The 72,089-nt window shown below is 38.7% G+C and overlaps 1 protein-coding gene across 1 annotated transcript; it reads right to left on the bottom strand.

The window, feature by feature from the left end:
- Nucleotides 1–45,670: 45,670 nt before the first annotated feature.
- LOC128736230 (probable chitinase 10) lies at nucleotides 45,671–63,905 on the bottom strand. The gene is made up of 7 exons (XM_053830710.1): nucleotides 63,845–63,905; nucleotides 63,281–63,436; nucleotides 62,655–62,749; nucleotides 62,440–62,565; nucleotides 62,250–62,377; nucleotides 51,674–51,782; nucleotides 45,671–46,120 (listed from the first exon to the last, which is right to left on the bottom strand). The coding sequence occupies exons 1-7, from the start codon at nucleotides 63,903–63,905 to the stop codon at nucleotides 45,671–45,673; spliced, it is 1,125 nt and encodes a 374-aa protein (XP_053686685.1).
- Between the last annotated feature and the right edge of the window lie 8,184 nt (nucleotides 63,906–72,089).

Genomic DNA, 72,089 nt, shown 5'->3' with positions numbered 1-72,089 from the left:
GAAAAAAACGAAATGATGAAAATCATGTTTTTTATCAAAATAATACAAAATCATAGATTTACCTAAATATATCACGGTGGTTGTTGGATAAAACTGTTTTTATCTACATATATAAAATTGAGCATGAGAATACTGTATATTTGTTTGTATGTTTGTATGTTCCACCATAACTCCAGAATGCCTTGACCGTTCCCCACCAAATTCGGCACACATATACCTTGACATATTGGAATCAGAACTGAAGGGGTTGACAAGAGAGGGGGGTTCTTAACAGGGGGAGGCCCTAACTCCGAAACACCTGGATGGTTCATCATCATACTTGGCAACCATTGTTCGTTGACATGAGAGAAGCAGAACTGAAGGGATTGACAAAAGAGGGGGGGGGGGGGTCATAACAAAGGGGAGCCCAAAACTTCAAAACGCCTGGACGGTACTTCATCAAACTTGGCACACATATACCTTGACATAAGGGAATCAAAACTGAAGGGGTCGACAAGAGAGGGGGAGGAGTTCTTAACAGGGGGAGGCCCTAACTCCAAAACGCCTGGATGGTTCTTCATCAAACTTGGCACACATATTCGTTGACCTAAGAAAATCATAACGGAAGGGATTGACGAAAGGGAGAGGGGTTCATAATAGGGGGAAGGCCCAAACTCCGAAGCGCCAGGACGGCTCTTCCTCAAACTTGGCACACATGTTCCTTGACAGAAGGGAGTCAGAATTGAAGGAGTTGACAAAAGGGGGGGGGGGTTCATAACAGGGGGAGCCCCTAGCTCCGAAATGCTTGGACGGTTCTTCATCAAACTTGGCACACATGTTCCTTGACCTAAGTGAATCAAAACTGAAGGGGTTGACAAGGGGGGAAGCCCTAACTCCGAAACGCCTGGACGGTTCTTCATCAAACTTGGCACATATGTTTCTTGACAGAAGGGAACCAGCACTGGGGGTTTGCAATAAGGGGGATCCTTAACAGGGGGAGAAAGCAGTTATGGCAAGTGGCTGGATTTCTGAAAGATGGAATACGGTGGCCATTAACAAGGGGAAGGTTCAAAAACATAAAAAAGACTATTTGTCGATTTATACGGATTTCCGAGAAGAAGACAGATTTACAAGTGGCTGGGGGACAACATGAAGGAAACTGACAAAGGAAGTAGACAAGAAAAGCGTTTTGTTTCTTGCATTATGACAATTTTCGTTACATCACAGACAAACAGACGAGACACTCGCGTTAATTCCTTCGACCAATCAAAAATCACTCATTTTTCAAAAAAGCATGTTTAGCAACACGGCCACACCGCGGCGCGCGAGTGTTGCTTCGAGTTTTCAGTATAAAACCATACAAATGTAAAAACCCTACAGCATAAAACCCTGCAAATGCAAGCTACTTCGCAACATGCATAACAGAGGGTGCTAGTGTGCAAGCAAAATGTGTAGGACGATGGTTTTTAAAAAATTTTCTTCTATGTGTCCTGTCAGTTCGTCAGTGGTTACAATTACAGATGTACAAGTAACTGAGAGACAAAGGGGCCCCGAGTAAGATCGAGCAATCAGGCAGTCAGAAATAAAAAATTCGATTCACGCTGTTTGACTAAAGGTAGAGGTATAGAGATAAAGTTATCAAGTTAAATAACAAAAACTCACTTCGTTTTTGAGGAAAACATCTAGAATTTAGATGGTATCAATCGATAAACAAAGCAAAGCCTTGGATATAAATTCCTTTGAGACTGGACCCTTGTTTACCGACAGACTTCACAGCAAGTTATTAGCGTACAGGGCAATTACGAGGTTAATATAATATAGTATATACATTTAAAGGGTTTCATGTTTCACCTGTAGGAATAATTCATTAATAAACTTTGATAAATCTAAGCGAAATCTGCTGATATGGCAATGCTGCTTTTCTGGTGTCATCGAACGGATTGATTGTGTGTTCACTTTCCGTTTTGCGTCCGTTTTTAAATTTAGTACAAAACGGATAACCAGCCGTAAACTCCAACGCTACCATAAAGTATTAATTGTGCGCAGCCCTTAACTGTGGATAGATTTGCGTTCAGCCAAGTAAATTTTACGACAAGTTAATACGACGGCATTTTAGAAGTGCCAACCCAATATTGGCGACTGGACCTTCAACGATACGCGCCAGTGTAGGCATAAATAAGTCCAGTGGAGAATGGGGAGAATCAACGAAAGGCAGCGAAGAAAATGTCCAATTCACCGAGATCTTTTGCTTAGGAAGACAGAAAACGAGGTAGGGGAAGACGAACAGGGTGGGTAAAACGGACAGGTGGTTGATTTCGCCAGTTAAACCTTAAAAAAGTCAATCTGTTAATGGTCAAAAATAATTATATGTTGTAGCGTTGTGGCGATTCACACTACCTGTCCATCTTACCCCAGCGCATTGTCCATTTCACCCGCAACAAAGAAAAAGTCCACTTTTTCGGTTCATTTTTAATACTCAAAATACACATTGAAATACATTTTTTACCCAATATTTCCCTAGCTGCTTTTGAAAACAATATATTGAACTAAAATAAACTGTGTTTAGCTTTCTAAAACCATACGTTTCCAGTATTATATAAGATATTCTTCTTAACCTGTTCGTCTTACCCACAGTTCCCCTACAGTGTTCGTCCAATGCAGTTATGCTGTAAATCTGCTTGTTTTGAGATCAGAAATTCAAATCTAGCAGCAGAAAACACGAGAGAATTGTCGTATTACACTCTTTCTTCCCCATTAAGCCAGTAAATTTAGGGTTGGTCGTAATCACCGCAAATGAGAATTTTGTGGTCTGAATTCCCTTTCTCAGGTTCCTCACGAGAGGTTCATTCAGAGGATACGCTTGTCTATTAACCCTTTATAAGGCAGTGGCAACTATATTGCCACCAACAAACATTTTTTATTTTGCTTCTATAATTACATTGATGTCATTATAGACGCAAAACAAATATTTTTCGTTGGTGGCAAAATAATTGCCACGGCCTTATAAAGGGTTAACTTGACTACCATACCATACGGCACGGATTTAAAATGCCGCAAGCAAAATCTTCGTACCTCTGCTGACAGCAGATATGGAAACTTATTTAAGACAATTTCCATGTCTTCGATCGACCAGTGAACTAGAAAGTTGTTGAACAACGGCAATCAATAATTATAACGGCAAGCAAGTATAATATAGTTGCAGTCATCAGGCGCAAGGACCAGGTTTTAGTTTTTTTTTATGTCGGAAGGTTTGACCACTGCGGTTTTAGTTTACTTTAGTTCTTAAACCTGGCACATTTTGATGGTTCGCTGTAATACCATCCGCGTCATTGATTGGTGAGTGATAGAAAGTTCCGAAATAGCATTCCTTTCACATGGAAATCTTAAGTTGGAAGCGAGAAAAACAATATTTTTGCTGGCCGATGGCAGAATTTGAGGATGACATGTTCATACTGCGACAAATCTCTCAAAATGTCGACAATTCATGCGTACATATCTTGTTTTTGTCGATTCAGGGCAGCATATAATATAGTCGAACCGAAACTGCTTTGGCAGACAATGCACTAGTACGCATTTCTGAATAAGCTTAAGCAGCTGGTTCCTGGTCACCGCCGACAACAACACGAGATTGAACTCCACATTCAAGCTAGAAATTGGGCATACTTTGCCCTTCGCAAAATATTTCGATTAAGAAGCATGCCCCACCACACAAAGCTAATAATATGCTATGCTATGACAGAATGCTATGTAAACCAAATGTAGGCATTCAACATTCAAGCATAACTTCAAGCATAAAACTTACATTTAGGTGAAAAAAGCAAGGAATTTATATACCTGCGTAGATATTAATGATTTGAATGTAAATAGGAGCCACCACCCTGCGTGCGCATGCTGTATTTTAATTGCCGTATTTGACGTAAGCGCATGAACCACGAGTTACCGGTACTACTTGGAGAGATTTTCATTGTTCACCTGGAGAAAGCCGAAAGGTTACCGTTGGCCAGCCACTTAGCAAGGATGCCGGATGACAGTGCGGCGAAATCTGTTCGCTACAAGGACTACACTGCGGCACCAAGACTGAAAGAGTCCAATGTGCTAGATGACTCGACCAGTTGACTTGCTAGTGTCGAGATACTCAACGAGAAAGAGAGAGAGAGAGAGAGAGAGAGAGAGAGAGAGAGAGAGAGAGAGAGAGAGAGAGAGAGAGAGAGAGAGAGAGAGAGAGAGAGAGAGAGAATAGAGTGGAGACGAGTTTTTGATACAACACGAGTCACCCCGGCTGTAAGCTATTAAATAAGAAGCATTTTTTATCGTTTTAGAAAATAATTTTTAATGTTTCTGTTCACACGTATTTCGACTTATTCGACTTGCAGGTTTTATCAGTGTCAAACTATGAACATGTTATGGCGAAGTCTATTTTTGAATGCTTACAGACACTCAATCTTATACCTATATAGATATGGATTTCTGTCTGTCTGTCTGTCTGTCGGGATGTTCCTTATAGAATCGAAAACTACTGAACCAACCGGCGTGAAAATTTGCATGTAGAGGTTTTTGGGGCCAGGGAAGGTTCTTATGATTGTTAGAGACCTCCCCCCCACTAAGAGGGGGGGGGGGGCTCCCATACAAATGAAACACAAATTTCTTCATAACTCGAGAACATGGAACAAAATTTGGCATGTGGGTGTTTTTGGAAACAAGAATTTTTTCTATGGTGAATTGAGACCTCTCCCCTCTTTAGAAGGGGAATTATGACTCCTCTCCCCTTTAAGAGGGGGGGGGGGCTTTCATACAAATAAAATACAAATTTCCTCTTAACTCGAGAAATAATCAATCAATTGGAACCATATTTTGCATGTGGGTGTTTTTGGAGGCAAGCATTTTTTATATGGTGAATTAGGACCCCTCCCCATTTCAGGTGGGGGGGGCTCCCATACAAATGAAATACAAATTTCCTCATAACTCCAGAACTAATCAGGCAAATGGAACCAAATTTAGTATGTGGGTATTTTTGTGGGTAAATTGTTTTTTCTATGGTGAATTGAGACACCTCCCCTCTTTAGAAGGGGAATTATGACCCCTCTTCCCTTTGAGAGGGGGAGCTACATACAAATGAAATACAAATTTCTTCATAACTCGAGAACTAATCAAACAAATGAAACCAAATTTGGCATGTGAAGGTTTTTGGAGGCAAAAATTTTTTCTATAGTGAATTGAGACCCCTCCCCACTTTAGGAAGAAGGCGGGGGGCTCCCATACAAATGAAATACAAATTTCCTCATAACTCCAGAACTAATCAAGCAAATGGAACCAAATTTAGCATGTGGGTGTTTTCGAAGGCAATTTTTTTTCTATGGTGAATTGAGACCCATCCCCTCTTTTGGAGGGGAATTATGACCCCTCCCCCTTCAATACCCCTGCGAAATGGTACTTTCTTCGAAAATTTTTTCTGTGAAATGGAACATCCTGCGTGAGGTTTTTCGCGAAATGGTATTCTGCGAAACTCTAAATTCCGCATTATGATCAACCGAGAATTGGTGTTCCGCAAAATGGTATTCGGCGAAATGGTTTGTAATGATGGCGAATATTTAAATGCTATCCGCTTTATTTTATCAGGCTAAGCAATGGGGGGAGTTGTTTTCTATTTTACTGTGAGGAAAATTTGTGTATTAATACACCCATGAACTCCCCAGAAACTTGCAAAACTCGAGATTGTGATAATGGTCATCCGAGATTCAGGATTGATGGACAACACAGTTTAATTTGTGGCAATACGAAGTTTGTCGGGTCAGCTAGTCTAATATAAAAATCACTTTCCATATTAATAGCAATCGTAATAATTCGATGTATACACTAAATATTATCCCCCATGTTGTGAGGAAAAATTCATTAGACGATAACTCATTTTACTTCAATCGAACAATTTATCGTAAAGCTGAGTTCACTTTTCGTTTCACTATACTACCATGTCGATTGTGTTTATTTAAGGTTTCAAATCACTTGAAATATCGCAACATTTCGGTGAGCAATCTTAACTCTGCTACAGCAGAAAATATATTTTGATCTCGTAAGTAACGTGTTGCAGCGTAGGCGGTAGGTACGGTTGCTTGCTGCAATAGCTTCAGTGACTGTGAAGCAATTTTCACATAATCTATATGAAGCCGATTGCTCACAGCTACAGCATCAAAATGCGAACATTGCACAGTGGTCCAAACAGCGAAATACGTGATCGTGTGATATTGCGCCAAAACGTGAAGTTTTTCGCATATTGTTTCTTTAGGAACATTTCTTGGTATAATAAGCCCCTTCTTGTGAGAGAAATCTTTGAGTGATTAATTCCCTTAAAAGTGAGATACGAAATTTATTTTCTCGTACATTCAAGATACAGGTTTGGTAATTTCGGCAAAGTTGTAGTAAATATTAATGCAAACAACTTTGTCAAAGACACCATACTTGTATCTCTTCATGGAAATTATCTATGAAGCGTTATTCGTGGACAAACCCTTTTAAACAGTTTCTAAACCCTGACTTATTCTGGTCAACTTTTATGTGTTCATAGTGTTCTAGAAAGTTGTTTATCTTGCTAAAATCAATGTTTTTGTAGAATATTGTTATACGTGAATTTCTGAAGTTTCGGAGATTTTGAGCTTTTTTGATGAAAAATAGTACTTTTTTGAGCTTAAATATTTCCCAAGGTGGCAAATGGTGGCAGATCAAACAACTCGTACTTAAAAGTACAACAAAAAGATGTGTTGCTTATTTTATTTTTGGTTTGAGTATAGTTAATGGTGAACTGCTTGTTAATTCGTGTTTTCTAATTAAATAGCTATTTAGTCATTCCGAGAAAATTCGGCCTTCTGTGACTGTTGTTGAAATTCGGCCATTTGGATTTCAGCCATTCGTGATTCGACCATTTGTGTTTCGGCCATTCGGTACCAGCCCATTATGAGTGTGATCTTTTGAAAAGACACCAATCGAAGGTATTGAACAAAATAGACTTAAGTTAGTTATTTGGAAGTCTTGCTCTTATTAATTGCGGCAAATAATTTTAAGTCTACATTCATTTTCGACTCGAAAATAGGCGAAAAAATTGCTGGTAACTCAACTTGTTAGAAAGAGATTGTCAACGTAAACAAAATGACGTTTATTGCATCCGAAGTACATTTTAATTGTTCTATAAACATGACTGAGATGGGTTTTTAAAACAACTATAACTTTTGAGGATACAAACGGATACAGACAATTGATACTTGCTTTTAAAGGTTTTTTGTTGTACTTTTAAGTAGGAGTTGTTTGGTCTGCCACCATTTGCCACCTTGGGAAATATTGAGGCTCAAATTAGTACTATTTTTCATCAAAAATGCTCAAAATCTCCGGAACTGCAGAAAATCGCGTATAATAATGTTCTACAAAAACATTGATTTTAGCAAGATAAATAACTTTCTAGAACACTATGAACACATAAAAGTTGACCAGAATAAGCCAGGGTTTAAAAACTGTTTTGAAGGGTTTGTCCACGAATAACGCTTCATAGACACTTTCCATGAAAAGATACAAGTATGGTGTCTTTGGCACAGTTGTTTGTATTGATATTTACTACAACTTTGCCGAAAGTACCAAACCTGTATCTCGAATGTAGGAGAAAATAAATTTCGTATCTCACTTTTAAGGGAATTAATCACCCAATGATTTCTCTCACAAGAAGGGGCTTATTATACCAAGAAATGTTCCTAAAGAAACAATATGCGAAAAACTTCACGTTTTGGCGCAATATCACACGATCACGTATTTCGCTGTTTGGACCAGTGTGCATTGTGGTGGGAAGCAAGGTTGGCAGAGCATTTCGCAGCGATTTAAATTCCAAATGCAAACAGCCATCTGGTAGGATGCATAAATTTGTTTCTACATATTTCCCATTGAATGCGAAACAGTCCCGTTAATTGATGACTACCGGTTAAGGCATGTTTATCCGAAATACCCTTTCCTAACGTACCCTTTTTGCTGGTCGACTGAACAAAGGATAGGATGGTTCAAAAGATAGAATATGTATTATTTTGTTCACACGAGGAAAAGTGCTACCAATTAGCAACAAATTTATGTTATGCTAGTAACTAAGAGCAGTGTTGAAAGTTGCGACCTAAAAGCAATAGAATAGCCAACATGCTTTTTAGTTTTAGCCAGTTCTAAGCATGAATGCTTCTCCGGTATATTTATTAAATCTATGTTTAGAATCAGAATAACTGGTTTTTATTACTAGACAATTTTGATTCTATTTTCGTTTATTTCGCGAGTGTGAAAACCACTATTGTACATTGGAGAAAAGTAAAACCATTTGTATGATTTGATTTCATTTATGCATGCCGCTCGTATTGCAATGGAAGCTGATTTCCATTTCACTGTAAAAAATATTTGTGTAATTTATGCCTAAAATATGAGCTTCGTTTCAGTCATTTTTTTCGTTTTAAAGATCTTTTTCTTGTAAATAAAAAATCAAACCTCACATGGTACAATTTTCAAATTGCTCATTTTCCTAGTGTATTGAATGATTTTTAACTGGATTGATGAGTCAAGCGACTACACCACTAGTCGAATGTTGTACAGGAAATTACTATTCAGATTGATCGATGGACGTGGTTGTAGGGGTAGGCGTATGAAATACCAGGTCAATTGTTCCATAGACAACAGGATATTGAGTATCCAAAAATTGAAAGTGCATTCCCGAATTGAAAGTGCATATAGCACAGAGTCGCCGTATGTTGCACTGTACGGTATGGCAATTAATGCAGCAAAAATGGATCATATTAGATTACCTAAACGAAACCGCATGACGAAAGTAATTTGATAATGATTGTTCGATTTTTGAATCTAAGCAATACAGGGTTTATTGTATTCATTTGATCAAATTTTGTGAATCAACTCATTTTGTTGATTGATCACATCAAATCGTTGAAATGAATGTTTATGGTAAAAAAACGTAGATTTCTGGTTTGTTTTTTCCTTCAAAGACGGTAAAACGCTGCAGGAAAAGAAAAACAAAACACCACGCGCCTCCTTCGAATTCTCGCCAACTTTATTTTTTTTTTTTTTTTTTTTTTTTTGGTGAATGACCCTTCGGGTTAAAACCACTCAAAAAAAAAAAAAAAAAAAAAAAAAAAAAACTTTATTTTTTTTAAGATTGTATTCCAAAAACTAAATTTTTTGATACGTTGGATACGTAAATTGAAAACGTATTAAAAAAATAAAATGTGGAAATCTACCTCTCAGTTGCCCTCGTGGTAAGACGCTGGTCTAATAAGCCAGTCGTCGTACGTTCGAATCTCGGTTGGGAGAGGCTGTTAGAGTCAATAGGATCGTAGCACTGACCCCGCACTGTCCTGTATTCTAACAGCTGGTTGCGAAGTCTGTCGTATAAAAACAGAAGGTCAAATTTCGATAACGGAATTGGCACCCAGGCTTTGCTTTTTTACAATTTTAGTTTGGTGTATTGTGATTCTACATTGAACATTTTTTTAAAATGTAAGCCGAAATATTTCGGGGGAGACCAAGGCCTCTGCGCCCCCCCCCCCCCCCACCTGGCTACGTAGCTGAGGCTAAGGTCAGTATTTTGCCTAGAAATATCATCAACGAACTTTTCATGACGTTGACGATGACTTTTTTTGGCAGCGGTCTAACTGAGAAAGAGGCATCCTAAGCACGGCTATAAAATCTTACATAAAAGAAAAAAGTACACAAACAGATTTTGCACCAAGTAGAAGCACTTTTAAATTTCTATAATACTTTTTTTCATCCGGAGTTGCTGTCTACCGGAATAATAAAGGATCCTTTCACCATTCTTCATTGGATTGAACGAGGTAAAAAATGAAGGTAAAGTGGTTTAAAAACGGCTAGGTTCGCGTGTTGCTTCTCACTTTTACGGCGAATTAATTTATTAAAACAAGACGTAATCTTTTCCGGTGCAGAAACATAGGTACTTCCCCAGGCACCGAACTTCAAAGAATTCAAACGAATTCCCATGTTAATACTCCATGTATTACTCAACTCTGATTGAATACTCCCACCTTTGTTCGTTCCATCATTCTTTCCCACCATAGAAATAACCATACCGAGGACTAACGTACCGAAGGTATAAGTTGCCTTTTTTTGAAGAGTTGAGAATATGCTCGCGGTCCCTTCCGGGCTTCCAGAAAGCAGTTTCCGCAAAAGAATATAATGAAATATTCAGCAGCAGATTAGCTCCCGTGGAGTTATTCTGCGAGGCGTGCAACAGAGCAAGCAGAAACTTGGTCGTAGTTTCCGGTTTCTGATGCGTACTAGTTGATGGTTGCTCACAAAAGTAATTCAATTGGTTTTCGTAAAGCTAATTGTTTATCACAAAATCAAGTAATAAATTATTCCAAATTGATTTGTTTTTGTCGATGTACTTTTGCTACTTTGTTCTCAATGGAATTATTTTTTGTTAATTCCGAACACCACGGAAAACAAATTTAATTACGAGTAATTATGGCTCTTTTCACCTAAAAAAGTATAGCGAGGTCTTATGACCACCACATCATAATTAACGTTATTATACATTGTACGTAGAAGTGAATTAAATTCATTGCCAGGTGGTGCCAGTGCGAGTTTTAACACAAATTATAGCAGCAACTGCAATCTGCTAAATTGTAGCAACATTCTGCATTCCCGTGAGTGAGTCAATAGCGGGTGTGAATAAAATAGCAAAAAACCCAACAAAGTACTCGACGGTGAGAAGTTTGTCTAAATTATTTTGTTTATAGAGCAGTTAAATGATGATGCACGGTGAGTTCGATTAAACAGAAGGTAGCAGTTTATTTCTTTTTCTCTTTATTAACATTCACTTTGAATCGCCGATGCATGCACAGAGATTCAACACCTGTTTCAGATTTGCGTGCATTGTTTGGATTTCCTCTAAGATAAAAGAATATCATCTCAGGGTAATCAAACGCTAAACAAACAACACAAAACTTTTTAGAAAAAAAAACAAATTTTATTTATATTGATGCATTGAGCACTAATGCCTTACGTGAACAAAGTGAAAAGCCTCACTACTTATTACAAAACAGCGAACTTGAGCTCTTAAAAATGTTTCTACCAGCCGAGAACCGGGGTGGCTCTTGCCGAATCAAGAATTCCTCTCCACTGTACTCGGTCCTGGGCTACTCGTCACCAATCCGTTGCGCCATCTCGACACACGCAAGCCGGCTTCAACCTGGTCGAGCCAACTAGCACGTTGGGCCCCTCTAGTTCTGGTGCCGGTGGGGTTCTTGAAGAGAACGGATTTCACTGTACAGACGTCCGGCATCCTTGCGACGTGGCCGGCCCACCGTAGTCTCCCAACTTTCGCCAGGTCTACGATGGGAATCTCTCCAAGTAGTGTGTGCAGCTCGAAGTTTATACGCCTACGCCACTCTCCGCTTTTCGTTTGTAATCCGCCAAAAATAGTTCGCAACACCTTTCGTTCAAATATGGCAAGTGCACGTATCTCTTCCATAAGCAAAGTTACTGTCTCAAGTCCGTAGAGGACTATCGGTCTGATTAGCGATTTGTACATCATCAGCTTTGTGCGGCTGCGTATGTTCCTTGATCGAAGCGTCTTGCGTAGGGAAAAGTAGACTCGACTTCCAGCTTGGATGCCTTGTTGAATATCCTTACTTGTATTATTGTCGGCGATGACCAGAGATCCCAAATATACGAACTCATCAACCTCTTCCAGTTCATCGCCTACAATAGTCACTGTCCGTGAGAGGCAAATATTGCTTTCTCTGGAACCTATTCCTACTATATATTTGGGACGCATTGATCGTAACCCAATCTTCCTTGCCTCAGTTTTTAGTCTGGCGTAGATTGCTTCCGCCGTCCCATGGTTTCTAGTAATGATGTAGAGATCGTCTGCGAAAGCTAAGAGTTGACCACTTTTGCCGAAGATCGTTTCTCTACTCTCGATGTCCGCTTGCCGGATCATATGGAACACACCTCTACTAGCGATGTTAAATAACATATAGAATAACTCATCCCATTGCCGCAGCTTTCTCTCTTACTCGCTCCAGGGTAGCATAGATCGGGCGCGTCAGTTTGTCCGAAAAATCATTCACGTGGGATACCTGCCATACCTCTTTGCGCTCGACTGTATAGTATGCTGCCCTAAAATCCAAGAAAATATATTGCGTGGATACGTTGCACTTCCGATATTTCTGGATGATTTGTCGGAGAGCGAAAATTTGATCCGTAGTAGCATGAGCCCCCCTGGTAGAGCCTGTCTGATAGTGTCCTACGAATTCTCTTGCAATCGGACTGAAGTTTTTGGAGCGTCTTAGTAGAATACGAAACCTAAAAATAAAAAATAAGAAAACTTATCCAATTTAATTCTACTATGTGTATTTTATTCAATGACAGATACGTATTTCGCCTACAACTTGCAGGCTTCCTCAGTGTCGAAAACAGACACTGAGGAAGCCTGCAAGTCGTAGGCGAAATACGTATCTGTCATTGAATAAAATACACATAGTAGAATTAAATTGGATAAGTTTTCTTATTTTTTATTTTTAGGTTGCAATCGGAGTTAAACGACGTAACAAAATCTGAAGCGACGTTGATTAGCGTTATGCGCTGCTTGTATGTCAGCTGTGAGTCAAGGAGAACTCTCAGGCCCTTGATGCAGAACTCTCTTTTAATCAGTTTGCAGCCTAGATGATAGTTAAAAAGGATTGACCGTTTTTTCCAAGAGAACATCACAACTGAACACTTGCTAATGTTGAGCACCATTCTATTTTCGTTACATCAGCTCTCCAGTTGCTGTTGCAGACACATGGCATCTTATACTTTTTTGACCTCGAGATAGATCCCCAGCTAGCACTACAACTTACATCAATGTACGAAAATTGTCGCAAATAACTCTAAACAAAGTCGGAGTCGCAACTAAAGCTAAATAAAGTGCGCTCAAGTTAATTTTCAATCGTATATATAATGATAATAACTGACATAACGGGTGACAACTAAAATTTTGGAATTTATTACTCAAGTTGTCAAAATAAGACAAAGATACATGGAGAAGATCTGATTTACCGAAATTAAAGATACATTATCCATTGTTGAAAAAAAAGTGTACATTTGAAAACGGTCCGTAATCGACTGTTCAGCGAAGCTTCCGTTTGATGTCGGAACAGGAGCGTTGTACGGCCGTCATGTCAACTTTGCGAATGCATCTATTAATTCTATCAATCACTTACTTACTTACTTACTTAATCAGCTCTAGGCCGTGGTTTCCTCTGCTATACGAAGAAGTCGTCTCCATTCTACTCGGTCCATGGCCGCAATTCGCCAGCCACGTAGTCTACGTAGGGTCCGCAGGTCGCCTTCCACTTGATCGATCCATCTTGCTCGCTGCGCGCCCCGCCGTCTCGTTCCAGTCGGATCGTTATTGAGAACTTTTTTAACCGGGCAGTCGTCCGACATCCTCACGACATGCCCAGCCCATCGCAGGCGACCGATTTTTGCGGTGTGAGCGATGGGTGGTTCCCTAAGCAGCTGATGCAATTCATGGTTCATTCGCCTCCACCACGTTCCGTCTTCCATCTGCACTCCGCCGTAGATGGTGCGCAACACCTTCCGTTCGAAAACACTAAGGGCGCGTTGGTCCTCCACGAGCATAGTCCATGTCTCATGGCCGTAAAGGACTACCGGTCTAATCAGCGTCTTGTAGATTGTTAACTTCGTGCGGTGGCGAATTTTGTTCGATCGCAGCGTCCTACGGAGTCCAAAGCAGGCACGATTTCCTGCCATAATGCGTCTTTGTATTTCTCTGCTGGTGTCGTTGTCTGTGGTAACCAGTGAGCCCAGATACACGAACTCTTCTACCACCTCGATTTCATCACCGTCTAAATGAATCCGGGGAGGAAGGTCAGCATTCACTTCTTTAGAACCTTTTCCTTTTATGTATTTTGTTTTCGATACATTAATGACAAGTCCTATCAGTTTGGTTTCAGCTTTCAGTCCGCTGTACGTTTCCGCCATCTTCTCAAAGGTACGTGTAATGATGTCAACGTCGTCAGCGAAACCCAGAAGCTGGACGGACTTCGTGAATATCGTGCCACTCGTGTCTATACCCGCTCTTCTTATCACACCCTCCAAAGCGATGTTAAACAGCAAACATGAAAGCCCATCACCTTGCCATAACCCTCTTCGAGATCCAAAGGGACTCGAGACTGTCCCTGATACTCGAACAACACACATTACTCGATCCATCGTCGCCTTGACCAATCGCGTTAGTTTATCCGGAAATCCGTAGTAGTGCATAATCTGCCATAGCTGATCTTGATCGATCGTGTCGTACGCCGATTTGAAATCGACGAATAAATGATGCGTGGGCACGTTGTATTCGCGACATTTCTGCAACACTTGCCGAAGCGCGAAAATCTGGTCCGTGGTGGCACGGGCACCCATGAATCCCGCTTGATATTGCCCCACGAACTCCTTTGCAAATGGTGATAGTCGACGACATAAAAGTTGGGAGAGTACCTTGTAGGCGGCGTTCAACAGTGTGATTGCGTGGTAATTGCAACAATCCAACTTGTCGCCCTTTTTGTAGATCGGACACACGATGCCTTCCGTTCACTCCTCCGGTAGTAGCTCATCCTCCCAAATCTTGACAATGACCCAGTGCAGCGCTCTAGCCAGTGCGTCACCACCGTATTTCAGCAGCTCGCCGGGTAGCTGATCAGCCCCAGCCGCTTTATTGTTCTTCAGCCGACCGATCTCTTCTGCTACCTCCTGGAGGTCAGAAGCTGGTATTCTGTCGTCTTCTGCACGTGCTCCAAGATCTATTGCCATATCGTCACCTCCATGTTCAGCTACATCGCTGTTAAGGTGCTCGTCATAATACTGCTTCCACCTCTCGATCACCTCACGTTCGTTCGTGAGAAGACTACCGTCTGAGTCTCGACACATATCGGCCAGCCTTAGCCTTTGCGCGAATGGTTTAACTTCTCGTAGAACCTCCGTTTATCGTTAGCACGGTACAGTTCTTCCATCGCCTCGCGATCCCGATCTTCCTGTTGGCGCTTTTTCCTCCGGAAGACCGAGTTTTGCCGGTTCCGTGCTTGTTTATATCGATCCACATTCGCCCTCGTACGGTGTTGCAGCATCCTCGCACGTGCTGCATTCTTCTCCTGCACTAATTGCTCGCATTCACCGTCGAACCAATCGTTTCTTCGGTTCGGATTCATTATACCTAGTGCCGCTAGAGCAGTGCTACCGATGGCGGTCTTAATGCCTTTCCAACCATCTTCAAGAGTTGCTGCGCCAAGTTGCTCTTCCGTTGGTAGCGCTGCTTCCAGCTGCCGCGCGTATTCCTGGGCAACTCCGGTGACTCGTAGCTGCTCGATGTTGGGTCGCGGCATACGACTTCGACGCGTGTTATGCGCCGTCGAGAGTTTTGAGCGCATGCAGACTGCAACTAGGAAATGATCCGAATCTATATTCGCACTGCGGTAGGTGCGAACGTTTATAACATCAGAGAAGAATTTACCGTCGATTAGTATATGGTCAATTTGGTTTTCTATTCGTTGGTCTGGTGATCTCCAGGTGACCTTGTGGATATCTTTGCGGGGGAAGAAGGTACTTCGGACTACCATTCCGCGGGAAGCTGTAAAATTTACGCATCGTTGGCCGTTGTCGTTCGTTGCGGCATGCAGGCTGTTTGGCCCGATTACCGGTCTATATATAGCTTCCCGTCCTACCTGCGCGTTCATGTCACCGATGACGATTTTTACGTCCCGTCGCGGACAGACATCATACACCTGCTCCAGCTGCGCGTAGAACGCCTCCTTCTCGTCATCGGGTCTCCCTTCGTGTAGGCAATGCACATTGATGATACTGTAATTGAAGAAACGGCCCTTAATCCTCAACTTGCACATCCTTGCGTTGATCGGTTGCCAACCAATCAACGCTGGCGCATCTTTCCCAGTACTATAAAGCCGGTTCCCAGCTCGTAGGTGGTGCCACAGCTCTGGTAGAAAGTAGCCGCTCGATGCCCGCTTTTCCATACGTTCTGTCCTGTCCAGCAAAGTTCCTGCAGTGCTACGACTTCGAAGTTCCGGGGATGTAATTCATCATATATTATCCTATCGCAACCCGGGAAGCCGAGCGATTTGCAATTCCATGTCCCGAGTTTCCAATCGTAGTCCTTATTTCGTCGCGTGGGTCGACGCCGATTGTTCCGATCCCTATTTCCCGATCCCGATTCTATCAATCAACTGTTTGCAATTCGTGGCGATCAAGTTATTTTTGTACACCAAGAAACTCAAAATCCCGTAGAAATCTTTGATTGCGGGCTCTGAGACAGATTTGTCGGGTCACGGTTTTTGAGTACAAATGGGATCGAATGGATATTCAGGAACGATTGTGTTTGATGTTTTTGTAGAAATGGGATCAAAATTTTCTTCAAACATTTGTCTGGTGCATCTTAATTGATAGCCAAACCAGAGGGCTTGTTGCTGAAGTAACGAGAAAGAGAACGATGTCCTGCGTCCATAATTTTGGCTGGTCTTGCTTGCGAATAGTTGTTGGGCTTCATGGGATATGGTAAACAGTCGAAACCGCAACATATTTGATTTTAAAATGTTGTACAGTATACTTTTTGCCGAGATTTCTGTTGCAGTAGAAGTGTACAACTGGGAAAGTATAAACAAAACAAAAAATATTAACAAAAAGAGGACAGAGGGAGCTAACACTTACATACTCTCATTTCTCTTTGAGCTCGTTTGTTGTTGAGTATAGGGGCCGCGAAAAAATACAGATGTTACTTATACAGATGAAATGCGTATATTCATTCCTCATCACGTATATCGCCTACAAAATAGTATGTATGTGCCAGTTTTACGCATTAAATACTATTTATTAGCATGGATATCTATACGTAATACAGATTTTTAGCTTTTAAAAAGCAAAGCAAAGCCTAGCTGCTACATTCCGTTATCGAAACTTGACCTTCTGTTTTTATACGAGAGACTTCGCAGCCAGCTGTTAGAGTGCAAGGCAATTGCAGGGCCAGTTGCTACGATCCTATTGACTCTAATAGCCTCTCCCAGTCGAAATTCGAACATACGACGACTGGCTTATTAGGCAGCGTCATACCTCGAAGCGGTCCTCGTAGCGAAAAGTTTACATCGTTGAAGTATAGCACGAAGATAAGCGGACCTAGATGTCTGCCTTGTGGAATATCGGACGTAGCAATAAAATCGCTGGATAATGTTTCTCCGATTTAACAACCAGATGCCGATCAGCCAAGTAGGACTTCAGCCAGAGCAGTAGGGTGCTGCCAAGTCCCATCCTGTCGAGTTAGTCAATCGCAATTTCATGATTTAACTTATCAAAAGCAGCAGAGAGATCGGTGTAAATTGCATCCGTTTCGAAACGCTCCGACATGGTATCCGTTGCATAAGTAGTAAATGAAAGGAGATTCGTCGTGGATGATCGACGTGGCTTGAATCCATGTTGAGAATCGTCGATGATTTGCTTACAATGGAATCATATTAAAATAAACCTGCTGAAACATTTTAAGAGGCGCTGCGTTTCTTTTACGCTTCGCGGCACACCGTTTTCTCATTTTAATTATCTTGTTGTGAACTGCCGAGAAAGAGGTAAAAAATACAAAATAGCACTTTTTCAATCTAACCGACGTGCTCACGGCAAAAAGAGTTAAATAACGCTCCGTTAACATACGAAGCGATCACACCTTCATCTGGCCATAATCGGCACTCCAGAAATTCTTGTGCACAGCACTAGCAGTCAAAATCTCTTCACGACTTCTTCGTTACTAAGCAGCTGTACTTTATTTTCGCTGCTTCGGTTTGATTTCATTTTTCATCTCCTGCTGGAAGCTGTTTCAGCTGCGGCAGTAAAATGGTGTACTTTAAAAATCGATTTTCCAAGTGTGCTGGAGTGTGTTTTTTATTTTACTTGCCTTAGGCACAGTGTTCGGAGAAAGCAGTTTCATCCACTGCAGCAGTGTTTTCTCACTGTTGTTGTTATTGTGATGCTGAGAAAGTTAATAATGATGTGATATTTCGTTGAATGATATTGCGAATCGCTTTAAAAGGCATTATCACAAAAAAAAGTTTTATTTAAAACAGATTTTTATCCTAAAGTTTGGGATAATTTTTAAAAGTTGCATTGTGTTCAATAAACCACGCTAAAAAGAGTGGCATTAAATACTCATAATTATATTGCTATTGCAGTTTTTTATTATTTCAACAATTAAAAAAAAATGTTGAGTACCACTCTATGAAAACCATTTCGGTCTACATTTCTAATTTTCAATTCTATTCCTTATGCGAGTTCTTTCTCGGTTTATGAAACCATAGCATGTTACCATGAGTAATGATTATACACTAGAATCCATTGATGTTACACGACGGTTTCCGTGATGTAGGCACTGCATATTGCGTGTATGTGTCATTCAGGAGCAAAAATTCCAGTCGCCATGGATACTTAGACAAACTTTATTACGCACAGAATAAATGTTGGATTACTAGGTACCATGTTCTGTCATTAACCCGAATGGGTATATAACAATGGACCAGCTTGTGGAATCTAAAATCTTACTTCTGAGTCGGAGTAGATTTAACGAAACATTAAAACGATCGAAGAAATTACTTGCAATGAAAAACAGATTTGAAAAACAGTTTAGTAGGAAATTTAAAGAGTGCTCTCCTACCGGAACCACCACTGTGAGCGGCCTCACGATAAACAAAGCACCTTCGTTTAGTACGACAGTAATAAAAGTTCTGTATTAAAACTGTCACCGATTGGTTGTGACACTCTTGGGAGATGCTATAAACGATGCTGTCACACATATCCGCCCACTCTGTGTTCAGTGCTGGCTAGGTACTGCAGTAATAATGTTGTTCACTGGTGTGACATTAGCCACTCGTTATGGCAAAATTATTGCATTGCCCTCGTTCTAGCAAATTCCTCAAGAGCAATCAACCTTCGCAAAGTGGAAAACCTACCTGGAAAGCAGACGACGAACTCTACCAAAAATGACACGAATGCAAATCTGATCACGTTGAACAGCTTAGCGATAGTGATGAGTTTTCCCGCACACGTGGGGTGGCTTAGCAAAAGTGCTGCGTTAACCGCAAAAACCAAATTATATTTCCCACGACAAGTCAGAATACGCGGGGCAAGCGGAAACGGAAGACATAACTCACTTCAACCACAGATTCCTTGACTGAACCTAACTAGAAATGAAAAATATAACACCACTATATTTTCCTTTAACCCATATCCTCCAAGCGCACAGTCAGTGGTCCAAACAGCGAAATACGTGATCGTGTGATATTGCGCCGAAACGTGAAGTTTTTCACATGTAGTGTCTTTAGGAACATTTCTTGGTATAACCTGCGCCTTCTTGTGAGAGAAATCTTTGGGTGATTAATTCCCTTAAAAGTGAGATACGAAATTTATTTTATCGTATATTTGAGATACAGGTTTGGTACTTTCAGCAAAGTTGTAGTAAATATTAATACAAACAACTTTGTCAAAGACACCATACTTGTATCTCTTCATGGAAATTATCTATGTAGCGTTATTCGTAGACAAACCTTTTAAAACAGTCTTTAAACCCTGACTTATTCTGGTCAATTTTTAGGTGTTCATAGTTTTCCAGAAAGTTGTTTATCTTGCTAAAATCAATGTTTCTGTAGAACATTAATATTTGAATATATGTTATTTTCTAAAGCTTCGGAGATTTTGAGGTTTTATAGGGAAAAATGGTACTTTTTTGAACTCAAATATTTCCCAAGGTGGCAAATGGTGGCAGATCAAACAACTCCTACTTAAAAGTACAAAAAAAAAACCTTTAAAACCAAGTATCAATTAACTGTATCCGTTTGTATCCTCAAAAATTATAGTTGTTTTAAAAATCCATCTCAGTCATGTTCACAGAACAATTAAACTGTACTTCGGATGCAATAAACGCCATTTTGTTTACGTTGACAATCGCTTTCTAACAAGTTAAGTTACCAACAATTTTTTCGTCTATTTACGATTCGAAAATGAATGTAGACTTAACATTATTTGACGCAAGTTTCAACTTTCTGTCCCCGCTGGGAAAAGTGTGGGGCTTAAAGGGGGAGGGGGGGTTGACCTAATCGTGACGACTTGTGACCTAGGGGGGAGGGGGGTGGGTATGAAGTTTTGTGACGTCACATGAAAAAAAAATCAAATGGAAAATTTATTCGGGAAATTATAATTTAGCCTTCATTATTGGATACAACTATTGAAGGCTTCTATAAAATTAACGTACTGATGGATTTTAAAACAAATAGTTAAATTTTTTGAATGAAAACTTTTTTTTTAACATATATGTGTGAACAGGACTCATTTATTCTATGTAATATGAACTCTCCATTAAGGCTTTACAGAATATGCAGTACACCGCTGAAGAGCTGCTTGAGTACCGTCCTTCCTAAAAGATTTTTGCCATCGCAAATAGCAGTTGCACAAACTCCTGAAGGGTTATGGGATGCTACCAGAGACCCATGGCAATGTTTTCCCTTGATATTCTGCTGAACTCAATCGATGAACAAAAACTCATACCGAAGTTCCACGGCTGCTTTTAAGGTTTTTCGGTATAATTTATACTGCCCCTCACTCAAGAGCTCTCTGAAGGATAGAGTTTATGCCACTTGCAGATTAAATTTCGCATCTAAGGTAGTGTTGAATGATTGCACGATTGAATGAATACACAGAATGACAAAATCCGTAAGAAAAGTTCTTCCAACACGTGGTGCTGCAAGACGTCAGCAAGTCCTGATTCTTTCAATTAGATCAGACGAATTTGAGTGGATGGATGTAAAGCGCGTGGATAAGCGCGAAACATTAATCGACGACACCTCAGCGACTTCTGAAGCGTAGCCGATCGCAGCAATTGGAGATTATCTTCAAAATCCGTGAATCGATGATTCATAAGCTCGAAAATTTTCCTTTGTTTTGCTAAAATTCATTTGATAGCTTTAAATAAAAAGGTTGGAATGAATATTTAATTTTTTTGTTGTGAAGGGGGGGGGGAGGGGTAGATTTTGGTCAAAATTTGCGTGACGTACTAAATGGATGTCGCCTTAGGACATTTTTCTGTTATATTTGTGTCATTTCGAGACAATTTTTAATCATTTCTGTAATTTTTATTTTTAGCGTCAATGCTGGATTTGTGTTTTTTTTTCAATGTTCCGTTATTTTTGTATTATTTTTCAGCATTATTTTATGTCATATTTGTACCATTGATGTAATTTTTTAAATCATTTTTCTGCTATTTTTGTACCATGTATTTCATTATTGCGTCATTTTTATGTCGCTTTCGTATCTTGTTTTATTTTTGTTTATTTTTTCAGTCAGTGTTATTACATTTTAGTACATTCGTGTTATTTTAATATAACTTTCATGTCATTTTACGTAATGTTTCTTCTATGAGCGTTTTAATAGAATCCGTCGATTGAGGAACTTGACACTTCCTTTACTTTTAAAACCACTATTTATTTGTTATTTTGGCAGATATTTATTTCGTCTCCAGCTTACTTCATCAAGCCCAAATCACTTGATGAAACTTCTCTTTATGAAAATTTCTGCAAATATTTTGGTATTTTAGAAAACATACTTACTACAAAATTATTTTAGAGGTCAGTACCGGTGTATTGGTTAGCATTAACGCCTATCACGCCGATTTTTATTTAAAGTTTAAAGGTGAAAACCAAATCCATTCTTGCTTTTAATATATACTTACGTTATTATATTCCTTGCAAAAATCTACGAAAAAAAGACAAAAACGAAAGAAAAATTTTCTGGACGATTTTCGGAAATTTCATTATTTGAATTTCCATTTCTGTTTCGTGCTAGAAGCGTCAACTCAACTCGTACACTCATTTTCCGAGTTTTTCAGGCTGTAGAGCTCACGGACAATTGATTTCATAAAACAATTAACTCATCTTATATATAAAAATGGATTTCTGTCGGGATGTTCCTTATAGAATCAAAAACTACTGAACCAATCGGTGTGAAAATTTGCATGTAGAGGTTTTTGGGGCCAGGAAAGGTTTTAGTGATGGTTAGAGACCCCTCCCCCACTAAGAGGGGGGCTCCCATACAAATGAAACACAAATTTCTGCATAACTCGAGAACTAATCAAGCAAACGGAACAAAATTTGGCAAGTGGGTGTTTTTGGAGACCAGAATTTTTTCTATGGCGAATTGAGACCCCTCCCCTCTTTAGAAGGGAAATTATGACCCCTCTCCCCTTTAGGAGGGGCGGCTTCCATAGGGACGATTCAAATATGATGTCCATCAAATTTCTGCTTTTTTAGACCCCCCTACCCCCTCTGTCCGATTGTGTCACAAAACTCAACCTGTGGTTTATAAAAATAGCTTAACCGTTTAAGAGTTAGTGTATGATTTAAAAAATATATAGAAAATAACAATAACAAATAATAACTGCGAACAAGGTCTCTAACAACATTCAATTGCAAATTGTTACAAATCAATGAAGAAATGAAGCTTTGGTTTCAATTGAAGTAGCACGGCTCCGCTTCAAAACAAGCTTTAATCTGCGTCAGCGAAGCAGGTTCCACTACATCGTAACGATAGCTTTTAGAGTTCATTGTACTTTTCTATCCAATATTTAGTAAAAAGCTGGAAACGTTGATTGCAAATGAACTGAAATTGATTCACATATATCCTTCAATGTAACGCGTGGTCTATCTAGTTAACATTGACAAATTGTGCCTGACTTTCAAGCGCTGTCAGCTGGAACAATAAGTTCGAAGATCGAAATAAATCGATGAGTAATGAATGACTGAGAAACATAGTTTTGCTGCCTTTTGATGATTACGCAATTTTTTTCGACGGACGTCACATTTGCCTAGACCCCCCCCCCCCCCTTTGTCACAACCTGTCACACAGAACAAACAAAAATTTTAAAAATAATTTGCAATGGCCTAATCGGACAAAAAAAATATTTTAATTTATGTTGGTGATTACTGAGAAATCTTTTTTACATTTTCATATAAGAATTTTGTTCACTTTGAAATTACGGGAAAAGTTATGTGAATATTTTCCATCCAACTTTTCCCGTGCTATTTACGTGAATTTAATGTAGTTTGCATTAGTAAGCGTGCGTTTACGTGGAAATCAGATAGAAGTTATTGTATTTTCCAATAATGTTCAACTGAAAGTCACCTAACTCTCTGTAAAGAAATTTATGTGATTTTACACGTGGAAAAGACGTGTGAATTATTTTGCGTGTAGAGTTTTCTTGAAAATTTTGTTAACCTTCCATTTGATAATTATTGTTTTCGTCCATAAATTATAGCCAAACTATGGTGTACAAAATTTTATAAAATTGTTGGATCTTTCGATTCAAACTGTACTCTGGTAATAACTTACGCTAGTCATCCTTAACAGAAAAAGTTAGTTACCAGGTACAGTACGTGGGACACGTGCCCCAGTGTGCTCTAGTCTAGGCACGCCAGTGCTCGTTGGTTACAATCTAGCATTTCATCAACATTCTTCAATAAGATTAATGACGCTGTTTATTTATAGAGTTTAGATTCATTTCAAATGTTTATGCACTAGAGGTTTTTTGCAAACTTGGGTATCATTACTAACTCTTTCCGTGAACTCTTCATCCAACGCATCCACCAGTAAACTGAAAAATCCATAAGTCTTCAATAAATTACTATTGACGACTACACAGGCGCCCTAAAACAACAAACAAATTAATTCAGAAACATAACTGATATCGCCCATGTTATCGAAAATTATACGAACAAAACGCTTTACTAGACACTGCCCAGTGGGGAGTAGGCGGTATTGTACTGTAATAGATGCCAAGCTAAATATGTATTTGAAAGCAATTGCGGGAATTGCTATACAGAGCACGGGAGGGTATCTTCAGTCTATTTCTAAATTCGACCTACAATCCTTTTCTTTCGGCAAATAAAAGCTTTGCCGATGTTAAACTTTAAATTTTTCTAGTTATTGTCAAAAACTCGCGTTACTGGATGTAAGTAATCTACTATTTTATATTTAATGAATACCAAAACCACCACCACTTAATTAGCCTAAAATTAATAAGACTAAAGAAATATAAGCAAAAGCTTAATAGGCCAGAAATAGGTCTCTTGCTCTAGGCAACTAGTGAAGTGTTGTTTAGCGGCCTAATGAAGTATTAAATTTTTGCACTGCACTGCAGGGTTCGACGAGTTAGAATTTGATTTGCATTGCGCGTCCTTCCGTGCGTACAGACAATTAGCATTCCCGGATTGAATCTACGGGTTACAAAACGTGTTAGTACAACCTAGATTATTCATGTATACGCTATAATTATCTTTCACTCTGAATTACACTGACCGCAGTGTTCATTCGTTGTACCACTGAACGAAGATATGGTACCTTTTTGCTGTATTTGCATTTACTGCATTTTTCGATCAACTTGTAGTCTATATGTATTGACGGGTGTTTTCTTTTCAGGTACAATTGCATGTGTCATGATTTGATTGCTCGATTGAGATGATATATTGTGACTACTGGCAGTGCTGTCTCTTTTGGGTGGTGCTCATCCTCGTTGTGAGTGACACGATTTAGCACGACAGCCCATTTGTTCGAATAATAGATATATTCGCATCTAATTGGATCCGAATTGGTGGTTGCTTATTGATGAGCCATCTAATGCAGAATGAAAGCGTGAACAACGGAGAAGCTGTGTGTCATAATCATAGATTTTTCTCTATGAGCGCACTTCTACTTAAGCGATTAATTTGATAATACGATTTGTCGTCGTCGTCATCAGCATCATAGAAGCGGGGGAGTGGGAGGGCGGGGCTCGTGCAGTTTCAACCAGTCGTCTCCATTCAATTAGATCTTGCCAATTTCCCAGGCATCTCAGAAGATGTAAATCACTTTCGACTTGGTCGAGCCGTAATGCATGCTGAGTCCTTCTGTTTCTGGTGTCGGTTGGGTTATTGAAGGTAACTGTTTTCGTCGCACAGTCATCCGGCATGCTTATTGCGTGTCCGGCCCACCGCTACCTTACCACCGGTAGCTTACCGACTTTTATGAGATGTACGATGAGAATCTCTCCAAGCAGTGCATGTAGCTCGTGATTCATACTCATCCGCCTCTCTCAGCTTTCAATTTGTACTCCTTTAAATATCGTCCGCGGCATCTTAAAGCACTACCGGTCTAATAAGGGCAGGGATGGAAGATTAGTGATTTTGATAAAATATGTGAGTTATCGCAACACGCACAGATCACGATTCGTACAGATCATGACAAATAGTGAATCTTTAACGTTGATCACAAGATTTTGTTCTCTAAACAGACTCAGCAGTCGATTACAGTGTTATATCTTACCTATCTGCGAGAAAAAAGGTCACACATATTGTTTGTATTGTGATTCATACGATGCACACAACCAATCGTCTGTATCTGCTATATTTTTAAACGCAATCATGCAATGAACATGATCTGACATGAGGTTTGTCATAATCTGATAAAGTGTTTGTCGCTTACAAGTAGTGATGTCAATGAATCTGAATCTGATCGCTTCTATGATCAGTCGCATCAGTTTATACGAAAAATAGCGTTTGTGCATTATCTGCCCTAGTTGATTTCAGTCGACTGTATCGTACGCTGCTTTGAAATCAATAAAGATGTAATGTATGAGCACGTTGTACTCCCGCTATTTCTGCAAGATCTGGCGGATGTAAAAATCTGGTCCGTAGTTGCTTGATTGTCTGTGAAATCTTATGTTATCGTTGACAGCTGGCATAACAATCTGGGAGAGTACCTTGCAAGCGGCATCTACCAGCGTTATGCCGCGATAGTTGCAGCAGTCGAACCAATCACCCTTTTTGTAGATGGGTAAAAAATCCTGCAATGTATTCCTCTGACGGTTTCTATTCCTCCTAAATCTTGGAAATTACCCAGTGTAGAGTCGTTACCAACGTGTAGAAACCATAAAGCACTGCTGATCGGCTGGCTTTACCGGCGGCTTTGCTGGCAACTTTGTTCCACAAAGCTATAAATCATAATGTTTGCTTTGGTAAAAACCCAAATCAGTCAGCCAGCTTTGTTAAATTGATAATATATATCCAAGAACAGAATAGTTAAAGTTTTACTGTCGGATCATTTTGATCGGTTTGGTTTATAGCAACCAGAAAAAATATACGATAGAATAAATTTTGAGTTGTTTCCATAGTTATGCAGCATATGCGCAATAAATTTGATCGTGTATATTGGTATTATAGGTGAATGAAATCAAAAAGCAAAAAGTTTCTTATGAAAAAGCAAGTGAATTATGGTAGCTTATTTACATAGGGATTACAGAGAAAAAAACGGAAAAAACACGGGGAAAACATGACAAAAATAGAAAAAGGGTAAAAAGGAAGAAAACGAAAGGATAAAAGGGAAACGAGGCAAAAAGAGGAGTTTTGACGGAAAAAGACGAAGAATTGAAGAGAAAAGAAAAAAATAAAAACTATTAAGAAAACGCGAAAAACGAGAAAGAAAGTGAGAACAAATCTGACAGAAAAGGAGATAAAACGGAACAAGAAAGGAGAAAAAACGGAATTTTCTGCTTCCGTTGAGAACAAGAACAGAAAAAGAGAAAAACAGACAAAAAAATGAAAACGAAAAACAAAACGTGACAGAATAAGAGGAAAAGCAGGACATAATAAGAGGAAGAACGAGATAGACGAAAAAAAAATGACTGGAAACGAGGAAACACGAACCGAAAAATGAGGGAAAAACGGAAAAAAGTTGGAGAATAGAACATACAAGATACAACAGAAAAACAAGGTAAAAATCAGAACTGAAATGGATGACAAACGGGACAGGAACAGAAGAAAAAAGGAAACAACGGACAGAAAAGGGAAAACGAGAAAAGCAGGGAAAACGAGCTAAATAGAGAATATACGGGGTAGCAAAGGAAAATTACGTAATAGAAAAGGTGATAAAAAAGATGGAAATGAGACATGAAAGGGAAAATGATACACAAAACACGAAAAAACAAAAGGGAAAAGAAGAATAGTGAGAGTGAGAAATAAAAAAAGAGAACCGATAGAGGAAACGATATAAACAGGAAAAAGAGATCAAACGGGATAGAAAAAACAAGAAAGGAAAAACAGAGAAACGGTTGGTCCGTTAGTTCTGGAGAGAAAAAGTAAAAACCGGATGATAAAAAAGAAAAACCAGATGACAAAGAGAAAAAAAAGAGCCAAAAACAAAATAAATGCAACAGAAAAGATGAGAAAATGGAGCATATTAAAGAGGAAAAACGAAGCAGACGAAGGCGAAAAACGACAAGGATTAATTGGAAAAGACGACATCTGGAAACAAAAATAGAAAGAGCAAAGACAGAGTACAGGAATGAAAATTAAGGAAAAAGAAAAAAGTGCGAGCAAAAAGCCAAAAAAACAATACAACGGTATAAAAAGTGGAATACCGAGACTGGGAAAGAGAGAAAAGAACGGAAAAACGTGGAAGACAGTAGTCTTAATCATAATTTCTAGTAAAAATTCGTGTCTATTCAAGTCAAATATAATGGCCAATGTCAAGTCAAGTCAATGTCCAAGTCAATTTCAGGTCCAGTAGCCTGTCCGATTTTAAGCACAATTTCAAATTTAATCTGCCCGACCAGGTAGCTCCGGGATATGATGCTGGCCTAACAAGCCAGGCATCAGTTGCATCGTTGCACTAGTCCCGTAAATGTCTTTCCATTAAGAAGGGTCAAATTGCTTTGCTTGCAAATCTAATTTAATTCTAATAGTTAAATTTATGGAAGCAATTTAGATGGAAGCAGTTCTTCGATGAACACCTCAATGGCGAAGTCGCAGAAGGAGGCGGAACGGAAATTAACCTAGGAGCGCCTACCGCCTACCGACAAAGCTTTATAAACATGGCCGAGAAACGCTAGCAAAGGCTCTACACTGGGTTATTTCGAGGATTTGGGAGGAGGAAAAGCTACCGGAGGAATGGATGGAAGGAGTGGTTTGTCCCATCTACAAAAAGGGTGATCAACTAGACTGCTGCAACTATCGTGGTATAACGTTAGTAAACGCCGCCTACAAGGTACTCTCCCAGATCCTGTTACGCCGGTTGTCACCGATAGCACAAGGTTTCGTAGGGAATTATCAGGCGGGTTTCATGGGGGCTCGCGCAACTACGGACCAAATTTTTACTATCCGACAGATCTTGCAGAAATGTCGGGAGTACAACGTGCCACGTGTTCACATCTTTATTGATTTCAAAGCAGCATACGATACAGCCGATCGAGACAAGCTATGGCAGATAATGCACGAATACGGTTTTCCGGACAAACTGACGCGACTGATCAGAGCTACATTGGCTCGAGTGATGTGTTTCGTACGTATCTCTGGGACACTCTCGAGTCCCTTCGAGACGCGGCGAGGGTTGAGACAAGGTGACGGTCTATCTTGCATGCTGTTCAATATCGCTCTTGAGGGGGTGATCCGACGAGCGGGCATCGAAACGAGAGGCACGATTTTTACCAAGAGTAGCCAATTTCTAGGCTTTGCAGATGACTTCGATATCATAGCCAGAAACTTTGCGACGGCGGAGGCAACCTACGCCAGCCTGAAAACGGAGTCTAGGAGAATTGGGCTAAAAATAAATGCGTCAAAGACCAAATACATGACAGGAAGAGGCTCAAAGGAAACAAACGCGCGCCTCCCACGGACGGTAACCGTTGACGGCGACGAACTAGAAGTGGTACAGGAGTTCGTGTATTTGGGATCGCTGGTGACACGGACAACAACACTAGTAAGGAGATCCAGCGGCGCTTCCAAGCGGGAAATCGGGCCTACTTTGCCCTTCGTAAAACGCTACGATCAGGATGCATGCGCCGCCGCATGAAACTAATGTACAATGTACAAAACCCTTTTTAGACCGGTAGTTCTTTATGGACTTGAAGCCGTGACGGTGCTCACGGAGGACATACGCGCCCTTGCCGTGTTCGAGCGGAAAATGCTGTGGACGATATTTGGCGGAGTACAAACTGAAAGCGAAGAGTGGCGGAAGCGTATGAATCACGAGCTACAGGCACTGCTTGGGGAGACTCCCATCGTACATCTAGCGAAACTTAGCAGGCTACGGTGGGCCGGACACGTCGTAAGGAGGCCGGACAACAGTGCGACGAAAATAGTCCTCTTCAACAACCCCACCGGCACCAGGAACAGGGGGCCCAACGTGCACGATGGCTCGACCAAGTCGAAAGCGATTTGCGACTTCTGAGACGACTAGGAAATTGGCAACAAGTGGCCCAAGACCGAGTTGAATGGAGACGAGTGCTTGAAACAGCACGAGCCACCCCGGCTCTATGTTGCTGAAGAAGAAAAAGATGAAGAATAAGAAGTTAAATTTAAACTCTGATTTCAAGTCCTATTTCTAGTACAATTTGAATCCCAATTTGAAGTATTATTTTCAAGTTTAATCTCAAATCCAACTTAAACCTAATTTCATGTTTTTCTTTCATTTTCTAACGAAACTTTCGAAACTTTCGGCTTAACTTTTTTGTTAGGGAAGAATGCTTAATGCGAAAAATGTAGATTCAGGCAATCTGAAAAATTCTTGATATTAGGCCAAAAATATAGACTTAGCGAAGGTGAGAGTCGAACTCACAGCTCTCAATCTCCAGTTGCGTGTGTTGTTTAACCAATTACACCACTAAGCCGTCTAATTTCATGTCCAATTTCAACATTAATTTTAAATCCGATTTCAAGTCAAATTCCAAATCTAATTTAATTCCAATTTCAAGTCCAATTTCAAATAAAAGCTTCAAATTCTTTTTTATGTTCAATTGCATATCTAATTCCAAGTATAACTTCCCACCAAAATTACTAGAAATTTAAGTCCAATTTCAAATCCAATTTTAAGGCCAAATTCATGTCCTGTTTCAAGTCTGATTTCTAGTCCAAATTCAATTTTGATTTTAAATCAAATTGCACCCGCAAGTCCGGAGTTCTCAACCTAATCGGCCGGTATTTTTGTGATTAGTAATATTAGATTCGCCATTCTGCGATTACTCGCTTTTCCTAACCAAAACATTTTTCTGAAAGGTCGACAGCTCTACCTTTTGTTTATGTCTGGGCACGCTAGTGACCTTAAATCTCGGAATAATGGCATACATGTGATTTTGCATTTTCAAAGTTGAGCATCTGTTTTGGGGAACGGATGGTAATCATCAAATTTTCATTTTCTATGTAAAATTTAGTTTACTTTCCAAAAATCATATCCGCGTCTTGCGCAGAGTTGCGCAAAGATAGTGTCTTTTATAGAACCGTATATTTTTAGGCAGTTTTGCTTTGTAATTACTTCTATAAATACTATTATAAATAATTTTTCAAGTAAATCCTTGAGCATTTAGCAGCTAAAAGGTTAGTAACACATTCTTCCACAAAAACAAAAATATGGAGACGCATGGTCTAACGTCGCAAGCTCTACACCACACAGTGAAATTACTAAACATTAAATATTTATATTTCATTCCACGCAATCAACATTCATTTTGCTTACAATTGACCACTGCTTTCCAATACGATTGTGAAGATAAAAACAGCTGGAACTAATAAATAAAGACACTGTGATTCATTTGTTTATGCATCCCAACAATCGGAAAACAACGTGATCGCTGTTATTGCATGGTAACTGTTCGGATATGATGCCAAGCAATGAAAACTAGCTTGAGCTATTGAATGTCTGTAAAAACATATTTTTTCGTATGCAAAAAAAACTCTTTTCCATAGATTGGATTAGGCTTTTCTTCTGGTCGGACGTCTATCGGAAAAGACACTTCGTACAGGCTGAGTATAGTATTTTGTTTTGCATAATTTATCTAATAATTTCATCGGTGCAGATTAGACATCAGCGGCTGTGAGCAATGCTAAAGCAACAACAACAACCTCGTCGTAGTGATTCGATCTTCCGGACAGAAGAAATCTGTCAAACAAAATCTGTTTATTTCCAGAAGTTGGTGTTTTTGCGCCTGGCGCGGTATAAACTGAAGCTCGCATACAAAACAGCTAGCATACAGACGGAAGTCCATTTCCCATCGGACACCGTTTTTGAACTGAATGGGTTTTATTAAGATTGAACCGCTGAGTGAGATAGTGAAACAGAGCGAATACGAATAAATAATCATGCTTGTTATTAGGTATAAGATAAATCATTCAGTTTGTGGTGTTGGTCGGTGTTCTCTTAGTGCAATATGAAACTTACCAAAATTACACAAACAAGCCGCTATTGGTATCGGTTGGAGACAAACTTTCAGTTTGGTGAAGTTGTAATGTAATCTAATAAAAAAAAACAACAAGCTATCAGCATTTTTGTATGAGTGTCCATCCATACGCGAGAGTGAAAACTACAGCTCTTGTAAACTCTTCAGTGCTAGTCCGTGTTAAACTAAAACTTTCTTCATCAATCGTTAGGCACTATGCAATCGCTCTTTGCGGAACACACATGAGCAATTTCTCAGCAATTAAAAAGTTTTCGAACACGTGTTAGAACTCTTCTTTTCGAGAAGCTTTGCCCAACAAGGAAAGCCGCATTACGCCATGAGGTCTTTATTTCGTTTTATAGCTGCTCTGCTTTGTATCAAGGAACTTTGATTTTTTTCGAACGTCGAGTGGAACAATCTTTTCTAATTTATTTTGATGCATGATCAAGATTTTAATGCTAGTAGACGTATTGTTTCTGCTACTTTTAAGCATCTCGTTGCCTGACCTGATTATTCTAACTATCAACTGAATGGTTTCAATAATTGAAATTTTTTACTAAGTACAGTCCAGTACAGACTTGTGTACTTCAAAGTACAGATTGTATACTAGCTTAAGCAAAAAGATCAAAAATTGGAGGATTACACACTTTGAAATAAACAACCAACAGGGTATAAATATTTAACATTTCAATTACCCAGAGGTTTTCAATGCGGTTTAAAACGATTGTATTTTTCGTACTGATCAATTACGATATGCAACGTTTGAATTGCACATTGTAAACTCATAAAATTGTATTCATAATTGGATATTGACGTCCCTTGTGGTTGCTTACCATGCACTGCATTTTATATTCTAAGAGAATGTGTACCCTAGTAAATGATATCTAAATATCTAATCCAAGATCAATGAATCAATACGGTAGAGACTTTAATGCAATAAATCAGTATTCCAAATGTAGGGCGAATCCAATTGTGACTTCGCTTCGAATGGGTATTATTTTCCATACCATTAGCAACTTCAATCTTGTAGACCGCAGCAACTATCTTTCTCTACCGATAGTTTATATAACAACTCTATCCAAGCAGCTAGGCAACAAAAGGATACCATTAAAAATCTCCCACTAACGACCACTTGTGCTCATGGATTTCGTTATCTCATCCGATAAAAGGTAAAAGGGAATGTTACGCCTCAGAATAAACGATAGACGTTCAATAGTCTACAAATGCTTCTACGGCAGAAAGCGTTTACATAAGCATTAGTTTGTTCAAAGGAAGTTAGATTGAATAATGAAGACGTCATACAAACAAATTTCATTCTTGGAGCACCAAGAGTCACCAAGGGATCCTTTATTTTCTTAGGAAATTTTCTGAAGGTCATTTAACTTACTCTTAAAAGATTTCCTAGTCACACTTGTTCTTCTATTATGTCTACTATTTGTTACGAAATATTGTCTGAATGCATTGTTATTAGGACCAATGGGAGGTAATTTCGGTTAGAATTCTTGTATTTGATTTTGCAATTTACTCAATTTTCAATTACAATAGAATTCCATGTTGGCTGGCTTAAGGACATCCATTTATTTTACAACGCTATCTTATTCTTATTCAGTTTCAATAATTTTTGCAGAATTTTTTCGGAGAGGCATTGAATCTGGCCGACATGTTGTCAACAAGACGGCGAACATTACTTCTTCTCATTCAGGACTAATTGATAGACGAGTTTGTTGAACAAATAATCTGTCGTTTTAGACCACTAAGTTAGCTGCCTAGATCAAGTGATTAGGCACCTTTGACTAGTCTTTGAGAGGTTACGTGAACATTCTCATAAACCAATAATGTTGGAGGCATTGAAAGACTATTGATATGACATCAAGTCATATCAATAGTTTCATATCAACAAATCTCATATGAATAATATCCCGGAAAAAATAACCATAACAGGAAGATAAAAATTGTTGAAACAATTGGATACAAAATGCCCCTATTTAGACTACCCCGATTTACACGATTATCACAGTCGAATCTCGCACACGATTTCGCTCAAGGAAAATGAAGTGAAAAAGAAGGGCAAGAAGGAAAAAGAAGTCAACTCATAAGTTGATTAAACTAAAAGCCACTCTAGTGTCAGATTAACAGTGCAAAATGCAGTATATTGCATTAAACGATTATCACAGTAGTCTAAATAGTCATAAAAGGGGCAATAAGAAAAAAAATTATCATTAGAAAAGATAACCAAACCATCAAACTTATTGTTGTCCACCAGAACCTTCATGGTTTTGAGAGATTCTACCATAAGAATGATGGGTTGTTAAGTATCTTAACAATAAAAAAAACCTATTTTTTCGCGAACAAAAATTTTCGCTTACAGTAAAAGTTATCGTCCTTTTATGGTAATTATTTGAGGCGAAAAAACGAAATATAACTAAAAAAGGCAATAAATTTGTGATGAAATATGGCCAATTCTATTGAGGGCCAGGCCAGGTTTTTGAGGCACTTTTACGATAAATTTCCCATAAGTTTCAATGTCCACAATAAAAACTGTTGTAGATTAATTATTTCCACTACAAAATTTTTTCGGGATACCTTCAAGGTGTGGCAGTAATATGAAAAATGATATATGAAGACGGACCCAGCGAGAAAGATGATCGCTCTTTGTACTTCAAACATAAAAATTGTATGTAATAAATTATTCTTGCAGTACCGGTATATATGTACTTTCCCTTAAAGGCAATGTTTCTTGGATGAGAGAAACTACTAGCGTCAATAAAATTCTAAACACTGGCCCTGTAATTATTCTAAATACCTACCAACAATTGTAATTGTAAAGTTTGTCAATCGGAACAGTTGGTTTGGTTCCCAGGTTGGAGTATAATTTTATGATCTCGATTTGTTTTCTCCTGAGGCAAGCAAAACTTTAATTTATACTGTTAGCATTTGATTATATTGTTTAGTCGTTAGGGAAAGATTAACATGTTGTTCATCTATGTACTTTATAGTATACAGTAGAATAAACCACAACTGATTTTATGAAAATAGCATGTTTGGTACGTGTTTCACCCCGCTCACCATGATGGATGCATCTGATTTATTGATCATTTTCATTAGTAACATCGCCTAACTGAATATAACGTTTTATATAAATCAACTCATCATTTACATTGACTGTTTTATCTGCATGTGAAGCCGCCTCCGTTGCCACTCCGGTGCTGACGGATTGAGCTCTATTCCGGTTTCTAATGATAACGATATGCTAAAATGTGCTCATAAATCAGAAGGTGTAGAATAAAGGTACAGAAATCACTTCAATTGGGCTTATCAGCAATAAAATCTTCAGTGATTTATTTGCCCAATTTAGTCCACTTTCCCACGCGCGATTCTAAATGTATAAGTCCGCAGGAAGCGAGGAGTACGGATACCCTACTGATGCTGACAAGGCCGATAAATGAACATGTTCTTTGTGTTAACGGCCCTCGGACTATGTTTCATTTTTTCGTCTAATATACTTTTCTTTTATTGCTATATTCCAGAACTTCCCCTGATGATGATCAGCCAGCGATATTGGAATCTTGCCACACCGATGATGGCGTGAAGAAAAGGTAGGGAAAAAGAATACATTTCCGTTTTTGCATTGTGCTCGTTGGCAGGTTTTCTTGGCGCGTTAACCAACTTCTTTAGCACATTGTTGAGATGATAGCGTCGCGAGGTGCGCGTGGGTGGGTACAAAATGGAAAACTTTGAGCTTTGACGGGAAGCCCCCGAGTCAGTATCATGCATCTTGTATGCAGTACAATGATTCAAAATTGATTTTTAACCATATTTTATGCTACTGATTCTTGAAAACTCATTCATTGGTTAGGCTTAGTTTGACCCGGTATAGTTTTGTATTTTATTCACTAGTTTTGTATTTTATTTTATTAGTTTGATTTGCTGGCTATCGATCCTAGCATATAAACAATTATTACGATGAGAAATGTTCAGTAACGTAGTACAATGAAATTAGGCTGATGATGGATGAAAATCGAAATTGAAACTTTCAGACACAAAAATCTTGTTAAGGTAAAATCATGCATTTTATTGACGTAGGACTACGTCTTACGGCAAGTTTTGAGATAGGGTGTCATTCCAAAAAATCGAAAAATGCGAGCGTCACGAAAAATGAAAGGTTTTGAGCGCTAATAGCTCAGCGGTTTTCCGATCGATTTTCAATATTCTTACACCAATCGATCGGAAAATCTTCTAAGAATTGACCCAAATGAAGAAAAGTATGGATTCTTGATGTTGAACTATTGAAAAATTGAAAATAATGAACCTATGTTTTACCAGAATTCTCTTTTTGGGATTGGTCGGAAGATTCTTTACGATGATCTAAACCTATACCAATTTGATATCTGTGCTTGGGAAGTAAGCCAAAACAAGTGACAAAGTTTCCTCATTTCAACAAGATTTTTTCACACCGCGGTTAAACCTAGACCATTTTGATGTCCTTGCTTGGGAAGTATGCCAGAAAGAGTGACAAAGCCGCCTCGTACCAACAAATTTCTTACGAACGCGATTAAACCTAGTCCAATTTGATGTCTGTGTTAGGGAAGTGTGCCAGAAAAAATGACACAAGTTCATTGCCCCAAGAGATCGCAAATTCTTTACTGCAAGACGATTAAACCTCGGCGAATTTGATATCTGTGTTGGAAATGTGCTGCAGCTGTAGTTTTCGGTTATAATACGACTCTGTATGAATGCGCATGCTTGCCGTTCCATTAGAAGTGTAGTGAAAAGATGTGCTGTTGATAAAATAGGATTGAATTGGTAAAATCCCTTCAACGTGGGGAACCATGGGTAACAAAAACAATATTTAATTTCAGTAAGGTAGCAGGAAAGCAATAGTTTGTGTTCTTGATTTTGTTAAATTGTTTTCAAATGTACAATCTTTTGAGAATTGAACGTATGCAATGTTACTACTTTGATAAATGTTACATACAACGCATGTAGCATGTATATATGTTGCATATAGCATGTATACATGACGAATCGAATGATTACAAGCATGAATACATGCTACTATCACTACAAAGACACTTACGTAGTCCTGCGTCACCTATATATGCGGTCGTGTCTTGTACACAACCCCTCTGATTTTTTTTTATTTTCACTGTGCATTATTTGTTTATTTGTTTATTATTATTATTATTATTTTTATTATTATTATATAAAAATCATCCGACAATATATAGCCTTAAAGATCTCAAGTTACAAATAAATTATTACATGCTTTTATATATTCGTTGACGAAAGGTCTTTGAGGACACGTGGACCAAGCAGTTGCGGGACTGTCAATCTCAGATTGTAAAATTTTTGCACCGAATACAGCTTGGTTGGCATTACGCCGATCTTTCAATGTTTCGATGCTAATCAATGCACACCGGTCTTTATAAGGAGGCAGGTCTTGCGGGTGCTTCCATGGAAGGTTACGTAGTGCGTATCGAATAAACCTATGCTGCAGTGATTCGATTCGGGAAATCCATATCTCTTCATAGGGTGACCATACAATTGACCCGAATTCGAAAATAGATCTTACTAAAGAAGAGTACAATGCGCGAAGACATAGTGGATCGGTGAACTCAGCAGCAACTTTCGAAACGAAACCAAGTTTACTATTAGTCTTGTTCACAATTGGTGAATATTGCGTTTTAAAGGACAGTTGGTAATCTATTGGCGAGAGGCGATGCGATCATCGAGAACTCGGTGGTACTCAGGAACACTTCGGAGATGTTGGACTTCAATTCATGGCCGTTGTGGTAGAAGGTGCAGAAAGGCTCACTGGGGGTTTTTGGCTGGTCATTTGTCGTTGCAATAGTGTTCATCACAGCGTTCGGAGCATCAGTTCCGATTGTGCTAGAACGCGAAGCGATATCGGCATGAAGAGATAATGACAAGATATTCATACTCGCCTTGGGAGTGTGGTCGGAAGATCCCCTCACCACCCAAGTAACAATTTCATGACTTTCAGGTTTTCATGACTAGTTTCATAAAATCGCTAATAAAACTATAAGCTCAACCAGAACTTTCTGATGACCGCTATAAAATTGCCTTCTGATTAAGTGGCCCACTCTTCAGAAGATTTTCATAACCGCTATAAGAATCAGGTCATAAGCTCAATTAGTCGTATCACGCTCTGCTGAAAGCAGCAATGGAACCGGTTAAGCTTTCGCTGCTTGACAGCCAGCGCCATAATTTAATAAATCTTTTCACTTTTCGTCCCTGGTGAAAGCTAAATAAGTTCGCCAGCATTATCAACTTGAAAATATATTTTTTGCGTGAGCAGCAAAGTTATAGTTTTGTTGTCAGATTATTCTTATAGATTTGGTTTAGGTACAGCGACCATAATAAAATGCCCATAGAATATTTCATAAATTTTAAGCAATCTCGTTGGTTTGCAGCATGTGCGCATCTAATTTCATCGTGCATATTGATATGATAGGTGGATAAAATTCACGCGCCACTAAAATTTTGCAATTTTCGAAAACTGGTTGTTTTAACAAAATAAATATATATTCAGTTTGTCAATCTCAATTTCTAGCAAAATCATTTTAGTTGCTTCCTGTTGCTGGCAACCCGATTGATAACTTTCTTTCTGCAAAACACTTTGCTTTGATGAATTTTTGTTTGCGAGCTAAAACAAAATACTAGAATATGGCAATATGGCCTCGCATACAAAAATGATTTTGGTGTTGAACTGCAGTATTCTTCATAATAGCAGCAAAAAAACTGTTTGGTCAGGCTGCTACCGATTTAATAGCTCTATAGCTCTAACAGATTTACTGCTATTTGACAAGGAACCGCCATAAGATCAATTTTAATTGGTGCGCCATTTTGTATTGCTACGCCACACTTATGGTAAGTTTATAAGAGACGTGGTACAGCCAACAAGTTTTCGCGTGGTAATATAAGAAACCACAATAAATTTGCTTTATTAACAGTTTTATTATGGTTTTCTAGCAAGCTACAAGTGTGTTTGGACTCGTATCTTTTCGGTATTGCGCAAAACCACAATAAAACCAGCGGTAATGATTAATACCGCAATAAAACCTTTATAAAATTCAAGTAAAACCAAGTCGCTTTAGAATTGTTACTTGGGGCTGCCACGGCCGTAAGATCAGGACGAGTAAGATGGCAGGAACCTACTGAAGGCTCAAATTTCCATAATGTATTAAACATACATACTTTGCTAATTGCTTCAATTTTTAATCACTTTTACGAGAACAGTCGGTAGTTTTTATAATCGATGCAGGGGATGATAGAAGAAAATGATGAAACAACACACATCACATCTTTATGGACTTCAAAGCTGCATACGATACAGTCGACCGATACCAGTTATGACAGATAATGCACGAATGCGATTTCCCGGACACATTGATACGACTGATCAGAGCTTCATTGGATCGAGTGACGTGTTTCGTGTGCACACCGGGGAGTTTAATCGTATTATTAATCGGACAATTTGGGTCTAATTGAACACTTAACAATTATTAAGTATTTTATATTAAGTATCAACATTTACATTGTCAAGTGCCAGAATTTGTTGGCGGGAAATGCGTGAGAGTTCGTCAAAATTAAAAAAGTCAGCAAGGCAGTTGAATTGTCTGGTCATGGAAGCGATGATGGGAGATGATGGTAGCGTGTTGCGTTAAATAGGAGTCTTCTTTTAGCATCATCTTGGTCGTAAAACTCCCGGTGTGGTGCATAAAGTCCGATTTGGATAGAATGTCCAGTGCATCATATTCGCCAGTTAAAAGCTTGCAGACAATTATTTGCGAAATCTGTCTACGTCGACTTAGCGTACTTAAACTCCACAGACGACAGTGGTCTTCGTACGGCGATAAATATTGCTGATCCCTCCAGGGAAGATGACAAAGCGCATAGCGAACAACCGTCATCGTCAAGTATTACTACAAGGTCCTTCACCTGTTTCACCCTATTCAGTTTGGCTCCGGAAATTTCGTAATTAAACTCTATTGCGCACCTAATGTGATTAAAGCTAATGACGCAACATTTCGCCACATTCAATAACAGTTGATTCCTTACGCACCAGCCACTAACCTAGAACAGAAGCTACTGTAACATTTTGCAGCCCTCGATTTGTCGGACTACAAAATAGATTTTTAAATCATCACGGAAGAAAAGCCTTCCACGTAATGATGCATCGTTTAGGTGAATACAGAATAGCAGTGGTCCCAATTAGCTATCCTGTGATACATCAGAGCTATTTGTAAACGTGACAGACCGGCAATTACCAAGTTGTACGAAAAGTTGCCTATCCTAAAGTGACTATATACAGAGTGGCGACATGTCTTCCTAAAAGTATGCAAGTATCTTTGTCTTTCCCACACATGCATTTGATAGGTCGGCTGCTCGATTGGAATGACACTGACAGATAATTGTCATTCCAATATAGTCACTCTAGCTTATCCGTAAGATATGAATCCAATCATCTGCACAATCTTGCGATACACACAAGTTTCTCAAATTGCTCAAAAGAATAGTAGTATAAACTATATCAGCTTGCGCTTTAGCACTCATACTATTTACATATTAATAATAATATATATAATAATAGCTGGCTGCAAAAAACGTGTCATTCATGATAATTTCAAATATCTTGGATTCAGCACAAGCACACCGTAACCTCTCGGTTTCTCTGTAGTTTACAACATTGCATTTGTCTCCCTTTTTATAGATTGGAAGCATGCAGAAATTATTCCAAGAAGTCGGAAAGTATTGTTCTGAAGCGATAAATTAAACTTGCAAGTCATTGAAAATACCTGGTAATTGGGGCACCGTTTTAAAATAGCTGTAGGAATTATACCAGTTCCAGGCGTGAAAGATGACCTGACGCTTCTAATAGTGGTGTTCACTTTTCATGTGACTGGCAGCTTTTTTTCGTGTTTAACCTTGAAGGTCACTAATTTGTGTTGTTTATTTTTTCTCTTGTTATTTTAGTTGACAAATTCATCATAGCGACTGAGCATGGGCTGAGCATTTCTCAAAAAACGTAAGGTTATTAGGAAAATCAGTTTCCGAACGAGAGTGAACCAATTGCAACACGAAGAGCAACAACAGCGATGAACCGACCGCGATGGTACATGAATAACGTAAATAATATTGGATAATTGAATATCGAATATTGAATTGTTCATTCAGTACGGGGTGGAGGGTACGGCATCCAAATCAAGATGTTTGCTTAGCATCAGCATCAGGTTTGCCGTTAGCTGTGCAATCAACGAGTGGGTGGGAAAAAGAAACGGAAATAAATGCTGAATTTTCCTCTAGAACGGGTTCCTATTTATTTTGTGTTCTATGGCAGAAATATCGGGTACCACAAATCATAAGGAAGGAAACACTATTTATTGTTCAAGTACGAGCTTGATTAACTGCCCGTGTCAACTGCTTATTAAAACAGTTTTGCGTACAGAATTCAGAATTTTTATGACTTCGTTCGAAATCCCTCGGTGTGTAATTTGAGATGCAGTGGCTGGTAGCGTTGCAGCTTGCCGCATTGCGTTTAAAGTTTATTTTGCCGTAAATGGCAGGAAGAAATTAAGTTCTTCCTGCTTGCAAATTATTCGTTCATTATTTTGACTTCTTATATAAGCGATGTTATGACTAAAAGTTAAACTCATAAACGTTAGGATTACTGGATGACGAATACAAGTATATTTATGCTTAACAAATGCCTTTCCTTGCCAGCCGTTCTTTCTACAATCATTCATTCAACTTTTGAATCAATGTTTGTACCAACTTAATCATTTTGGTAGCAAATAAAAGGTATTCTAAAGAGATTTTTTTGGTTTCTGAGATATAATTTTTCAGTAATAAAGGATTCATAATGCAATGGAGGCGCACGATATATTACTTTCAATAGAGGTTTGCTGTCAGATCATACCCTTCCTTTCCTTATTTCTTCTCGAAAGTACTCCCAATAAGAGTGATAATGCACTATGGGCAAAAACGAGAGAAAAAACGGACGCAATTAAGATACGGCAGGCTTATAAAATAAAGGTGATCTTATGTAAAATTTTCCGGAGAATCGCGTGGTGCCGACCCCTTTCCTGTTTATCATCGGGAAGTGCCCCATTTTGCTCATTTTACCCTATTTTTAATATTTTTGACCCTTATTGGATTGTTCCGAGCAAGGTTTCGAGAAAACAAAAGTTAAAAACAAAAAATAATTTTGCGTAAAAAAGTCCGCAGAATCGAATAGGGCTTATCTCATTTAGTTTAGAGTACATTAGGGGAATTCAACCAAAAAAATTAATGTGCTCTAAAATAAATGGGATAAGCCGATTCTGCGGACTTTTTTATACAAAACTAGCTGACCCGACAAACTTTGTATTGCCACAAATTAACCTGTGTTGTACATAAATCATGAATCTCGGATGATCTTTGTCACAATCTCGAGTTTTGCAAGCCCCCCAGTGGGCGGCGCTTCCGACGACGGGTCACCGGAAACACTCGCGACCGTCTCGTCCTGAATGATCTAGTGTTACTATAGATAGTTTTTGTGGTCTTGTATTGACTATTGTTTTATGGAAGAGTCTCGAATTTCTCGAGTTCGATTAGTTTTTGAGTTTCGCAAAAATTTCTGTTTTATTTGTATGAGAGTCCATATCCCCGTACCACAGGGGTGAGAGGTCTCTAACTATCGTAAAATAAATTCAAGACTCCAAAATCTCCCACATGCCAAATTTGGTTCCATTTGCTTGATTAGTTCTCAAGTTATAAGGAAATTTGAATTTCATTTGTATGGGAGCTCCCCTCATAAAAGGGGAAGGGGTCGTAATTCACCATAGAAAAAATTTCTGCCATCTAAAACTCCCACATGCCAAATTTGGTTCCATTTGATTGATTAGTTCTCGAGATAAGAGGAAATTTGCATTTCATTTGTATGGAAGCCCACCCTCTTAAAGGGGAGATGGGCCATAACTCGCTTTCTAAAGAAGAGAGGGGTCTCAATTCACCATAGAAAAAAATCTTGCGTCCAAAACCACTTACATGTCAAATTTGGTTCCATTTGCTTGATTAGTTCTCGAGTTATGAGGAAATTAGTTTTTCATTTGTATAGGAGCCCCCCCCCCCCCCTCTTAAAGTGGGGAAATCCATAGAAAATATTCTTGCCTACAAAAACACTCACATGATAAATTTGGTTCCATTTGCTTGATTAGTTCTAGAGTTATGAGGAAATTTTTATTTCGTCTGTATGAGAGCCCTCCCTCTTAAAAAGGTAAGGGGTCCTAATTCATCATAGAAAAAATGGTTGCCTCCAAAAACACTCACATGCCAAATATGGTTCCATTTGCTTGATTAGTTCTCGAATTATGAGGAAATTTGTATTTCATTTGTGTAGAAGCACCCCCTCTTAAAGTTGGGAGGGATCCTAATTCACCATAGAAAATATTTTTGCCTCCAGAAACCTCCACATGCCAAATTTGGTTCTATTTGCTTGATTAGTTCTCGAGTTATGAGGAAATTTGAATTTCATTTGTATAGAAGCCCCCCTCCTAAAGTGGGTAGGGGTTCCAAATCATAGAAAAAATTTTTGTCTCCAAAAACACCCACGTGCCAAATTTGGTTCCATTTGCTTGATTAGTTCTCGAGTTATGAGGAAATTTGTATTTCGTTTGTATAGGAGCCCCCCCTCTTAAAGTTGGGAGGGGTCCTAATTCACCATAGAAAATATTCTTGCCCTCGAAAACTTTCACATGCCAAATTTGGTTTCATTTGCTTGATTAGCTCTCGAGTTATGAGGAAATTTGTATTTCATTTGTATAGCAGCCCCCCCCCCCCTCCTAAGGTGAGGAGGGGTCTCAATTCATCATAGAAAAAATTGTTGTCTCAAAAAACACCCACGTGTCAAATTTGGTTCCATTTGCTTGATTAGTTCTCGAGTTATGAGGAAATTTGTATTTCGTTTGTATAGGAGCCCCCCCCTCTTAAAGTGGGGAGAGGTCCTTATTTACCATAGAAAATATTCTTGCCCTCGAAAACTTTCACATGCCAAATTTTGTTCCATTTGCTTGATTAGTTCTTCAGTTATGAGGAAATTTGTATTTCATGCGTATAGGATCCCCCCTCCTAAAACGGGGAGGGGTCCCAATTCATCATAGAAAAAATTTTTGTCTCCAAAAACACCCACATGCCAAATTTGGTTCCATTTGCTTAATTACTTCTCGAGTTATGAGGAAAATTGTGTTTCTTTGGTACAGGAGCCCCCCCTCTTAAAGTGGGGAGGGGTCCTAATTTACTATAGAAAATATTCTTGCCGTCGAAAACCTTCACATGCCAAATTTGGTTCCGTTTGCTTGATTAGTAGTCGAGTTATGCAGAAATTTGTGTTTCATTTGTATGTGAGCCCCCCCGCTTAGTGGGGGGAGGGGTTTCTAACCATCACTAAAACCTTTCCTGGCCCCAAAAAACCTCTACAGTAGTTTTCGATTCTATAAGGAACATACGGACAGACAGGCAGACAGACAGACAGAAATCCTTCTTTATAGGTATAGATTAGTAGATTTTTGCGGTTTGTTTTCTCACCCTCAAACCTTGCTTAGAATAATCCAATAAGGGTGAACAATGTTGAAAATAGGGGCAAATGTGCAAAATGGGGCACATCCCGATGACAAACAGGAAAGGGGTGGCTACCACGCGATTCTCCGGAAAATTTTACATAAGATCACCTATATTCTATAAGCCTGCAGGCCGTCCTGCAATTGCGTCCATTTTTTCTCTCGTTTTTGCCAATAGTGCAAAAATATAATTTTTTCGTTGACTCTAGAATTTACTACGATTTTTTAAACAATGCAAATTGCAAGAATGTTGAATTTTTTTTCACCAAATGTTGAGTTTTAAAAAATTCGTTTCGGCGGCACTGTTTATCAAAATTTTTAGTTTTTCTGGCAACATTGCACAACAGATTTTGACAGATGTGTATCAGCGGTGGAGTGAAGAGGACAAAACGAATGAAAAGCTAATGATTACCTTCTCTTTCGTTTCGTGTGTTGCTTCCCACAAGAGTAAAGAGTTGCACACATGGTTTTGAAGTGGTGAAAATAGAGGACACTGGTACAAAAAGGCATGTAATACATCCGAGAAGTGACGGGTTGAAATATACGTATTTTATTTATTCATTTTTACAGTAGTTAGAGGCTTTATTAAAGGAAGTTTTATATGGGTATCATTTCTAAGAGTCAAAACATTTAATGAAAAAAAAAATTTTTTTTGATGGAAACCCTCTATTGCAAAGAGACGGATTTTTCCGTCAAAGAATAGCTAGAACTAAGTATCCTTTTCCACAATTCATATCATTAATATCCGTTTCCTTGGAGCACATCAATACAAAAGTGTACCAAACGTCTGCCGCTTTCGTAGGTCGATTAAATAAGTTTTATCTATTAATTTACATTCAGGTGAAACATACTTCGAGATATTTGTAAACCTATGTAAATATAAACGACTGTGTTGAAAGTAGGACCAATATTGGCGTTTCCATATATAAAAGCAATGAGATAGTTGCGAGTTAAGCTTGTTGACTAAAATCCTATCACATGGTTTATAGAAATGAACATCCCTGAGTGTTATGTTATAATCATGTGTTGGTTGCTAGAATAATTTTATTTTGGTCCTTACTGTACATTTGCTGGAAGATTTAGTTTTCAACTAAGCTATTTGTTGATGTACAATCAACATGGGAAAAATCTGGTTCCAAGTATATTAAGGCGACGATAAAAACTTCCTACATTCGAATACAATATTTAAGTTGATTTTATAGGGTTGTTTTCAGTTTAGTTTTCTTCACTTACGTTTAGTGTTTCCAATTTACTTCTTCTTTCCTATGGTTCTTCCTCTTATCACTTCTCTCTTTTCTTTGCTGCAATTTTTTGCTACCTTTCGCATCTTTCTCTATCTTGCATTCTGAATTAATGGTTTTAAGCTATTTATTACAATCTTGCATGTTATTTTTAAAATTTCCTACCGGTACAAATTGCATACACAAGTTAGCTCGGTCAAGCATCAGCATTAGCATACTGCAATCATTGCATAACTACTTTTATTCAGCTTTGATTGAGTGTTAGCTTAATGCTTGTGTTAAGTAAGAAAAACGATGCAAGTTTTGGGGTTTACAGATATTTCTTTTTGTGCTCTACGAATACATCCATAAATGACATTGTATTTGTTGTATTACAGATATTACATCTTGCTTTAAAAACTACGAACTGATCAAAATTCACAAACTACAGGTGCGAATACTTTTTAAGTATGGATTAGTTCTTATAGGTTGTAGATTGTAAACTTTCCGAACAGTTAGCTTACGAGCAATGAATTAATTAAGAATCAACAAAATTATGGATCACTGCTTCCCCAGTACAAATATTGCTGAGCTAATGCCGCCGCCGGAAATGCTCCTCCGCCGCATTGATTACTCCAGTCATCCCAATCCAGCGTATAGATTGCCACTCCCCCGAGGGAATTGTCCAGCACATAGGTGTACTTTTGAATGAGTGTATCAGCCGTTTCGGTACTAATCCAATTAGTGCCTTCGGTGTAGAAGATGGAATGCGTTGCATCGTCCGTTGTATTCGAGTATCCGCTGTTCAACGAGCAAAACTCATACTGGGCCAAATAACCGATTTGTTTAGTGTTTCCGCCGGACACTCCAGGGCCACGGATCGGCGAACCCAGCGTGTTTCCGCTGGCGCTGGTTAGCGTGTAAGTTCGGGCGTACGACGCGACGACCAGGTTGATTTTATTTTTTCTCACTTTGGTCGACAGCCAGTCGGAGATGGATGAGTTCTGCAAGTTTTGCAATCAAACATGAGTGCCTGATTCGATTAGCATAGTTACTAGAGCATGGTTTTTCGTATCGGGTCGGGTTTGTACTATCAAGGTAAACACGATTCGTTCGACAGATCGTGCTGTCATTGAAAGATTTCAAATGATGTATTGGATGGCTAATAATCGTATTGTGTCCTCAAAAGGACGACTACTAAGCCACGAACGAAAAAATAAGCTGCACTGGGTACAAATAACAGTATGATTTTAGCGAATAGCTGATGCAGTTTTTGATGCGTTTGATAAAAACGCATTGTTCTATTAAAAAATAGTTCATAAGTGTGTATATTTTATAGGAAGTTTATCCAAAAACGGTTTTAAATTTGAAATTATACCAATTTTTGAGGATGTAAGATCAATTGCAAATGAGTTTTCTCCTTGTATTTAACCGGCCAATGGTAAGTCAAATGACCTAATAGGTCTCTTAGTGTTTTTTGCAGTTTGGTTATTTCTTACCACATTTAATATGAAAGTCCTGAGTAACGATTTAAGTTTTATCGCATCGTTGTAATTTTTTGACCTATTTAGATTATTACAAATGTTATAAGTGTGTGATCAAGCTAATATCGTTATAATGGATACATCAATTTTAATAAGCTTAACCTAATCCATACGGTGCTTTTAATGTACGTGGCGTTAATGCTCTTGTACAAGATATTAGATCTGTATCACCTGATTTAAAATTTTCAAACAGAAGTATTTATTTTCCGGCAACACTCCAGCAGAGAATTATTTCTATTCGATTTGGCTACAAGTTGCTGTTATATCTTTCAATACCAATTCGAGAGTTTTACTATGTGTTTACATACTTAGTCTGGTATGCAAATGCATGACGTCATTACAAATGTGACGCATAGTCGCTCTAATAATAATTGATGATCACAAATCAAAAACTTTATCAAAGAAGCCAAACATGAATACGTGCATCACCATGCATACTGCCCACATGACTAAGTTCTCGAAACAATGGGACTAATTATCAATGATTGAAACCTTATTCGCTGTGTTGGCATGTCTGGCATGACCGTGCACCATCCCGATCAGGAGGAGTTAACAAAATCATAACAAGTTTTGTTACCAATGGACAGTTTTCTACCAAGTTTTCTAACAACGGCTGTTATAAATTAGATAAGTAATAACAGCCGTTGTTAATTGTTATAAATGAGCGACGGGTAGTGGTTAAAATAACAAAAATTCTAACTGAATTTATTATAGTCAATATTTGATTCAGAACAGGCCTTGATATGGTTCTATCTAAATTGTAACACATTTTATTAAAAATTATTATTCAAAATTTCCAACTATTTCAAAAATATGACAGTAAATAAAAATATTTGAACAAATCCAATAAATGTTATGCGACGAAATTCATTTACTATTGAAAAAAACATATTAATTAGACTAATGTTTTTCAAATAACATATTTTATAATAAGGGTGATATTTAGCATGTTTAGTGGCGAAACCCATATTGCTCATTTATATCTAAACTAGCTGACCCGACAAACTTCGTATTGCCACAAATTAACCTGTGTTGTACAGAAATCATGAATCTCGGATGATCTTTGTCACAATCTCGTGTTTTGCAAGCCCCCCAGTGGGCGGCGCTTCCGACGGCGGGTCACCGGCAAAACTCGCGATCGTCTCGTCCTGAATGATCAAGTGTTACTATAGATAGTTTTTGTGGTCTTGTATTGACTAATGTTTTATGGAAGAGTCTCGAATTTCTCGAGTTCGATTAGTTTTTGAGTTTCGCAAAAATTTCTGTTTTATTTGTATGAGAGTCCATATCCCCCTACCATAGGGGTGAGAGGTCTCTAACTATCGTAAAATAAATTCAAGACTCCAAAATCTCCCACATGCCAAATTTGGTTCCATTTGCTTGATTAGTACTCAAGTTATAAGGAAATTTGAATTTCATTTGTATGGGAGCTCCCCTCTTAAAAGGGGAAGGGGTCGTAATTCACCATAGAAAAAATTTCTGCCATCTAAAACTCCCACATGCCAAATTTGGTTCCATTTCATTTGTATGGAAGCCCACCCTCTTAAAGGGGAGATGGGCCATAACTCGCTTTCTAAAGAAGAGAGGGGTCTCAATTCACCATTGAAAAAAATCTTGCGTCCAAAACCACTTAGATGTCAAATTTGGTTCCATTTGCTTGATTAGTTCTCGAGTTATGAGGAAATTTGTTTTTCATTTGTATAGGAGCCCCCCCCCCTCTTAAAGTGGGAAAATCCATAGAAAATATACCATAGAAAATATTTTTGCCTACAAAAACACCCACATGATAAATTTGGTTCCATTTGCTTGATTAGTTCTAGAGTTATGAGGAAATTTGTATTTCGTTTGCATGAGAGCCCCCCCTCTTAAAAAGGTAAGGGGTCCTAATTCATCATAGAAAAAATGGTTGCCTCCAAAAACACCCACATGCCAAATATGGTCCCATTTGCTTGATTAGTTCTCGAATTATGAGAAAATTTATTTTTCATTTGTGTAGAAGCATCCCCTCTTAAAGTTGGGAGGGGTCCTAATTCACCATAGAAAATATTTTTGCCTCCAGAAACCTCCACATGCCGAATTTGGTTCTATTTGCTTGATTAGTTCTCGAGTTATGAGGAAATTTGAATTTCATTTGTATAGGAGCCCCCCCTCCTAAAGTGGGTAGGGGTCCCAATTCATCATAGAAAAAAAATTTGTCTCCAAAAACACCCACGTGCCAAATTTGGTTCCATTTGCTTGATTAGTTCTCGAGTTCAGGGCTTGAAAAGGGATCGCAAGTTGAATGTGACTGCCGTGAATGCGAACTTTCCGCATTCAAACTCCGCTTTTTGAACGATCATTTGACTGTTTTTCTTATCCAGTCAATCTGCCGCTTGTGCTGCTGCCGTCTTACAATTCATGCGGCATCTCAGCAAAAGCAAACAGTCAATCTCCCGTTTTGCTTTGCGCTTTGAGAATATAAACTGCAAACTGACTGGAAGCATACGGTGACGTATTTTTTCGTTTCTCTTTTTGTCTCCAAATCGGCTGCTCACAGTAATAGTTTGTCACCCGGACGTCGGCCCGACGCAAACGAAATATTCGTTTGTATTGGACGGAGTCCGACCGACTTCTCTATGCACATGTAGTGGTTGTTTTTTTGTAGTATTGAATCATACGATTGTGCGGTCGCTTTTCGTTAGCGTGGTGATTGCCAGTCATTTGACTGTTTTGCAGTCATTCGCTGCTCCAAACGGTAAAGGCAACTTGATCGAAACGAAAATGTCTAAAAGTTTTAGAACGCGTTCATTCTGTTGCGTGCATTCGGCGTTTGACTGAGCAAACTGCCAGTTGTGTTATGCATAGCGTTCGTATTCCACCTCTAAACGGACGGTGTGAACTTGAATGCGCGTTGGTGTGACTGCGGTAGAAAAAAAGGATCGGTCGAAGCCCTGCTCGAGTTATGAGGAAATTTGTATTTCGTTTGTATAGGAGCCCCCCTCTTAAAGTTGGGAGGGGTCTTAATTCACCATAGAAAATATTTTTGCCCTCGAAAACTTTCACATGCCAAATTTGGTTTCATTTGCTTGATTAGCTCTCGAGTTATGAGGAAATTTGTATTTCATTTGTATAGGAGCCCCCCCCCTCCTAAAGTGAGGAGCGGTCCCAGTTCATCATTGAAAAAAATTTTGTCTCCAAAAACACCCACGTGTCAAATTTGGTTCCATTTGCTTGATTAGTTCTCGAGTTATGAGGAAATTTGTATTTCGTTTGTATAGGAGCCCTCCCTCTTAAAGTGGGGAGGGGTTCTAATTCACCATAGAAAATATTCATGCCCTAGAAAACTTTCACATGCCAAATTTGGTTCCATTTGCTTGATTAATTCTCGAGTTATGAGGAAATTTGCATTTCATTTGTATAGGAGCCCCCCCTCCCAAAGTGAGGAGGGGTCCCAGTTCATCATAGAAAAAATTTTTGTCTCCAAAAACACCCACGTGTCAAATTTGGTTCCATTTGCTTGATTAGTTCTCGAGTTATGAGGAAATTTGTATTTCGTTTGTATAGGAGCCCCCTCTCTTAAAGTGGGGAGGGGTCCTTACTTACCATAGAAAATATTCTTGCCCTCGAAAACTTTCACATGCCAAATTTTGTTCCATTTGCTTGATTAGTTCTTCAGTTATGAAGAAATTTGTATTTCATGTGTATAGGATCCCCCCCTCCTAAAACGGGGAGGGGTCCCAACTCATCATAGAAAAAAATTTTGTCTCCAAAAACACCCTCACGCCAAATTTGGTTCCATTTGCTTAATTACTTCTCGAGTTATGAGGAAAATTGTGTTTCTTTGGGGTCCTAATTTACTATAGAAAATATTCTTGCCCTCGAAAACCTTCACATGCCAAAATTGGTTCCATTTGCTTGATTAGTTCTCGAGTTATGAGGAAATTTGTATGGAAGCCCCCCCTTTTAAAGAGGAGAGGAGTTATAATTCCCCTTATAAAGAGGGGAGGGGTCTCAATTTACCATAGAATAAATTCTTGTCACCGAAAACACCCACATGCCAAATTTTGTTCTATTTGCTTGGTTAGTTGTCGAGTTATGCAGAAATTTGTGTTTCATTTGTATGGGAGCCCCCCCTCTTAGTGGAGGGAGGGGTTTCTAACCATCACTAAAACCTTTCCTGGCTCCAAAAAACCCCTACATGCATATTTTCATGCCGATTGGTTCAGTAGTATTCGATTCTATAAGGAACATACAGACAGACAGACAGAAATCCTTCTTTATAGGTATAGATGAGGCACAACTATCAGAATCTGTTACAATTTTTTTTTGTTATTGCTTCTTGATCAATTTGTTACCAATTTGTAACAGAATAAATATCATAATGTGTTATAAAACTGATATAACCTTGTTACCTCCTGATCGGGATGTTCAACTATTCGGTACACTTCCAGTGTTCGACAGCAATTGATTTTGTGTTAATACAATCTAATGAAATACAATAGGTCCGCAAACAAAAGACAGACAGTTTTGGGCTGTGCCTAGCAGTCACTGCCGCCGAAAGTTCATAGCTGCAGACTAGTAGAATAAAATGGGAAACAAAAGGACCATACAACATGGTTTTCGCTAACCTAATTCCTTGTCTAGTGCTTTTGTAAAATTAAATGATATGATAACTAGGGAGTCAAAACCGGAAAATTTAGCTTAATTCATTGTTCTACGCCACTAGGACCTGCGAATATAAAGCCAATTCAGGAATTTATGGAGCAATCGAATACTAAAATTATAGAAATTACACTTTTAAAAATAATTAGAGGACTTATGAGCTTAAAAAGCCTATTCCACAAAATAATAAAGCAAATGAATTCTAGCTAGGATTTATAAACTATTCAAATATGGTTGTGAATACTTTTGATTGTCTTTAAAATCTCCGGAACATATCCGAAAATTGGAACATTGGGTTTCAGGTTTAAAAGCAGCTATCAAATAGAAAAGAAAGAACACTCAGCTTTTCAACATACAGGCTCAGATACTCACCACACTGACGGGATTTGCCGTATTAGAAAACAATGGAGCCAAATTTGATGTTTTGGTTTCAACCACTTCAGTGAAATTGAATGCAAATATATTTATCATATCAGCATATCTGAAAAACAAAACAAAAACGTACAGTATAATGCAACAAATTCGACCACATGCACACGATGCTATATTTCGGAATTAGCGGGAAGCTTCGCCAGACTTGTTTGCAACACAAGGTGACTGAGTTGAAGTATTAAGTACCGTCATCCGGGGCGAGACTGTGCCAAAAAAACATATGTTTTTGATCTTTAGCTCAGTATACACACAATTTAGGAACTAAGTTGATTTCAAACCTGTCAATATATACTAAATTGTTCAATTAACAACTACCGTAGAGATGGTTTAGTTACAATGAAACCAAATTTTACTGGAAGTGCATGAACTTTGGCACAATCTCACCCTTTCTACGGGGTGACATTGTGCCAAAAACATAAAGTTAAGCTAAAAACCTAAACAGTGAACATTAGCATGTTTATAAACAATACACATAAATATCAGTATAAAGTAATTCATATGGGGCTGTCCATGAACTAAGTGGACTATTAGGGGCACGGGGTCGGCCAAAAACAACGCAGCATACAAAAAGTATGAACGAAAATAACCCGGGGAGGTCTGAAATTACTAAATATGAGTTTGCAGTCAATGGACAGCCTTTATATAGCCAGTAGTGTTTCTAGGGTTAACAAGGGGGAGATATATGAAGGGGTGTTTCCTAAGGGGGTATACCTATTTGATCATTTAACAAAAGTAGCCATTACTTCGTTCGAGAACCCGCGGCCCCAGAACATGTGGCCTATCCCCCCCCCTCCCCCCTCCTTAAAACTGGCAGTTTATACACGGTATAATATATTCGTCTTATATTAGAGTGTTTATTCAAAGCATCTGAAATTTCCTGAGAAAAAGTAAAAATTAGTTTAAATTATTGACCAAACCTATGATGCTGTTTGCTTCAAAATGGATGATGTAATCTAATCTGTCAAAACATTGTGCTCAATAGTAAAGGATGTGAGTGTACTGGTGTATACTGACGTATTTTTGTTGTATATGTGAAATCCACAAATTGGATCGATCATTATGGCTTGGCACAATTTCACCCCCGTGAAGCTCGAAACGTACAAAGTTTCGAAAAATAAAATTTTCGTAATCAAAACTTATCCAACGCATAATAACTTTTCAATACACTGTAAATGATTAGTTTATATACCTTCAAAATAGCAAGTTGATGCGATTTCTTGTTTGGGTTGGTTTATGGGGGACATTTTTTACAAGCGTTATTTCCAAGTATTTTTGATCGCGAACTTTGAAACCCTGTCTAGGCTAAATAGTTTGCTAATATTATCTGTGTTCCATTCTAAGTTATGAATAAATATGTTATTTTCATCATCATCTTGAATTTAGGTCACCATTTCTATAGATATAATAAATTTTCACAAATAAACATTTTTGGTTTTTGGCACAATCTCACCCCCGTGGCACAATCTCACCCCGGATGGCGGTACCAATAATTCACAGTGGTCCAGGATGATTCATTCATAGTGGAAACTTCATTCTCCTGTGAAGCTTTATAAGATAGCTTGGCAGCAACCATGAAAGAAATATTGCCTAAATATAAACGACCATTCTAGGGAATTCATCCGAAATGAAAAATTTCAAAACTATTAGACTCATTCCTTATTTTCAAATTCCAACATAAAACAAAATGATGGACATTCAAACATAAAGTCAAATATATAATATAAAATATAATTGCCGTCCTATCCAACACAAATTATTAAAAATATCAGCATTTTTATGACACACAATGCAAAACTAGTTATTCCCTAATATTTTAGTTTATTGTCTATCATACGCGATCAATCAAAGTGAACTGAGATCTATTTAAATGCTTTATATCATTAAAGAAGTCCTACCAGCCAAATTTACTACCTTTTTTCGTGCGACGAAGAGGAAAATGTCGATTAATCGTTTTAATTTCCGTCATTCATAAATGAAAATAGCTCACGCAAGGCATTGTCGTTATTCTACAGCCAGGAAAACTTGCCTGACCTGCAGAAATTTTGCAGAATACACAAATACACAAATACACAAATACATGCGCGTTAGCTTCGTAAGCATTGTTGTGATTTTTAGTTCGGACGATGAAAAATTTTGATGGACGGATTTTAAAACGGTACGACGAATTTAAGAAATAATGTCAGTTGCGTAATTTCAATAATATGCTTTAATAATCGCTTTTCAGTGATTTCAAAGTTCACGGATCGGAAGGTAAGTGTGTTTTAGTCAAATCAGCACAAGAACTTTTGGAGTATTCATTAAACCATCCAACAAATGATGAAAATTAGAATGGCTTTACTTACTGCGACGGGAATTAGAAATATACCCTAATTTTATTTAGCTTTAGAACCAAGTTTGAAACCAAACCAAAGTTTTTGCAGTAATCCTATATTTGTATGTCAATGATCGACTTGAATGAAACCTCGCAGAATCTTAGTTTGATTCTAGATTCTTTGTTCCACGAAATCTGCTAGATTCGTACTTTAAAGTTGTTTAAAGTTGTTTTTATTTACTCATATATGAATCTATTCGCGGTCATGGCGTAAACTATTTGGGAAAGGGACGAACTGTCTGATGCTAAGAATGATTAATTGGATAAACTGGAAATTTTCGATTTAGACTAAAAATATATTGGGTTGTGTGATGGTAGGTAAGGCTCGCACCCATGTTCTTTCGGTTGGTACCCAATTGTTGTACTCGCTAAATTACTGCCGCCCCTTAGGTAGTCTAATCAGAGCCGTAGCGTGACACTGTGGTGCCCTTGACGAAAATTTTAAAACCACCAAGCAGATTCTGAAGCTGCACTAATTTCTGGTGCACATTTTTCTAAGATCTTGTTCCAAATTTTGAAATAAATATTGGAACAGATTTAGACTAGATTTTGGACCAAAGTTTTTTGATCAACCAAACAGATTTTGAAACAGGTTTTGAATCAGATTCCCGACCATATTTTAGACCCGGACAGATTTGGGCTAGATTGGTGACCAAATTCTAAACCACAATTTTGATCAGATTTTTGACTAGGCTTCGTATCAGATTTTGGATTAGATTTTGGGCCCAGACTCTAGACCTGATCTGGACCACATTCTGGATCTGCGTCAGATTCTAGACCACGTTTTTATCAGATTTGGACCAGATTTAAAATAAGATTTTGGACCACATTTCTTATCAGATTATGGACCTCCACAAGATCTGCATGAGATTGTAGATCAGAATTGGACCAGATTGTGGAGCACATTTTTGGTTCATCTTTCTTGCTCGGCCGGAGCATAATAGAAGGCATACTCTCAAAGTCACGGGCAAATCGATTCAATATCTATCTTTGCCAAAGCAAACCAATGCCTTGAAGCCGTAGCGGGACGTTGTTGCGCCCTTGACGAAGATGCGATTTAACACCCCCTCGTTTCTTAAATCTGTGTTCCTTGCAAGATTTTAAGCCACCAAATTGGTGAATTGGTGAATCCAGAATTGCACTAAATTCTGGATTACATTTTTATCAGATTTTGTTCCAAATTTTATATTTTTGTGGAACAGATTTGGACTAGATTCTGGACCACATTTTTGACCAGATCTTGAGCCAGATTTTAGATCTGGAGTACATTTTGGGCCACAATTTTTTTATCAGGTTATAAACCACTACCCAAATTTTGGATCAGGTTTTAAACCAGATTGCGAACCGCAGTTTTTTATCAACTATTGTTTCAGATTTTGGAACAGATTTGGACTAAATTTCAAACCATATTTTTTATCAGGTTTTGAATCAGACTGTGGATTAGATGTTGGACCCATATTCTAGACCTGATCTAGGCCACATTCTGGAACAGAATCAGATTCTGTACCAATTTTTAAAAAGACTACATTTTGATCAGCTTCTGGACCAAAGTCAGTCAAAGTCTGGATCTGAACAAGATCTATGATATGATAGAATCTGATCTAGATTAAATGTTAGACCACGTATTTCGGGTAATATTTTGGACAACATTTTTGATCAAATTTTGGACCACATTCTAGACCTGGATACCAAATTGTAAACCTTGCCCTGATGCTGGACCACATTTTTTATCAGGTTTTGGACCAGATTTTACATCAAATTTGGGTCCAGATTCTGGAACTGGACCGGTTTTTGATCAGATTCTAAACCGCCAACCAGGTTTTGGAACAGGTTTTGAACCTCATTCTAGACCTAGACTAAAATTTTGTTTCAGCCTTTGTAACAAATATTGGAGCAGATTTGAACTACATTCAGAATCAGATTTTGGATTACATTTTTTATTAGATTTTGGCCATAATTTTCACTAGGTTCTGAACCTGAACCAGATGTTAGATCTTCACCAGATTTTGGGCTAGATTTTAGATCACATTTTTATCAAATTTATTCTTGTTTACGGCCGTATCCTGCATTCGTACGAATAGTTTGCTTCGAACGAATCGGGGAGCACAATTCTCATATTCGAATGAACAAAAGCTTAGCTTAGCTTAGACTGATTGCACATATCAATGGTTGCACTCAGTGATTGATCCGAATCAGTGAAATTGCACAATGAATCAAACGAATGGGGCTGGGAGTGACCGGTCATTCTCACTGTGCAAAATTCAGTGACTCAATATATGAAGGATCAATAACTGCGCCGGCCACGTCCTTGCAATCAGGTGGGATTGGGGGAGGAGTGTTAGTATAATCTTTGTTGTTTTAGGGACCGTGTTAACCTCTGCATCCCCGCGAAGATTACAGGAAGGAGTTGAATTTTGTTAGTAAGGTAGGGTTCTTTGGATCGGGATTCACCTTGATAAGTGATGTGATCGTTTTTTTTTATTTTTTTATTTTTAGGATATTGTGTATTTTTGTATTTTTTTCCTATAGTGTTATTCTTATATTCGCTATTTATTAAGCCGTCTGTTTCAGTAAGCCTGTTTAAGATAATTTAGTTATGTAAACCGATTTATGTTTGGAAATATTTTAAACCAACAGTTGAAATATTGTTGGGCCATTGTGCCGATACATATTGTCACTATTAGTAGCAAGTTGAACTCCAAACAGCCGGCCGAAGGGAGTTTTGCGATCTAGTCATATACGCGAATACGATTTATTATTATTAAAGTAGTTGATCCAATAGCCGTGGCAGCACCAACAGTTGCGCCACCACTCAGTGCCAATGCACATTCTCCCCACCGTAGCATCCTAAACAAAACAACCACGCTCATTACACAAAACAAGTTCCCAGTAGTATTGGTAATCAAACAACACCATCCAAAACCAAAGCGTTACTTGCTAAAACCAGGGGGGATCTATTGCTGTCAAATCCCATACATGTGTGCGTTACCGCAGATGGTGTTTGGTCCATGACGTTTGTATTGTCATGGACCAAACGACGTGTGATTGATTTCAAGCCAGGGGACTCGCAACTCTATTTTTGTCTGCTGCAGTTGACAGAAACTCAAACCCAATCACGCAGCGCAATTGTCGTTTGTATTGTTTTGATCCCGATAATGCAATTTTAACTGATTTTTAGCGTAAATAAAACAAACTAAGAAACTTTTCGGAAGCTACATATGCAGGCAAGAGCAGCAAATCGGTGAGAAAAAAAGTAGCAAGAGCGGCATTGAAAATAATGGTCACCTGCCTGCCCCTTCACATGTGAGTTTCACAATTCCTTACCGATAGATCCCCCCTGGCTAAAACGCCGATTTTCCAAAATACAACACAACTACAGGCACAGCTGAGGCGCACAACTACAAGGGCTCACTTCCATAGCTGCACTACAACGCCCTTCACCCAGCAAAGTATATGGAAATAGAGGTTATTTAAAAATTGCATAGGTAAAATAGTAAAACTGATTTTCAAGACCGTCAGCAGCCTATCAAATGCCTTTGACGAAGTTGCAGAATGAAGTGGCCCTAACAAGATGAAAAGGAGCATGTCAAACTAGAGCATTCTTTTTGAGGCATTCTACCAAACTATTCCTTTTTATGAATTCATCCTCTCATTAAGCAAACTACACAACCAGACTATCCATAAAATGCCACATATTCGAAAATTTGTGGAAAACTGCTATGAATATTATACACCTAAATTAGTCAAAAGAAAATAATTATGCTATTGAACCATAAAACGCCGCAAAATCGATCAATTTCCAGGATCAATAAGATCGATCGCAGAACAGTCACAAGCGTAAATGTAAATGTTCATAAAAGTGAAAACAATATTGTTAATGATTACGGGTTATAGTCAGCATATAAAATTGTATCTTTTTTAACAGGCTGGATGTTTTTTACCAGAGTATAACCGAAGGAAAGCAAAAAAATAACGTGCAAAATCTAGCAACAGCATTAACAATTAGCACAACGTCACGTGCGTAAGGCAAATGTCATCGAGCTCAATACTTATCCCTACTGCTATATTTGCTATGCTCAAGTCACTTGTGGGAGTTAATAGAAGCTATCTTCATTTCATTTCTGTATACTGCCGCCGATGTCCGTCTTCTCCAAGCATTATTCACTCCTTACCGTGCACACACTATCATTATTTTAATTTCAAATTAAATACAGGAGAAAAAGAGAGAAAAAACGCCAGGTCGAAGCACCGCCGTTAATTCAATTGTTCTCAAAATTAGAGCACTTGTTCACACCACTACAGATACTGAGAATGAAAGAGCATCGCACAATAGGGCTTTTGCTACACACACATGCAAGACATCTGTTGGGCACACAATGCATATTTTCCTATTCGATGCAGCAAAAACGTGCTGGATAAAATTATCATTTTTTCTAAAATTATTCATCATTTTAAAGCAACTAATAGTCAAAATAACCGACAGATGTTCCCTGAAATATATGTTGACTTTTGGTAACCAGGGTTTCGGTCAATTCGCGTTAAATCGGTGTCTCAAATATACTGTTTTTTGAAGCAGTATACGGCATAGGCCAAGTTGAAAGTAACGGAATATAAAATTGGTTTTAGCATAATAAATTGCTTTCCTAGCCGAAAGCAACTACTGGCTATTGATATTTGTTTAGTTTTATCCCGCTAACATAGGTCATAGTTACATTTTTGATCATTGCTACCGCGTCTTAGCTTATTTGTTGAAAATAACTTTTTTATTTAGTAAACAGATATATTACCTTGCCATATGTATGAAGCAATTTGTAATTTCTGTTTTAAATAGAGAAAATAAATCATTTAAAAAATTTTGCTCTTCCCAGCCCGTGTGTTTTATATGGAGCTGTCACTTGTGCCTGCCCAACAGATCTCCAATACATATGCACTCTGCAAACACCCTATTTTGCAATTGGAATTACTCTCTATCACTTAGCTATATCACATGCTGTATAGGTATTTGTGCAGAATAAAACTGTACTAGCGTCGGATAAATCACTGAAGCCCTGCTATTAACTTCACAATTTGAGCTAAAAAACACCACTTTTCTGCCAAACTCCATTGCTCTGTACCACGATTCCACTTTTATTTCAGTTTAAGACAGCTTTTACGCAAAGCAAAACCGATTTTAAACCACTTTTTTCTCTCATATTCGAATGAACAAAAGGAAGAGGAACTCGAACGTTCGAATTGATTTGAATGAAAACAAAAATACGAATCAACTTAACTTTCGACTATAAACCACATTTTTGATCACATTTTAAACCCGCAAGCAGATGTTGGATCAGATTTTGAACTAGATTCCGAAGCTTGTTTTTGGACCATGTTTTGGGCCACTTTTTTTCAAGTTTTGGATCAGATTCTAGATTCTAGTCGTATACGAGTAAATAAACAGAAAAAAAGAACGAGTGTTTGTGCTTAGGGGCACGAAAAATGGAGGCAGTGAGCGGACATGCAGGCAGTGAGCGGATAGGACACTACTCCGGACAACTTAGTCCAAAGGATGTGTTCTAATTCGGACGTCTGGGGAGCGGTCAATGCGGCTGCTACCCAGATTGTACTACAAAACCACTGGAAAGCCGATCAACGGCGAGTAAATAGCCTAACTACCTTAGTCCAGTAGTTATCTAAGAGAGTGCGTTAAGCACAATAGCCCCTCCCTGAAGTAATACCGATAAGGTGGTCCCAGGGGGGATTGAGGCTGGAGACTCGAGTAGGGTTTTAGTGGGTCTGGGTCCTCACGCCCCATTAGGGGGGTCGGGATACCAAACCCCACTCCCTGAGTTGTCTTCTCAGGTGTCTGATAGTACCGTATCTTCTAAGGTGCTGAGCAGATTTCCCTACTCGTTCTAAAAAAAGGGGGCACAAAAGAGGGGCGCACGTAGGACTATGAATGCAGGTTCAATTCGATAAAGCTTAACATTTTGCAAGTGTTTGTCACGCAAATTATTTAACTGTATTGTACTAAATGCTCTGAAACATTCCCATAAATGGAATACAAGAAAAATACAAGTTTACAATAATAATGTAATACAAGTTTAAGTTTCCTGAATGTCCGAGTTCTGTATATCAGTCTTATCGGTTTCTTAGAGCTTGCAGTTCCACTAAGAGTTTCATCATTCTTGCAGTATGTGGATAACAATCGGGCGAAAGTGAGCGATTCACCCTATTATAACTGATCACTTTCAAGACATCAAATTAGAATAGGATTATCGCGGTCTTAAGAAATTTTGCTAGGACGAGAGGACTTGATCACTTTTTCTGGCGTACTTCCCAAGCACAGATATCAAATCTGTATAAGTCCGAACGTCGTATCGTAAAGAATCTTCGACCTGTTGGAACGAACAGGCTTTGTCACTTTTTTTTCCAAAAATATAGTTATCGAAATCACAGTAAACAGATGGTATATTTAACTGTCGTCCATGATAGTGACGCAAGGCGATCTCAAAGAAAATATATGGGGACATTTACCCTTGAAATTCTTCGTTGATTTTCACTTATTCGTAATTGAAAATAGAATAGAATAGAATCGAATATAAACCATATAATTGCTGCCTGTATTGAGTCGATCGGTATCCCAGCCATGAAAATCCATTCATATTTGGCAGAGCTATTAGCGTTCAAAATCTTTCATATTTTCGTGACGCTAACTAGAATCTAAATTAAGGAATGACACCCTGCAGTAAGACGTAGTACTACGTTAAAACACAGCCGATGGTAATCACGAGACTTGCCGGAGCGACTGTCGGCAACGCACTGCTTGTTTCTATCACACTGGCCTTCTAAATAATAGTCCATCTTCTCGACGGTAGAAGCAAAGGGTAGTCATACAATAATAATATCGGTGCATAGGAGTGTGCGATGCGTACATGGAACTGGCAGGTCTAGGTCCGAGGCAGATGTGCATGTCTCCTTTGAGCCTTCCTCTTTCATGTATTTGGTATTCGACGCATTCATTTTTAGCCCAATCTTCCTATACTCTGCTTTCAGTCTGGCGTAGGTTGCCTCCGCCATCGCAAAGTTGTTGGCTATGATATCAACATCATCTGCGAAACTTAGGGGTTGGCTAATTTGGCTAAAAATAGTGCCTCGTGTTTCGATGTCCGTTCGTCGGAACACCCCCTCAATAGCATGCAGGATAAGTCGTCACCTTGTCTCAATCCTCGCCGCGTCTCAAAGGGACTCTAGATGCACACGAAACACATCACTTGATTCAATGTAGTTCTGATCAGTCGCGTCAGTTTGTCCGTATTCGTGCATTATCTGCCATAGCGGGTCTCGAACGACTGTATCATATGTTGCTTTGAAGGCTCTATAGAGATGTGATGCGTGATCCGCAAGATCCGTCGGATCGTAAAAATTTACGCAGTGACGTGAGCTCCCATGAAGCCCACCTGATAATTTCTTACGACACCTTCGTCTAACGATGATAGCCGGCGTAACAAGACTTAGGACCCAACAAACATTTTTGTTGAATAACAGCTTATCATCCGGTAATTGGCTATACAATGGTTGAATAAGCTACTATTCAAAAAAATGTATGTTGGGGAGTGTATCTTGAAGGCGACATTTACCAGCCTTTTTTTTGTAGACGGATTAAACAACTACTTCCATCCATTCTTCCGGTAGCTCTTCCTTCTCCTAAATCTTGAAAATAACCCAGTGTAGTGCCGTTAGAGTTAGAGAAGCACAGGCAATGTATGACCATGTGGTAAATGTGGATTATTGTATCATCATCTTATGTGATTTTCGCTCTTTCGCCTTCACGTTTTGTCGCACCTTGAGGAATGAAATGAAACGCTTATGGTTCATTATTTTCTTCTCCTGTTTGCCCATTTCCTTTTGTTGGAAAGACTATCGTTATGCAAAATTAGTGAAGTTCTGATAAAACACAGCCGAATAAAATTGATATAACTAAGTAAGTAAGTGTAAGTGTAAGTGTCTGCCAAGGTAACAAAATATTGGACTAGATAAGTGTGCCGTAATTGCTCAAATATTCTTATGCAGGTAAGTAGGAAAGACTCGTTTATCTACATTTAATAAACAAATATTGTACAAATATGCATTAATGAATAGTTGCTGACTGCATTTACAATTACTTACAAGCTCAAAGTCGTGCTGTCATATGCTGCTGTGAATACGCTTTTATTCGGTGAGACAGAAATAGCCAACAGTTTATTGATCATGTTTAGCCTGGCTCGTAGTCGTATAATAAATTTTTGAAAATTGGCCTGTAAACAGTTAAATAACATTAAATATTTAAAATGTTCAAGTAATAAAAATGAAAAACGACCTTGTCCGCTGCTTTACCTCCTCGGCTAGCCGGGTAGCGCCAGTCGATGTCGATGCCATCGAAGTTGTAACGATTTAGAAACAAAGCGATATTATTGATGACAGTATCCGAGTAAGAACCGATAGCCTGCAAAATTAATTATTCGTCATGAAGCACGCTGGAGGCTATGATTGAAAGAAATTTCACAATGCATATTGTGAAACTCAAAATTTTACTGCTGAAAAAGTTGCGCTACTTTCGTAAACACCCCCGAGCAAGACCATAAGTTTTGTGTTAGTTGATCGTAGATTCTGGAATTCATAGAAGCCGGCTGCAACGAAATATATAATCGTGATTATTTAATATAAATTTAGAGTGGAAATTATGATTAGAAACTTGGCCTGTTTGACAAAAGTTCGCTGCAGATGTTTTTACCACAGAGAAATAAAACTTCGAACTCACCCTGTATTTTTTTTTTAATTTTCTAATTTTATAATTGCACTCCTCCATCGAAAGGTTTTAGAAACATCCTTTATGTTTTCCAGTCAATAGGGATTTTATGCCTGATAGTCTTTTGTTTTAATTATTGTTTCTTTTTGTTATAAAAAGATTAAAAATTTTATTGAAAAGTGTGACTTATCCTGCTTCATAGAGGGTTTTGCAAAATCGCAAGTTGTCCTTCTTAAATGGGTATGGCTTATTCGATCATCACGCTATCATTTTGATCAGACAATTAAAAAGTTAACAAATAACTGTTATGCAGCGTAAAACATCTTACCAGCAAACATAAGAAAAATTTTACAATCAAAAGAGTTCTAAGCTTGGATTGTATTTTAAAGTTAAGGATGCACGTTTCACTTACTGGTTTGATCAAAATTACGCAACAATCTTAACTCTCCCTTTGAAGTTAAGCCAAGACCAATGTAAGTATAATGAGTACAATTGGCAGCAACAAGCGCGTCTGGAACTAGCGGGCTACTAAGTGTTGCAGCGGTGCTGTCATAATAACAATAAATATCTGCAATGAAGTTAATTAAATAGAAAAGGACAATTTAATCTATTTACATTGATGTAAAGACCACTGGTGGAACTAGCTTTCATTTATAGCGTGGAGTGAAGCCTTGGTATTTTTTCAACGTTGATTTTCCTTAACATATTTAAGCAAATCCAAATATATTCATTGTGTTCAGATAGATAGAACGAATGAAGTTAGGACAGTTTCATAAACATAACTTCGAAAACCCAGAAATCGTGAGACTTATTTGTACCTTGATGCTAATCAAAGCTACACTCAAGTTTGCCAATATATAGTTTTTTTTTCAGTTTAAAAAATATATAGGTAGCCAATCCTTTTGGTGGATTGCCCTCCTCTAGTTCCACCAATGGTGAAGATAAGAAACTACAATTATCACAATTCAATACTTACTATGAGCTAGACTTAATTTGACAAAACTTGCAAACAGTATTGCAAAGTATACTTTTATCATTGTTGCTGATAGCTTGGAAGTTTCAAATATCTTCAGTGAACTAAACTTAACGGAAGACAAGACCGAACTGAAGAAGTGAACTGAATCTGAGACAAATGGTATGCGGAATGTGTACACAAATTGGATCTTTTGGGATGCTGTTTACACAATTGGTTGATAAAAAAGCAGCGAGTGTACAAGTATAAAGCCAACAAAATTGAGTTTGCAGCATGTTTTCAGGTTGATCGTATCAATAATTTTGGGTTAAATGGCCTTTATGGTTTCGTTGAATTGTATATGTTTACTGCAGGAAATTACATCGGAATGGTCAAGCAATGATCGTGTATTATTCGCATCGATTTTTATTACCTAAAAGGACATACCCGTCAAAATAAATTTTGAAGCGATCAAACAAATGAAAAACGATAAAAAAAAAATTATAAATATAAGCCACTGTAATGACTGTTTTTGAAAGCAGCTTACAAAATATTTAACGAATAATGTTTTTCAAAGTCTATTTCGGAAATTAAAAAATATTATGATTTTTTTCACTTATAAGTTTCTATAAATATTTCGCTAGTTTTACACGTTTGATGGAAGGGTATTTTTTAACTGCTTACTTAGGTGGCTTGCCGTCCTAAGACAAAGCCTGTTGAACAAAGTTTCTCCATGTAACTCGGTTCAGAGCTACCGCTCTCCAATTCCTCGGACACCGAGTACTTTCCGCCAGATCTCGCTCCACCTGGTTAAACCATCTTGCTCCCTGCGCTCCTGGTCGTCTTGCTCCTACCGGATTTGAGGCGAACACCATCTTTCTTGCAACATACCCTACCCATCGTATCCGTCCAGCTTTAGTCACCTTCTGGAAACTGGGTTCGCCATAGAGCTGTGCGAATTCATGGTTCATCCTCTGCCTCCATACTCCGTTCTCCTGTTCGCCGCCGAACATCGTTCTTAGCACTCGTCGTTCGAAAACTCCGAGCACTCGCAGGTCCTCCTTGAGCATTGTCCATGTTTCATGCCCGTAGAGGACAACCGGTCTAATAAGCGTCTTGTACAGGGTGCACACTTTGTACGGGGACTTAGTCTGCTCGATCGCAATTGCTTGTGGAGCCCATAGTAAGCACGACTTCCGTTGATAATACGCCTTCGAATCTCACGGCTGGTATCATTGTCCGCCGTTACCAGTGTGCCAAGGTAGACAAATTTATCGACTACCTCAAACTCATCGCCGTCGATCAATATACTACTACCCAAACGGTGTCGTACGGCCTCGGTTCCGCTGGCCAGCATGTACTTTGTTTTAAACGTATTTACCTTTAACCCAATCTTTTCTGCTTCGCGCTTTAGTCTGGTGTACTGTTCAGCCACCACCACAGATGTTCTGCCGATAATATCCATGTCATCGGCAAAGCAGACGAATTGACTAGATTTGTTGAAAATCGTGCCCCACGTGTTGATATCCGCTCGGTTCTTAACACCTTATAGCGCTATGTTGAACAGCAGGCATGAAAGACCATTGCTGCTTTGACGAAGCCCTCTGTGTGATTCGAATGAACTTGACAATCTACCCGAAATCCGAACACTGCACTATGTACCATCCATCGTAGATTCAATCAGTTTGATGAGCTTCCTGGGGAAGCTGTTCTCGTCCATGACTTTCCATTGCTCTTTCCGGTCGATGGTATCATACACCGCTTTGAAGTCAACGAACAAATGATGCGTGGGAACTCTGTATTCACGGCCCTTTTGGAGGATTTGCCGCAGTGTAAATATTTGATCCGTTGTAAACCGACCTTCGACGAAGCCGGCTTGATAAGTTCCCACAAATCTATTCGCGGTGATAGACGGCGGAAAATGATTTGGGACAGCACTTTATAAGCGGCATTGAGAACGGTGATCGCTCGATAGTTCTCACAGTCCAACTTGTCGCCCTTTTTGTAGATCGGGCAGATAACCCCATCTTTCCACTCCTCCGGTAGCTGTTCCGTATCCCAAATTCTAACAATTAGTCGGTGCAGACAAACGGCCAGCTTTTCTGGTCCCATTTTAATAAGCTCCGCTTCGATGCCATCTTTTCCAGCTGACTTGTTGTTCTTTAGCTGCATGATGGCCTCCTTAACTTCGCCTATCGTTGGGGCTGGCACCTCTTCCCCGTTTGTTGCACCGTCGAAATCGCTTTCCCCGCCGCCATGGTGCTCCGCCTGGGCGCCATTCAGGTGTTCGTCGAAGTGCTGCTTCCACCTATCGGTCACCTTACGATCATCCGTCAGAATACTGCCAGTCTTATCCCGACACATTTCGGCTCGCGGCACAAAGCCTTTGCGGGATCCGTTCATTTTTTGGTAGAACTTTCGCATTTCCTGAGAACGATGCAGCCGCTCCAACTCTGCATATTCCTGCTCTTCCAGGTTGCGCTTTTTCTCCCGATAGATTTGCTTTCGCTGCATCTTCTTCTGTTTATGTCTTTACACGTTCTGACGTGTGGCACTGCGCATGTTGGCCGCCCGCGCAGCGTTCTCCTCATCCATCACCCTCCTACATTCATCGTCAAACCAATCGTTCCGCTGATTCCGGGCCACATGCCCGATGGAACTCTCCGCTACACTGCTGATGGCTGTTTTGATAGTGTTCCAACAGTCCTCGAGAGGGGCTTCGTCCAGCTCGTCCTCTTCCGGCAGTGCAGCTTCGAGTGAATGCGCGTAGTTTGCGGCGACGTCTGGCTGCTTCAGCTGCGTGAGATCTAACCGAGGCTGGCGTCGGTACCGAATGTTGTTCACAACGGAGAGTCTTGGGCGCATCTTAACCATCACTAGGTAGTGGTCCGAGAAGTGCCGACTGTCGATCAAAACGTGGACGATCTGTGATTCTGTTTGATTTGGTGACCTCCAGGTGTACTTGTGTGGGTATTTTTTTTTTATGAAAAGTAATTCTATTTGCCTCCCAGTTGGCCTCGAGGTATGATGCTGGCCTAATAAGCTAGTCGTTGTATGGTCGTATCCCATACGGGGGAAACAAAAACAAACGTGTAAAATCAACTTAAAATCTAGCAACAACCAATCGCACGTCGATGTGTACGTGCGGCAAACGTCAGCAAGCTCAATATGTCCACCAACATTTGAAAGGGGCGGATAAGCCAACTGTCAAAGAGAACGAGTGAGAATTCATTTTCCTATGCTGCTCCAGCAAAAAATAACTCTCGCTCGATCTGTTTCACAGTTGGCTTATCCGCCCCTTTCAAATGTTGGTCGACATATTTACTATTTTAAACGTGTTCACCTCATCATAACAGCTCTTGCCATATACACTGAAGTCGCTTTTTACGCGGTTTTTTTACGCGACTATTTTTACGCGAATTTCGGAATTTACACGGGACGTCTCCTTCGCGTAAAAAGCGACTTAAGTGAACTGTTATGGACTTGACAGCTCAAGATCGTATCCAGCTTTTTACGAGCCATAATGGCGGACGTGTTCGTAATATTTGAACAACATTTTTGACATTTCCCTAATACATCGCACGTTTTCTTTCCGCGTGTTCACGGTGAAACTAAAGGAATGTACGGAAAGAAAACGTGCGATGTATTAGCACAGAGAACAGACATCCAGGCTGGCATACCCAACCTGTGTAAATTTTGGTAACGGCCATTTCAAAATAACCCCTCGTTCACGTTAAAGTTACCCGAAGTTACCCCTCGCATTTGTTAGTTTGGCGATTCGTTTGATGGAGGCGCCATCCGCAAGCAACTGTCAAAACTGAAATCCAATATATTCCTTTCCCTTTTTTACTTATGCAAAAACCAAAAAAACATCAAAAGCTCATCAGTAAACAAATCGAACGATATGGGAATGGTAGAGTGACTATACACAGAGTGGCGCCAAGTCATCCCAAATGTATGCAATGCGGTTTATCCTAGGTTTTTCCTTCTCTTTCCTGCATACGCGTTGGATAGGTTGTCTGCTCGATTGGAATGACACTGACAGATAATTATCATTCCAATTTTGACATTGTCGCCACTCTGTATATAGTCACTCTAGGGAATGGTACAAAGGTTTATTGATACTATCGAAATTAGTGTGGTATCGATAGTATCGTCAAACTTCATTGTTATAAATGATTTGCGATTTGTGACACACACGTGGCAAAATTCGGTCTTCTTTTGATGTTATCGTGTTGTTATGCTAATTATCATTATTATTACCGTTGATGTTTGACTAGTTATGTTCGAAATAGTATCCATCAAATCATCGATAAATAGCCCCGTAATATCGATAGTTATTTCAAGTGTTATCTCTCATCGTTAATTGACGGAAATACTTGACGGTGATTGACAGTCAATTTAGTTTGGCGATTCGTAGGCTAGGCGGCGTTTGATAACTGAAGTAATTTTAACGGTTTTTCGTTTGAATTTTTACACACAAAATTACGAAAAATTTGTTCTAGTTTGGATGTCTGTTGTCTGTGGTATTAGGGAAATGTCAAAAATGCTGTTCAAATATTACGAACACGTCCGCCATTATGGCTCGTAAAAGCTGGATAGAGCTTGCTAAGCCCAGTGCAAAAGGCTACAAAAATTTATCGTATTTCACTCAAACGGATGTTTTTAACCGGGGTATAACTGGGGAAAAACAAAAACAAACGTGTAAAATCGACTGTTTAAACTGACTGTTTAAGCCAAGGTTTAAGCCCATTTTAAGTAAGTAAAACCGACTGTTTAAACCGACTATTAAGTAAGGGAATGCGCGCACAATAACTGGGGGAAAACAAAAACAAACGTGTAAAATCCAAGTAGCTGGCAGGCAGCCATGTGTTCGATTCCAACATGTTAGCGTTAGTGTAAAGAAGATATTTATCATATATTCGCCATTCTTCACACAAGTTAGCTCTTCGGCTGTCAGTGTGGCCAACGACTCCTGAGCCCGTAGTGATGTTAGCTCTTGACAACGCAAAGCAAATGAGATTAAGGTGCCAGTTAGCTGGTAAAATACGACCCCCCGTCACGTCGCCATTTTTCTGTGACTGAATCTGAAACGTCAAAAATACTGGGCGGGAAATCACTCCATAGAAAATCAATGCGACGCCATTGTTGTTTGGGGTACAATACTGAGGGGTCCAACTTAATAGGGGTACTGTCAAACTCTGTAGACCAAGATAGCGATGTCGTGGAGGTGGTAAAATCAATGTAAATTCTAACGACAGCAACAACAAATCGCACGTCGATGTGTGCGTACGGTAAACGGAGTAAACGTTAACAACCCAGGTAACCGCTAAGCACTGAATTAAGCTTGAAAGCTGCTCTAAATTTGCAAGTTACATGCTGCCAGATATAATTCAGCATTGTCAAAGCATAGCAGCTTTAAAATGGCATTCTGAATGCTGCTCAGAAAAAATGCTTCCCTCTCTTTTTGTCGTACGCAAAATCCTGCACCGCCGATTAAATAAACATCAACACGAATCTATAGGGCATATGCATACGGATAATATGCAAGAAATATTTCTATACATGTATGCCATCACAGAAAAAGAAAATAAAAGGTAGGTAATTCTCCCAAAGCGCAACTTATGGAAGATATGTGAAAAACAAAATCTTTCCCTCCATTCCGCCTTGATAAGCAAATCAAACATCCGAGTTAAGAATTTCGGTAATTTAAGTAGAGCTATTGGCAGCTGACTCGCAACTACCGTTTACAGATCAACTGGTAAAGGCGTTGCCCTACTCCTCTATTCAACCCATCGACATCTCTATATCGAACTGCAGTAAACGTCAGCGACAGCATGTCCGGGGCTCAAAATTTGACAGCGGGCCCAAATCAGACTGCTGGCAGTTGAGTGAAACGCAGTGCTGACATGCTATCTCATTTTCGCACACGCAAGATGTTGGCGGCGAAAACATGGTTGTCTGCCGATGGGGTGCCTCTATTCCTATTCCTATCGACAGATTGGCTGGCGGTTCAATTCTAACCGAAAAAGAAAATAACAAAAAGCAATCTTGAAACGTCAACAAAGTACGCCATATAAGCATAACAGAGAGGGAAGATAAAAAAGGATGTACAATATATTTTTCGCATTTTTTTATGTTTGACGTTTTACCGTTACGCAACAGGCGTTACGTTTTATGACTTTTGTAAAGCTCCAAGCACTAATGTAGCCGGATATTTCGCCAAAACTGGCTTTCTAGCAGCTTTTTATAGGCATATTGAACTATGCTGCACGATATGGTGTGCACCATAGGCTAATAAAAAGCTAGATTTCTGCTTCTTTAAGTGCTCACTGGTTACTTGGGAAGCTCAATTGAAAAAGGTGGAAACTTACGTAAAATATTCATCAATACCGGTAAATATATTTAGCACCCGGGTCAAGACCCGGGTAAAAGTATGTAAATATGCATAAATATATTTAATAAATTTAAAGTGATTCACCTCGTGTATTTAACTCTCTCTCATACACCGCACTTTTCATGTAAATTTCACGTGATTATTGGTAGCTTGCACTCATACTACCTGGTTTACGTGCGATCCCAGTAAATTTTATCAATAATTTTCCTATTATCACAGAGAACAGACATCCAGGCTGGCATATCCAACCTGTGTAAATTTTTGTAACGGCCATTTCAAAATAACCCCTCGTTCACGTTATAGTTACCCGAAGTTACCCCTCGCATTTGTTAGTTTGGCGATTCGTTTGATGGCGGCGCGACCCGCAAGCATCTGTCAAAACTGAAATCCAATATATTTCTTTCCCTTTTTTACTTATGTAAAAACCAAAAAAAAAAATCAAAAGCTCATCAGTAAACAAATCGAACGATGGGAATAGTACAAAGGTTTATTGATACTATCGAAATTAGTGTGGTATCGATAGTATCGTCAAACTTCATTGTTACACGCAGAGAAATGCTGATAGTTTGAAACAACCATTACCTGTTGTTGAGTTCAACTGGAATCATATTTTAGAATCAAAAAAATATTGTTTAAACTTAATTCATACTATTTTTGCTTCTACTAGATCGTTTATAAACCCAAAAATACTTATTTTTGATGCTACAATTTTTTCTTTGATAGAAACTAGCTATTATTCGAAATAACAAACCTTATTGTTGAACTAAAAGGTCAAATAGTTAGAATCAAAAAAATATCTGGGTTAGCCTTCAGTCAACAATATTTTTTATTGAATTTATACAGAATTCTTTTGCATTTACAATTTATTTTTCTGCGTGTATAAATGATTTGCGATTTGTGACACACACGTGGCAAAATTCGGTCTTCTTTCGATGTTATCGTGTTGTTCTGCTAATTATCATTATTATTACTGTTGATGTTTGACTAGTTACGTATCCATCAAATCATCGATAAATAGCCCCGCAATATCGATAGTTATTTCAAGTGTTATCCCAGATAACACAAAATCGTAATAGAAAGTTCACAATAAATCGTTTTCATGTCAATTTCACATTGGAATTGTATAATATTTAGAGTATGTCAAATGGAAGTGAACAATAAGTTGTTTTGCAGTCGTGCGAGTCTTCATATACAATTCATGACTATGAATTATAAAGCAGTATAGATCATTGCAATATTTGATTATATCTTGATCATATATTCAGGAGTATTTAGTTGCGTGTTATAAAAACTACGCAAAATAGAATTACAAATAATTGTCAAAATTTTCGCACATAAATCACCTCCACTTTGGTACATATATGTTCTTATATGGCGTGAAATATAACTTTTTCGTTCAGATATGATTTCGTATATCTCAGTTGCAATCGAGATATACAAACCAAATGGTTTACTGGGATCTCTCATCTTTAATTGACGGAAATACTTGACGGTGATTGACAGTCAATTTAGTTTGGCGATTCGTAGGCTAGGCGGCGTTTGAAAACTGTAGTAATTTTAACGGTTTTTTGTTTGAATTTTTACACAGAAAATTACGAAAAATTTGTTCTAGCTTGGATGTCTGTTCTCTGTGCTATTATTACCCGTTTCTTTGGTAACAAAACGCGCTGCTCAATTTTTTGATAGTTTGAAATCGTCGCAGAGAGAATCTCCTTGGCTGTATGTAAGTTATAAGTATATGTTATGCTTGTCTAGCACGTAAGCTATTGATTTAGTTGACAAAATAATCGATATTTTCCCCCGCGACGGTTCTGGTGACGATTTCGCCCGCGACGGTTATAATTCATCGCGTACGAAAGGGTAGGAAATTGA

Source organism: Sabethes cyaneus, chromosome 2 (genome assembly GCF_943734655.1).
Source record: "Sabethes cyaneus chromosome 2, idSabCyanKW18_F2, whole genome shotgun sequence".
NCBI classification, from domain to species: domain Eukaryota; kingdom Metazoa; phylum Arthropoda; class Insecta; order Diptera; family Culicidae; genus Sabethes; species Sabethes cyaneus.
Note: the sequence above shows the minus strand (reverse complement) of the source record. Positions and strands in the feature narration are given on the sequence as shown.

Coding starts and splice junctions, on each gene's coding strand:
- LOC128736230 (XM_053830710.1), bottom strand. CDS start 63,905: ATGATAAAAGTATACTTTGCAATACTGTTTGCAAGTTTTGTCAAATTA. Junction 62,566..62,654: donor GTAGCGCAACTTTTTCAGCA/GTAAAATTTTGA, acceptor TTAATTTTGCAG/GCTATCGGTTCTTACTCGGA. Junction 46,121..51,673: donor CGGCAAATCCCGTCAGTGTG/GTGAGTATCTGA, acceptor CAAAACTTGCAG/AACTCATCCATCTCCGACTG.